General features: G+C 44.0%; 1 protein-coding gene across 7 annotated transcripts; it reads left to right on the plus strand.

The window, feature by feature from the left end:
• The first annotated feature begins 2,327 nt into the window (after window positions 1–2,327).
• Window positions 2,328–46,576, plus strand: LOC112233702 (myocardin-related transcription factor A). 7 transcript variants are annotated; one of them, XM_024401505.2, is made up of 18 exons: window positions 2,329–2,454; window positions 4,144–4,210; window positions 11,016–11,201; window positions 31,956–32,021; window positions 33,812–33,867; window positions 34,049–34,124; window positions 34,341–34,508; window positions 36,115–36,272; window positions 36,405–36,533; window positions 36,696–36,946; window positions 37,149–37,317; window positions 37,944–39,227; window positions 39,500–39,712; window positions 43,554–43,670; window positions 43,792–43,947; window positions 44,113–44,202; window positions 44,429–44,489; window positions 45,172–46,576. In XM_024401505.2, the coding sequence occupies exons 3-18, from the start codon at window positions 11,078–11,080 to the stop codon at window positions 45,678–45,680; spliced, it is 3,627 nt and encodes a 1,208-aa protein (XP_024257273.1). In that variant the 5' UTR covers window positions 2,329–2,454; window positions 4,144–4,210; window positions 11,016–11,077; the 3' UTR covers window positions 45,681–46,576. The 7 variants fall into 7 exon arrangements, with proteins under 7 accessions (XP_024257275.1, XP_024257273.1, XP_024257274.1 ...); XM_024401506.2 differs by lacking the exon at window positions 2,329–2,454 and adding an exon at window positions 2,547–2,899; XM_024401507.2 differs by lacking the exon at window positions 4,144–4,210 and having other exon boundaries at window positions 2,328–2,454.
• Window positions 46,577–72,089: the final 25,513 nt, after the last annotated feature.

The following is a 72,089-nucleotide window of genomic DNA, read 5'->3' on the forward strand; positions in this document are numbered from 1 at the left end:
ATCCTAGGTCCTGGCAGATTTGTGCAGACTCAGGACAACTGAGCTTTGGAGGAATACGCAGATTTAAAGAGGAGTCCGTAATTTGCTTTCTAATGATCATGATCTTTTGCTCAAAGCAAAAGCAAAAAGCATTTCATGGCTACAAACGTGAGTGCTATGGGTCGGTAGTCATTTAGGCAGGTTACCTTCTTGTTTTTGGCCACAGGGATTATGGTGGTCTGCTTGAAACATGTTGGTATTACAGACTCAGACAGGGAGAGGTTGAAAAGGTCAGTGAAGACATGTACTGACATGGACGTGTACTGCGAGCTTGCACTCGCAGTACACGTCCATGTCAGTACATGTCTTCACTGACCTTTTCAACCTCTCCCTGTCTGAGTGCATGCTCGCAGTACACGTCCTGGTAATCCGTCTGGCCTTGTGAATATTGACCTGTTTAAAGGTCTTACTCACATCGGCTACGGAGAGCGTGATCACACAGTCGTCCGGAACAGCTGACGCTCTCATGCATGTTTCAGTGTTATTTGCCTCAAAGCGAGCATAGAAGTTATTTAGCTCGTCTGGTAGTCTCGTGTCACTGGGCAGCTCTCAGCTGTGCTTCCCTTTGTAGTCTGCAATAGTTTGCAAGCCCTGCCACATCCGACGAGCGTCAGAGCCGGTGAAGTACGATTCGATCTTAGTCCTGTATTGAAGCGTTGCCTGTTTGATGGTTTGTTGGAGGGCATAGCAGGATTTCTTATAAGCTTCCAGGTTAGAGTCCCACTCCTTGAAAGCGGCAGCTCTACCCTTTAGCTCAGTGCGGATGTTGCCTGTAATCCAGGGGTTCTGGTTGGGTAATGTACGTACAGTCACTATGGGGATGACATCATCAATGCACTTATTGATAAAGCCAGCGACTGACGTGGTGTACTCCTCAATGCCATCGGAAGAATCCCGGAACATATTCCAGTCTGTGCTAGCAAAACAGTCCTGTAGTTTATCATCTCCTTCATCTGACAAATTTTATTGACCAAGTTTTTGCTTATAAGCAGGAATCAGGAGGATAGTATTATGGTCAGATTTGCCAAATGGAGAGTGGAGGAGAGCTTTGTACGAGTCTGTGTGTGTGGAGTAAAAGTGGTCTAGAATAGTTTTTCTTCTCTGGTTGCACATTTAACATGCTGATAGAAATGAGGTTTCCCTGCATTAAAGTCCCCGGCCTTTAGGAGCGCCACCTCTGGATGAGCGTTTTCCTGTTTGCTTATGTCGGTGTACAGCTCATTGAGTGCGGTCTTAATGGTCTGTGGTCTTAATCGGTCTGTGGTGGTATGTAGACAGCTACGAAAAATACAGATGAAAACTCTCTAGGTAGATAGAGTATCTCATGATAAGCTGTAGACCACACACAGAAAAACCTTGAGACTTCTTTAGATATCGTGCACCAGCTGTTGTTTACAAATATACATAGACCGCCACCCCTTGTCTTATCAGAGGCTGCTGTTCTATCCTGCCGATACAGTGTATAACCTGCCATGTTATTAATGTCGTTGTTCAGCTACTACTCTGTGAAACATAAGATATTACAGTTTTTAATGTCCTGTTGGTAGCATATAGTTTGTGCTTTTAGTTCATCCCATTTATTTTCCAGTGATTGTACATTGCCTAACAGTATGGATGGCAAAGGCAGATTAGCCACTCGTCGCCTGATCCTCCCAAGGCACCCCAATCTCCTTCCGTGAAATCTCAGTCTCTTTCTTCTGTGAATGACGGGGATGAGGGCTTGTTCGGGTGTCTGGAGTAAATCCCTCCCGTCCGACTCATTAATGAAAAATTATTTGTCCAATTCAAGGTGAGTAATCGCTGTTCTGATGTCCAGAAGCTCTTTTCGGTTATAAGACATGGTAGCAGCAACATTATGTACAAAATAAGTTACAAACAATGCGAGAAAACAAACAAAATAGCACAGTTGGTTAAAAGATCATTCAAACAGGGCCATGTCAGTGCAATCAGATCACAGTTTCATATTAATGTATTATGCAGTGTGTGCGTATCATGCACTTCACTGCAGAATGTTTATTAGACTGTTTAACATACTTGTATTATTGTTCGGCCAGAGTTTTGAACAGTGAAAGATCATATAAGACTTGTAAAATAATCTGATCATAATGATGAGCACTTTCTCAAAAGTCAGATCTTCATAAGTGATTGTTATGCAACTCCATATGCTTGCTAAAACTCACCCATCATCTAATCTACTCAGATGACTGGCAGGCCTGAGTATTGGAAAGAAAATCAGAAATAACCAGTAGGTGGCGCCACAGACCATGCATTTCACTCCACAAGCCCACAACACAGAAAGAGTTTATTGCCATGATTCAACTTCTCTTCAATGCAAGGCAAGACTGGAAAAACATCTATGCCATAGCTACATTATTCCCAAAGCAGTTGACATCTCATTCAGTCGTGTGGTTAGATGTGAGTATATATTTGATACTGGTCATCAAGTTGTTGCTATATGGAAGTAACGATTTGCCTTTTTAGCTGAGAGGAGGGTTTTCCGGTCAAAGTTTCCGTTGTGAGTCGGAAGTGGTGCACCACTATAGCCAAAGACTTTTAACCTCGTTTAAAACAATAATAGCGACAGTGATGAGTAGCTAATGAGAACGCATTAATTAAATCTTTAACATCACGACAAAGAGCAAGATACCTCGATATTACCACCGCGTGACTAGACTGACAGGTAGCTGCTAGCATCAGATGCTAAGCTAGCTATTTCTTGTAGCTAACATTAGCTGTCTGGAGCCGGGAGGTAGACTGGTCTAGTTTTACTGTTGATAGATTCGCTTAAACCACTTTTCTCTTGCTGTTGTGGAGGTATTGGATTTCGTTATTCAATAGTTCTGCGTTGGACAATTTTCAGGTGAGCGCCCACTGCGTAGTTAACTAGCCTAGATACCGAGCCAATATGTCCACATTGGCACAATGACAATATGGGCCCAATGCGGGCTAAAATATTGGCCACATGTAGGCTTTCCACATTGGGCCGATGTGCCTTCGCTCATCGGCTCCACATTTGCCCCAAAGACATTGGGTCAGTGTGGGGGTGAGGGTAGCCCTCACTTTGCCTTGAAAATGTGCCCACGTTGGCAGGATGTGGTCCCAATGCGGGTTAAACCCATGTAGGCTGCCCACATTGAGCCGATGCGCCTTTGCTCATAGGCTCCACATTGGCCCCAAGGGCAGCCCTCACTTTTCCTGAAACGAGCCCATCCTCTTTGATCGGCTGCCTGTTACATTGTATCAGAAAGACAACAATGTTGTTATCGTATATATATATATATATGTATATATGTGTGTACATATATCATTATCAGAGAAACTTAGTTGTCATATCTCATGCACTTATTTAACTTCTTTTTTTTTTTTACAGTTTTTGTCATTGACAATGTACAAGGTCTTTTTTTCTTTTTAAATTCACTAGTAAGATTGCACAAAAATAACTACAGAGCGATAAGGTTCTATCTGGAAAAAAAATATTCCTAGATAATTGTCTTTAAAGTTCCAAACACTCATTGGTTTGAATGGTGTCTGCAATATTTTTTTCCCTTCACTTTAACATATTTGCAAACCACACCACTAACTATTCTAATGAGCCCCCACCTCTACATTTATGAAGAAGCTGGGCTTGGTGTGGGCTAACCTGTGTTGGACTGGTGTGGGGAAGCCATGTTGGGCTTGTTGTGGGTTAGCCCGTGTCTACCAAATACTCACACGGGGTCATGTTTGCTAGATATTGTATTGTTGTCAAAGGGTATTGTGTAACATAAGCTGTTTGCTATCAGCCATATGAGCCAATGACAGCTGTCGTGACATCTGTGGTTAGCCAAATCCACAGTTGGCTATTACGCTATCTAATCATGCACATTGCCCTTGATATCGACATGTTAACAGCTATTGAGCCAAACGAGAGTATCTCTTCATCATGTTGCACCATACAGCTACATACATAGCTACCTAAATAGTTAGCTAGTTTGTATTCATGTCATGAATGATCTGCATCATGCCGTGGTGAGTTTGCATACAATGATTGATGAATAGTTGCTAGGCCTATTTGTAGCAATGTGCTTGGACTAATGACAATCTCTTTCCCTTCTTCTCTTTCAGCACTTTTCCTAGCTGTGTGCTGAAATGGAAAAAACATTCCATTTGTTTTCAAGGATTTAGCGGAACGGTTAAGTTCACATTTCTCGTTACAACATCCAGTCCATCACTCATCTCTTTTTGTCACAATATAGCTTAGCTAGATCTCCATTTACCTTCCATTGATGATTGTAACTTATAGATTTATCATGTCATACGTCATCACTGTGCATTTGTCCTCTGTGACAAGCTGATGACAGATGAGTGGTGTTGCTAACAATCAAGTGTAGCTGTTTTTCACTTCTAAGATGCAAAACCCACATTACAGCCAGGTGGGAGGTTGCCTGCTGTGTTGCCTGCTGTGTTGCTTTGTGAACGTGTTCAGAGCACATCTGCACAGACTAGTGTAGACGTGCAGTGGGAGGAATGCCAGTGAACTCACTGTCCCTCCCCATGCTATTATGTCAGCACAATGCACTACATGTTTCAACACCCTCATACAGGAGAGGTGCTGGGAAGGAATAACTTGGCTGCTCAAGGATTGTCATCAACTACATCGTGACATTGCCTTCACCTCCAAAATGTGACTGTTCTAAAAATGCGTTGTTATTATGACCACTCCATATTCATTGTTATAAATGAAACAATTTATCCTCCGTAGGAAAAGTATTGAAATCATAGAAATATATAGATCATATTTACATTTGAGTCATTTAGCAGACGCTCTTATCCAGTGCATACATTTTCTTGTTTTCTTGTACTGGTCCCTTGTGGGGATCGAACCCACAACCCTGCCGTTACAACATACATTCCCATTCAAGTTGACATTTCACAGTGGGTGGACAAGCGGCCATCTTTCTGGAAGTTGAAGTTAATTAAAAGTACATTTAATTGGTTTAGCAGCTTAATTGCAGTGTTCTGAAGGGATTTGTCCATTCTATAAGTTCTATTTCTATGATTGAAGTGACGCCTACCCTGTATTCAAGAGTATGCGACGTCTCAACCGATGATGGGCACAAATCAAGCTGTATTTCTACATCACATTTCAGACATGGAATGCAACACAATGTGCTTCACAGGAAAAAAACGAATTAAAAACTGAAATATTTACTACACAACAAACAGAATAAATAACAAAAACTGAAATATTTACTACACAACAAACAGAATAAATAACAAAAACTGAAATATTTACTACACAACAAACAGAATAAATAACAAAAACTGAAATATTTACTACACAACAAACAGAATAAATAACAAAAACTGAAATATTTACTACACAACAAACAGAATAAATAACAAAAACTGAAATATTTACTACACAACAAACAGAATAAATAACAAAAACTGAAATATTTACTACACAACAAACAGAATAAATAACAAAAACTGAAATATTTACTACACAACAAACAGAATAAATAACAAAAACTGAAATATTTACTACACAACAAACAGAATAAATAACAAAAACTGAAATATTTACTACACAACAAACAGAATAAATAACAAAAACTGAAATATTTACTACACAACAAACAGAATAAATAACAAAAACTGAACAACTAAAAAGCACCCAAAGGAAAAGCAAAGCTAAAAAGGTGTGTTTTTAAGATTTATTTTAAATATGTCCACAGTTTTGACCCCCTCGGGTTCTCTGGCAGGCTATTCCAGAGGCTGGGGGTATAATAACTAAAGGCTGCCTCTTTTCCCCAGGCTTTGTGATAGTTAAAAGGCCAGTGCAAGGGAACCTGAGGGACCTACTGGGTACATAACTTTAAACCATGTCGAACATGTATTGAGGTGCACAATTGTGGATTGATTTAAAAACCAATAGAAGAATCTTAAAAGGAATTCTTAAACTCACAGGCAGCCAGTGCAAAGACCTTAACTGGTGCTCTCCATCTGGTCTTGGTCAGTACCTGTGCTGCTGCATTCTGTATGTTTTGCAGTTGACCAATGGCTTTCCTAGGTGGACCAGACAGGAAACCATTGCAGTAGTCATAAAAGCATGGATGAGTCTCTGTATCTGCCTGAGAGAAAACGGCCGCACCGTGACAATATTCCTCAGGTAGTAAAAAGCTATGTTGGTCACATTCCTAATGTGTGATTCGAGTTCAGAATTCAAACTAACACCTAGCTATTATTCTTGTTTTTAGTTGTAATATTTTTATTTATTATCATTGGTGCAGCTGGCGGGTGGGTGTTAAGGAGTGTGGTTTGGCGGGTCATCCATCCACCTGTCATCCATCCATCCACAATCCATCGACCTGACAGGTGTGGCATATCAAGAAGCTGATTAAACAGCATGGTTATTAACACAGGTGCACCTTGTGCTGGGGACAATTAAAGGCCACTAAAATGTGCAGTTTTGTCACAACACAATGCCACAGATGTCTCAAGTTTTAAGGGAGCATGCAATTGGCAGGAATGTCCAACGTAACTGAATGTTCATTTCTCTGCATATGCTGCCTCCAATGTCATTTTAGAGAATTTGACAGTTACGTCTGGGGTGTTCTAAGGAGTATTTCTGTCTAATAAAGCCCTTTTGTGGGGGAAAAACTCAATTCTGATTGGCTGGGCCTTTCTCCAGTCATGTGAAATCCGAAGATTAGGGCCCAATGAATTTATTGAATTATTCTATTGATTTCCGTCTTTGAATTGTAACTGAGTAAAGTCTTTATTGGTGTATGTTGCGTTTTAGGGTTTTGTTCAGTATAGTTCTCAAGGACAATGGACAATAGTTCAGAGAAATCAGTAAATGAAGTGGGGCAGTGCTTTGGTGGCCTATACAGCGTTATGATGCTCAAGACCCAAAGTCGCCAAACAAAAAGTCCTTACAGCTGAGAATATTAGTAAAAAAACAAACACCTCAGATTATGTCAAATAGGTTCTAAGCTATAACATTTGTGAATTTTTTTAAAATAAATTAATAAATCATAGAATACTTTCACAACCATGTTTGTAAGCTTTGAAATAATATAATAATAATAATAATATAATAACTTTCCACAGTTTCTCTTTTTCGGTGATGAATATGGGTCAAATAGGAGCACAGCTATCTCGTTTCTGACCTTTCTGACCGTTTAGTGCTTTTGGATGTCGTTTCGATTATTTAAAAAAATAGTAACGGTTTTCCATATTTTACATTTAAATGCACTATGCATTATGTGGGTTGAATGCTGTAACAATACAGAATTTTTAAAAGTCCCACGATGGTAGTGATTGCCCATTCACTGCTTGTCACTTATTAACCATAATTTATTCTAGGGCCATCCCCGACAAAAAAAAATCTTGGTTGACCGAAAGTCATCTGTTATTTGATTGGTTTAAACTTATTTTTCCATATACAGTACCAGTATGTGTGTATATATATAAATTATATATATATATATATATATATTGTTTACATATAATTTACATTGTGATGAATAGCTTTGTGACACACACCATGTTAGCCTAGTTGGGTTATACTACTGAATTATGACTCACACTCTACTGTATTGTGACATCACCACCTGCACTAAAGCGTGGCCTACAATTAATCTTTCAATGACCTGTCTTGTTCTCCCACAGAACTTAATTCTCTCCTAAGTTGACCTGTTTCACAGACCTTTTTGAAGCTGTTTCTGCCTGTCAGAGGTCTCCTTCATGATAGCCTCAATTAGATCAGTGGGGAAACGACAGGGTGAGGCTGCCGCTGATGTCGTGATAAGATGAGGGTTGGGGTCTACAGTTATGCAACAAGAGATTGGATGATTAGATCAGACTTAATGTGCTGTAATAAATCATAATAAAGGTCGATTACATTTTGTTGTGGTAAATTCGGTGGAAATGGCTTGTGGTGTGACTGATCTGGAGGATGAAACGTGAGTGTTTCTCTGTAGAAACCCTGTTGAGATTGATCAGACTATTGAGATTGATCAGTCTATGTTTTTCGGTCCAGGTTTTTCAGTTGGGGTGTGTCGTCCGAGAGGAGACTGGACATCCTCTGGCTGCTGGAACACTCAACCACAGAAATCCTCTCTGCCCGCATGAGTATTATGTTTTTTCTAGAGCCAGTGCCAGGGAATCGCTCCTTACGGTCACATCAACACTTAACTGAGAACCAGAGAGTACTGTATGCTTGCCACACCTAGACAGTCATGGAGAGAGATGGATAGAGGGAGACGGCTAGGTATGGGAGACAGACAGATAGTAGGTTGAGATGTAGGCTAGGTAGTGAGACAGACCAAAAACATATCAGCTGAACACAGAAATGGAGAGACCGATAGTGAAATGAATAGTGTGAGGGCAAGAATGAGATTGGGAGAGATCCTTAGACAACACAGCCTTATTGTTGGCCTGCTCTGTTGTAATGGCATTTCCTGCTGCACTCCATGGGTAGAGAAAACGCTCATGAAAACAAACAGAATTAAAGCTGCAAGCAGCATGGCCGGGGTTCATGACTTTGGGTCACACGGGGTGCGGGGGATGACCTTACAAAGTTAGCATGTTCAATCGCTTGTTTTAGCGCAACCATGTGGCCAATTGGCATGGTATTGCTTGAGCGGATGTGGCCCTTGGGCCTTTACCATGCTAAATTGCACAATCCTGGGTCTTATAATCTCAGGGGAATTTGCATTTTTTTTTCACCAAAATGGCAGAAAAAGAACCATAATAATGATCTGGAACAAATACAGTAGGACTTCAGCTGCTTCACACCTTTTGAACTCCTAATTAAGTCTGCCGTGTTGACATCGGGGCAGGTAGCCTAGTGGTTAGTGCGTTGGGCCATTAACCGAAAATGTTTCTGGATGAAATCCCCAAGCTGACAAGGTAAAAAGCTCTCGGTCTACCCTGAACAAGGCAGGTAACCCACTGTTCCCCGGTAGGCCGTCATTGTAAATTTAGAATTAGTTCTTTACTGTTCTTTACTCTCTCAAGACATCTCGTGGCCCTTTTTGGGAGCTTTTGTCTAATTTTGTCTTTAATTATCTCTGTCCCTCTGTGTGGCCTTTATCACATGTAAAATATATGAAATAGTTCAATAAGATGATTTGAAAATAGAAAATAAAATTACATCTGTAAAACTGTATCCTAAATACACACCGTCAATTTAGTGAATACTGTTGGTGGTTTAATATAAGGGTTTCTGCAATATAATTTCAGACTTTTACCACTTCTTTATTTTACTACGTCAGTATTTATTTGTTGTCAGTGTTTTGCCGTAAAACTGGTGGCAGTTGTGAAAAATGTCAATAGTTAGATAGGGTTGCAGAGTTAATTAGGCTATTTTGTCTTCAACCATATGTTCTATATACTAGAAACTCATGGACACAAAACAATTAACACTGTTTAACAATATAAAAAAAATATTCAGGTATAAATGACTAAAGTTATTATACATTGCCATAGATTTTCTGTTAATTACCAAAATTACTGAAGATTCCTGTGAAGGAAAACACAAAATGCCTATTCCTCCAGATAGTTGACACTATAATCCTTAGCCTGGAGATATGCATTCCTAAATTGTGTTCTTTCTGCGTCTGAATTCATTAGTTTCACAAGAGATGCTCAGTGTTCCAGTAGCGTGTTCCAGCCTGTTCCAGGTTCTACCTCCCAGCCCTGAGCAACCGAGAGGGAGAGTAGGCTACATCTATCTACCTTAACACTCTGCCACTGTGTCTGCGTCAGTGGTTAGCAAAGAACAGGCCTCAGGGGAATTGAGTGTCTAGTTTATGCAGAGCTGTCAGTTGAAGGACGACTTCAGATATTGAGTCACGGTTCTGGTTGCAAGTTTCTAGACCGGGTCACGATAAAGGAGTGTGTGCAACATTTGTCTTGGACAGCCACTGAGTTTTGTTCTAGCCCCGCTGTAATACACACCTGATTTAAACTAAGTGGTTTATATTGAAATCCATTATTAGCTGATAAACTTAATCCAGTAGGCTTGGGCGGCATCCAGATTGTCATACCTTCATACCGACCTTGTGCCATACCGGGATATTTGAGATACTGGCACTGATCACAAAACCCCACCCAGCCTTTGTAATCCGAAAGATAGCAATGTTAACAAGTACATGTCAAATCCCATAGAGAATACTAACTAAATGATAATGAGTGCATTGCGAACATTTTATACAATCTCTGAGCTAAACTATCTGCAAGAAGGATATCCTAGTTCATAAAGTCATCCAAGTTACTCAAAAATGCTACTCCGTTTGGCACAAAACAGATATTAGACAGCAAGGCTCTTGATCCAGGCGGGGATTCACTGCTTTTACCAAGCAAAGCCTGATTTTGGAAAAGCTAACCACTTTGCTAGATAGCTAACTAGCTACTAAATTAGCTAAACAAATGCAAATTTAACTTAATAGTTATAAGATACCTAGCTGGCAAATATTTAGTTGTGAATTCTATACTGTAAGTAGCTCACCTGGCGGGTGCTGCACAACAGTGAGTGACTCACAAGGCTACGGTCTCATAGTTGTGTGCTTGTAAACAAACACAATGTGACTGGGAACTATCGTTTAGCTTCATAATGAAAGTTGTGACAGGTAAAATGAAGAACGCGTTCTTCTTTACCTACTAACTGCGCAAGTTGACTGCAGGTGTTTTCTGTAAAAGTAGCTACAAATATAAAAATGTATTTTAAAACTTCAAAGAAATAGTTTCAATGGTATTGACTGTATTGAAAAACCATTCCGTGGCAATTTCCAAATACCCCGGTATACTGCCCAAGCCTAGAATCAAGTGTGTTATTGCAGGGGTGGATTAAAAGCCTATGCACCATTTCTCTTGGACCAGAGTTCCCCACCCCTGTTGAAACCATATTTTCTGCATGCGACAATTTGCAAACCAGACTGACATTGTTTTACTTTTCTTTTTTAAAATAATTGTATACCTCACAGGTATCTCTGTCACCCTGGCGAAGCTGGAGCCACAGGGTGGGGCGGAGCTAAGTCCTGGCATCATGGTGGTTGCCGTGGCACCCGGCTCTGCCTCCAGCCCACAGAGCGAAGCAGTGACCAATGAGCTTCAGGAGTTAACTCTGCAGCCCATCTCCAACGACATGCCTGTGCGAGACAGGAAGAACGGTGAGTTGGTGTCGAGGATCCCCCGTATGAATCCCCTGTACGAGGATCCCCCGTATGATCCTCCTCTTTCATCAACTATCAGCCATACCATACCGTATCAAGGTAAAATAAATAAAATCTTGAATATTGTATTTTCTGTTACGCTGTGTGCACTGAACTAACATGCATGATTGTTGCCGGGGCGGCAGGGTAGCCTAGTGGTTGCCCCAGGACTACCTGACATGATGACTCCTTGCTGTCCCCAGTCCATCTGACCGTGCTGCTGCTCCAGTTTCAACTGTTCTGCCTTATTATTATACGACCATGCTGGTCATTTATGAACATTTGAACATCTTGGCCATGTTCTGTTATAATCTCCACCCGGCACAGCCAGAAGAGGACTGGCCACCCCACATAGCCTGGTTCCTCTCTAGGTTTCTTCCTAGGTTTTGGCCTTTCTAGGGAGTTTTTCCTAGCCACCGTGCTTCTACACCTGCATTGCTTGCTGTTTGGGGTTTTAGGCTGGGTTTCTGTACAGCACTTTGAGATATCAGCTGATGTACGAAGGGCTATATAAATAAATTTGATTTGATTTGGTTAGAGCGTTGGACTATTCTAAAATGGATTAAGTTGTTTTTTTCCCCTCAATCTATAATGACAAAGCAAAAACTGATTTTTAGAAATGTTTGCAAATCTATATATATTTTTTTAAGTGCTGAAATTAGTGATGCACGATATATCGGTGAACATATCGGAATCGGACGATATTAGATAAAAATGCCAACATCAGTATCGGCCGATGTCTAGTTTAACGGCGATGTGCAAAACCGATGTCAAAGCTACCGTGCATACCTATATAAAGTAGGTACATGATGTAATGATGCCACGTAAAATTTTGCGCTACATGTGCAACACAGCATTCTTAACCTAGCCCACACAATGTCTGCTGTGTGGCTCGAGCAGTCAAGTCGAGCAGTCATTTGAAAGGGTAAGAACATTTCAGCGAGACAACTCAAAGGCGAAATCCATTAAAGCCAAGATAATGAAATTCATTGCCCTTGACAATCAACCGTTCTCTGTCGTGGGTGATGTTGGCTTTCACCGACTGGTCGAGCACTGGTACATACTACCAAGTGCGCTATTTTTCAAATGTTGCCCTACCGGAGTTACACAGTGATAGCTTCACTGCTATTAGCATCATGACATGCATACTATGGAAGGTCGTTTGGGTCTTTGCGTGTCAAAAAAGATACAGTAGCTCTGTCAAAGCTGTAGAAAAAAGTCTGCAAACAAGCAAACCCCGGACACAATGTGTTTACAATACCGCGTTGGTAATAAAGCATTATTTCTTAGGCCGCAACTTCTGGGGTAGCTAGCTTTAGCTTGGTACCTAGCTAGCGCCAATACAACCAGCCTGAAAACAATGACCATTAGGGACTGCCGTCATTTTCATTATTCTTAGCAATGATTTAGGAGTGCTTGTGAGTAAGTATTAGCTAGGTAGCCACTTGTTGTTCACATATTGAAATTGAACTTCATGAAAATAAATAGCTAGCCAGCTACTTAATCCTGTTGCCCAAAGCTAACGTTATAAGCAGCCAGCTAGCTTCATCTGGCTAGTGAGGCTTGACCGGACCGGGTTATGTGTTGTGAAGCTAGCCACAATAAGGATTAGCATAATAGTCGAATTTGCAGTTTGCCTTCAAAATAAAAGTATGTCATTGACAGTGATGCATTCTACTATTGTGGCTAATCCTTATTGTGGCTAGCTTCACATAGATGGGTCCGACCACCATTAATCAAATAAGAACTGTCATATAAATGAGGGTTATTTTATATGACACCTAGCTGTATAGTTAGCTAGCTAACTATAGCTACTGAAACAGATGTTGTTTTGCTGCGTTTTTGGGGAAGAACATTGTTTGCATCCTTGAGCTAGCTAGCTTTTTTTTATGACCAGCACTGTAGGTGTGCGAGACAACTTTACCAGCATCATAGCATACTTATCGATGAATCATTGTGACATAGGAAATACGAGTGATAGTGTAATCAATGTGTAATAACTATGTAAAAAAGTTATGAACGCGTTAAATTATTATGTGACGTGCAGTCATATGCAGGTCCTGATTGGTCAACAAGCTTATTTAACACGTCAAATAGTGTTGTTTTTTTGACACGCGAAGACACAAATGGCATTCCATAGAAATCCTGGTTGAGAATGAAACGACTGAACAAATGAACAACGAAACAGCACAGCAAGTTAGTAAAAGAAATAGGTTTTGATTATGTTTTATTGGTAATGGTGACATGCGTAAATGCCAACAAAATAACTTTTTGGTCATTGTGGTGTGGGTAACCTTTTCTTTAACTAGGGAAGTCAGTTAAGAACAAATTCTTATTTACAATGACGGCCTGGACGACCCTGGGCCAATTGTACGCCGCCCTATGGGACTCCCAATCACGGCTGGATGTGATACAGCCTGGATTCGAACCAGGGACTGTTGTTACGCCTCTTACACTGAGATGCAGTGCCTTAGACCACTGCGTCCGTGTGTGTGTGTGTTTACTATTTAACTGTACTAGAATGCTTAAAAGGCCGCTCAAATTGTAAATATCGGTATCGTCTTTTTTTGGCAAGGAAAATATCAGATATCAGCCAAAAAGTGAAGTGAAGGATCATTGCTGATGCTGAGACAGTAATACTGTTCATGATAATGGAGTTGATGTATTTATGTGGAACTGCTGTTATCTTGAACAGGTCCTTCTTCTAAAATATGCCTAGATTGTATCTCATTGAGACATGATCAGCTTAATGTACGGAGAGTGAAACTGAAGGTGCAGCGAGTTTGCTTAACAAGATTTGCTTAAGAGCCAGATGGGAGTCTTAGTCAAGGCCAGGATGAATAGACCCTCCCTGCAAAGGGAATTACAAGGATAAAAGGTTGAGTTTTAGTGTTTAACCCCCACTCCCCACTCACTCCCCCAGCCCAAGGGCACCACTCCTCGTTTTAAACACTGCCTACCATGGCTAGTAACGCTTCATACAGGCTGGCTGCCAGTAGCAGACATGTTGTAGCAGGACCTTCCCAGTCTCTTATCTGACACAACATGGTGTAAGCGAGACACAGGAATGTTAGCAAGGCTATCAGTCCATTACATCTATCTAGTCTACAACCATCTTAATGGCCTCTGCATGGTAGCTATGGGTTGTGTCCCAAATGGCACTATATTCACAGTGCACTCTTTTTTTGACTAGGACCGATAAGTAGCCCAAGCAGTGCACTAACTGGGAAATAGGTTGGTACTCTCTGTCTTTTTCCAGGGTAGAGTTATGCAATCTCTCATTCCACAGTACCTTGCTTTAGAGAGGAGGGCTGCTGAAGGTTTTTCAAGTGAATATTTACAGGCTTTCATGTTAGGGTTGAGTCGGGGGTCAGCGTTCAACGTGTGTGTGTGTAGGCAGGCCTATTTGTCAGAGAAAGGAGGAAAGATAGAAAAAGAAACGGGCAAATGTTGATTAACATTAGCCCTTTTCTTTATGATAACGTGGCCCTGAGTGAGAAGGGCGATAGCGACGTTTTCTAATCCACTAGAACTTTGTGGAGAGAGTATGAGAACATGGTGCAATAATGCCTTTTGAGGTCATTAACAACTTGGAGGTGTAAGGCGGTTTTCAAGAGAGGGGGATGTAGAAATATTGGAGGAAGAGAGTGGGGGATGAAAAGGGGGGAGTCATCCGAAAGACGGAATTGCATAATTCTGTAGGATATAGAGAAGGAAGGAACGATGCAGACAGAGGAAAACAGGAAGAGCGAGAGAATGGAGGGCAGTCGTGATAATATTTGAGGCCAAAAGGTGATCTGGAATGCAGATCGGCAGGCACCAGTGTTTCCCCCATGTTTTCTCCTGGATTTTGACTTATTCTGCCCGAGCAACAACAGCAGTGACATTCTGCCTGCAGCTTGCCTGCCTTTCTAAAGAGAAGAAAAATGGCACCTAGCGGGGAAAAGTAGGTGTCGCCCCAGAGAGGTTAGGAACTTGGGCCTGGACTTGGATGGAATCCAAGGAGCAATGAGGAAGAAGAAGAAAAACTGACTGCCTCAAACACACACCCTTTCTGTCAGGGAGTGCACATACTCGCAGACAGGTACAACAGGCAGGGATTGGCTGCAGCCAGTGTTAGAAGAAGTGGGCTACACACACACACACACACACACTCACAAACACGCCGTGTTGTTTGTAGTTCTCGTGGAGAATTTATTCTACAGGGAGGGGTGCCGGGACTGCCGTGGAAAACTTTTTGGGTCTTGGAAACGCAACTCTGCCAGTAGCCTCTCCTGCTGTTCTCTTATGAGTATGGATCGCTAAACTTGGAGGAAGGTTGTACTTTATCCTTCTCGTGAATTGGGATATGGCCATACACTCAGGTAAAGTGTCTTTTTGCGGAGTATTTGTTTATTTCAGCTGTGGGTGTTGTCGCTCAGCTGTCAGTATATCTGTACCAGTAGGTCAAGTGTGCGTGTGTGTGTAATGTCATAGCGGCAGTGTAACTTTAAAAGAGTGTTATTGTTCAATGGCCAGGCTCTCCGCCTTGTGAAGTACTTATTGCTCTGTGTTCAAGTTTCACAGCCGCTCTTTAATCTCAAGGCCAATTGAACAAAGAAAAATAACTAATCATTCTGTCATTCCCAGCCCGCCAGCATTAGCATGGTTTTAAAACATATTCTGAAGCTCTTATACGATTATTATGATGTATATTCATTACATTTATTTCTGTTTCTGTGGGAATGAAAGGGCTGTGAATAAATTAATGAAACTCTGTCATGTGTGCCTGCAAGTTACCTTACAACTGTCTCCCTCCGTTGAAAGATCACGCTGTAAAAGTAGTGGCTCTTTTTTGTATTTTTTAAATTCTTGACTCAGTGGCAGATATGGGAAGGCTGGGGTTGGGGTGCCCTGGAGGTTATTCCTGCTAACAGGGAAGGCTGGGGTGGGGTGAGCTGGGCTGGAGGGTGGAAGGTCGGTGGGGGTGATGACTTTGACTGTTCTCTCTGAGACGACAGCGCCTCATTGAAAGCAGCTGGCTTGGCTGTTATGACTCCCACTCCATCAGGAGAGATTTGGGACACTGTCCTGTTTTCTCAGCTTTTTGGGGGGATTGGAAGAGTTGCTCTCAGATCAGCTGTTTGTAGCAAAGCACAGCGCTAGACCTGCAACCCCCAGAGAGGTTGTTTGACTCGCTGTGATTGTCCTGGGTGTTGTGTTGTGGAGCTCAGCCCAGCTGAGTGCTTGTCATGTTAAACAGGCTGGCTCCAGTGTTGGCAGGGCTGGTCATCAGTCATGTCTATCTGTCTGTCAGTAAGGAATAGGAGAGACTTGAGACTGTTCACCTCTGCTACTTCCCAGACCACCACCAACCCCCACACCTGGCAACAAAGCAAGGTGGGGTATGTTAATGCGTGGCTAAAGGTGTGGCTCTGATTCGTCTAAACTAGACTACTAGAGCAATGACGAAGAGCCTGGAGCCAATGGGGGAAATAGTCATGTGTTCTTTCGGGAATACATTCTGTCAAATCAACACCTCTTCTCCCCATGCAGTACAAACCTAGTGATTTTTCATGGTTAGAGGTACAACATTTATTTGAAGAATATAGATCCTTAGCCTGCCTGCCGATTTAGAATATTCCTTTACATGGGAAAAAGTTAAGTTTTCATTAGTAGCATTCCGGCTACATAAATAATTACGTAAATGTACACAAAACCACACATTGTATGGAAACTTGGAAAGTACCCTAGATGTCCCACACCCATATTCTGTCCCCCTCTCCTGCTGCCCTTAGTGTGGGTACAGTGTGAGCGGAGGCGGCCTGTAAGCTGTGGCGCTTTCTAGCAGCAGTGGTAGGCTGTAGAGGAGCTGTGTGGTTGAGTTTATGTAACAGGGAGGGAAGAGTGCCAGCAGCCAGCCAACCCAACATACTGTAGAGGCTCCAGCACGCTCTCACTGGCCCTGAGCAGAGGGAGAGGGGAAAGGAGGAAAGAGAGAGAGGAACAAAACGGGGACAGGAGAGCAGGAAAAGGTTGAGGAAGGGGGAGAGGAAAAAGGGGCCTCCCTGTCCCTGCTTAGCTAATGTGGGCGAGACACACAGCTGTCTGTGACATTCACTCAGTTACAGCAGCACACACACTTCTATTTGCCCCCCCTCTTTTCCCTCTGTTTGTCTCGATCTCTCCATCCTTGTAGCGATTGTATTTTTGGCTCTCTATTACTGGCTCATTTACATAAATACAATGCAGTCAAAACACATATACAGTGCATTCGGGAAGTATTCAGACCCCTTCCCTTTTTCCACATTTCGTTACGTTACAGCCTTATTCTAAAATTGATTAAATAGTTTTTTCCCCTCATCAATCTACACACAATACCCCATAATGACGAAGCTAAAACAGGTTTTTAGGGGAGGAAAAAGGGAGAAAAAATGTATTCAGACCCTTTACTCAGTACTTTGTTGAAGCTCCTTTGGCAGCGATTACAGCCTAGAGTCTTCTTGGGTATGACGCTACAATCTTTGGCACAACTGTATTTGGGGAGTTTCTCCCATTCTTCTCTGCAGATCCTCTGAAGTTCTGTCAGGTTGGATGGTGAGTGTCGCTTTACATCTATTTTCAAGTCTCTCCAGAGATGTTCGATCAGGTTCAAGTCCGGGCTCTGGCTGGGTCACTCAAGGACATCAGAGACTTGTCCTGAAGCCACTAATGCGTTGTCTTGGCTGTGTGAACCTTCACCAAAGTCTGAAAACCTGCTCCAGAGTGCTCAGGACTTCATCCGGCCTCTGAAAAATCCTCACAGCATGATCCTACCACCATCATGCTTCGCCGTAGGGATGGTGCCAGGTTTCCTCCAGATGGGACACTTGCCATTCAGGCCAACGAGTTCAATCTTGGTATAATCAGACCAGAGAATCTTGTTTCTCATGTTCTGAGATTCCTTTAGGTGCCTTTTGGTAAATTCCAAGCAGGCTGTCATGTGCCTTTTTCTGAGGAGTTGCTTCCGTCTGGCCACTCTACCATAAAGGCCTGATTTGTGGAGTGCTGCAGAGATGGTTGTCCTTCTGGAAGATTTGCCCATATCCACAGAGGACCTCTAGAGCTCTGTCAGAGTGACCATCTGGTTCTTAGTCACCTCCCTAACCAAGGCCCTTCTCCCCCGATTGCTCAGTTTGGCCGGGCGGCCAGCTCTAGGAAGAGTCTTAGGGGTTCCAAACTTCTTCCATTTAAGAATGGAGGCCAATGTGTTCTTGGACCTTCAATGCTGCAGACATCTTTTGGTACCCTTCCCCAGATCTGTGCCTCGACACAATCCTGTCTCGGAGCTCTATGGACAATTTGTTCAACCTCAAAGCTTGGTTTTTGCACTGACATTCACTGTCAACTGTGGGACCTTATATAGGCAGGTGTGTGCCTTTCCAAATCATGTCCAATCATCAATTTAATTTAACACAGGTGGACTCCAATCAAGTTGTAGAAACATCTCAAAGATGATCAATGGAAACAGGATGCACCTCAGCTCAATATCGAGTCTCATAGCAAAGGGTCTGAATACTTATGAAAATAAGGTATTTCTGTTTTTTTCTTTAAAAAAAATAACATGTCAAACAAACTACACATTTTTGCTTTGTCATTATGGGGTATTGTGTATAGATTGATAAGGGGACAAAAATATTTCATCCATTTTAGCTGTAATGTAACAAAGTGGAAAAAGGGAAGGGGCCTGAATACTTTCCGAATACACTGTACATACTCTTACAAAATACTCACACGCACGCACACACCAAGCCAACACAAGGCTTGTTACTGTTGAGAAATAGACAGGAACTCACATGCACTGACTGATGGCACATATCACAGTGCCATCACCATCACACAGTGCAGTTACGTAATTACAGCTTCTATTTGTTATCCAATAGTCATTCAGTAATAAAAACTCTGAGCACAACTGAACAATCTCCGTAGCCTGTTGCTCTTTGCAACAGCTGCTATGAATACAATGGAAAGATGCACAAACACACACATTACAATGTACACATACATACAGTACTCATTCCAGGTGTTTTCTTTATTTTTACTATTTTCTACATTGTGGAATAATAGTGAAGACATCAAAACGATGAAATAACACATGGAATCATGTAGTAACCAAGAAAGTGTTAAAGAAATCTAAATATTTTATACTTGATTCTTCAAAGTAGCCACCTTTTGCCTTGATGACAGCTGAAAACTGTTGGCATTCTCTCAACCAACTTCACCTGGAATGATTTTACAACAGTCTTGAAGGACTTCCCACATTGACTGGTACTGTAGATCAACTTTCAGCATACACATTCATAAATATTCACACATTTATAAACATATCACACATACAATGCAGTGTCTATTTTCACTTGGAAACTCTTTGATTTCTCTCGCTCCTATTATCTTTACACAAATGATGTGTCTGTCTGTATAGAATAGACTTTACCTAGTGATTCATAGTAAACACTGTCCTAAACGTTCTAGTTTATTAATCTCTGACTAAGAGGTCATTGTGGACATTGGTTTGTTATTATGAGTCATCCTGAAGGAAATGAATTGTGCTGATAACCAAGAGGTGTAAACCGTACCAGGCTAGGGCCTGTCCTCTGTAGACTTTCATTCTACTAAAAAGTAGTTGTATCTTATCAGTTAGTCTGTCACTGCTTTCACATGATCAATGTGCACAATCTCTCACCATTAAAAACTGACTGACACGCCTGTTTGCACTTCAGGTTGGTTCTGATGATGTAACTGGATACAGACCTTTATGATAACTGGTTTATTATTGATGTGTTGTGTTTTCTAGTTAGCTTGATATATAGTTAGTGGGATCTATTGTTAGTGAGCCTGTAAGGTTGGTACTTTGCCTTGTCTGGGGGCACTGAACACATTGGAGGAATGAGGTTAGGTCTCCTGTATATCAGTTAGACTGTTTCCCCATCGCACTGATAGGTTAAGGTCAATTTAGCTTTATATGTTGGGGAGAACGGGCTTGTGTTGGATGCCATTCAGTTCGCTCTGTTTCAGCCATTATTATGAGCCATCCTCCCCTCAGCAGCCTCCACTGACATCAATCACAGTGTGTAAAGTCTTCCCATTGTTGCTGGACCAACACAGAGGGGCCTCTGCTACAAGGAAAGGAGGTGAGGAAGAATCCATCTGTTTAACCACAGAGGGGATGGGCATATTTTGAGGAAGACATGACTTAAAAGAGACATAAATAACTCTTGCGGTTGAGTAATTTGATCCAAAATGTTGAAGTAACCACCACAAAATGAATCTCACTTTGCTGTTCTCTGTTTGATACAGCAGTTTTCTTTTCACACGAATCCTCCTTTTCTTTCTGAATGAATCAAACTATTCTTGTCTCTTCTACACCACATGTAACAAGTTCCATGTTCCAGACTGCACGCCTGCTGGTGCTTTAGGGTGTGGACTGTTTCCGTTAGGGTTTGGCTGGGGTAGGGTTTGGCTGGGGTAGGGTTTAGGGTTTGGCTGGGGTAGGGTTTAGGGTTTGGCTGGGGTAGGCCGTCATTGTAAATAAGAATTTGTTCTTAACTGACTTGCCTAGTTCAATAAACGTTAAATAAAATGTCCTTCTCCCTCTTTTTTTCCTGCTGACTTTCTTTGTCTACCCCTCAGTGTTTGTCTCTGTCTGTCTACCCCACTGCCTGAGTGTCTGTGTGTCTGTCTACCCCGCTGCTGAATAGTGAGGAGTAAACAGTGTTGACACTTTTTTAATGTCTGCTTACTATCACACAATCAAACCCTTCTATTTACATACTTGGCCTACCTTGTGAAATAGCCAACTGTTTCTGTTACCACTCGGGTAAACAGACTTCCTCAGCTATAATACCACCTTACCCCCCTAACAGGGAATGAACCCACAGCCAGGGTCTTTGTTTGAGTCTGTCAGGCCTGCCTAACCACATACAATCCCCCTCATCTGTTAGGACTGAAATCAATGGGACTGGGCGTGCCTCTGTGCTTTGGCCATTCTGTGGTTGGTTTACTACCCTAATTTAAGATGTGTGTTGTTGTTGCTCACATGGGACTGGATTTTTACTATACACCTGGTAGATATCGTCTCCAGTGCTTCAGCCACAGGGTTTTTGAGATCCAGTCCGTTTAGTGAAGTATAAAGAGACTGACTGACTGAGGGAGTGAACAGAGAGACCTATAGTTTGTTTTCAGCTAACTTGCCCGTACCGCCTGACATGGTTCTAACAGTCCCACCCATACTAGAGCTGGCACACACACACACACACACAGAAGTGTAAGGAGGGAAAGGAGGCTGGGTTGTGGGAGGTTATCAGTCTGGCTGTGTGTCTACCCAGGCGTTACAGCCTTCTCTCCAGGACTGGGGCAGGGCGACCCAGCAAGGTGACCTTCGTGTGGAGGAGTCAGTGCCTGGGTAGACCGCCTTACCCTGGATGTCTCTGAGCATTGAATTAGAACTCCATAAGAATACTGTATCCTGCTGTAACAACACGGAAAAGGGTTTCACTTGCGATGGTGTTATGTGTTTTATTTTTTAAATTTTTTGCCTGCCTTAGTTGAATGCGCTGGATAAGATCGCATTCTTAATGGCTAAAATATATATATTTATTCATTAATTAATTCATTCGCTTAGCGGGGGTCCCCGCCCTGCCTAATATTATGGTAGGGGAAGGTGGGAAACACTAGGCCTTATGGAATCTCTTCAATCGGCCCTAGTGTGAGGCTTCAAACTACGACTCTCAAGACTATACCTCAGTTGGCATCTAATGAACTGAATGGAAGTTGATGGTAGAATGACTGTGAACGCCTCAGACAATCTAACCCTCAAACCCAGGTACCATAAAACCTTGGGCAACAGCCCTGCTGTCACCACCCACACATTTGGCTGGGCTGCTCCTAAAACCATAAACCTTTACTACAACACTACCTTTCGTCTCTGAGGAGATAGCTGTGATAATAACAGTACAGTGATAATGGTGATAACGATAGACAGGACAGATCATGTATTACTCAGTGTCTTTGGAGGAGTCTGTCAGTCCTATCTCTCGAAGGTAGGCCATCATTGTAAATACGAATTTGTTCTTATGACTTGCCTGGTTAAATAAATATATTATTTATATATATATATATATCATTTATAATGATTTTTTTTCTCTCTTCCATACTGTGAAGTTGTAGGCTAAAGCTAGGTGGACTTTGGTCCCGTTTTTCCCACGGCTTCCTGTGAAGTGTGTTTGGTCAAGGTGGTGCTCTGTTCTCTATGGACAGTCTGTCCACCGTGGCCTGATCATAAGACCTACACACAAAGACGTCAGCAGCCTAAAAATGAATCCAAGTCTGTCTGTGTATTTCAATGAGAACTGTTAGTCAGCGAGGGGCGAACCTATGGCTACACGCTGGATAAACCCACCGGCCGTGAAAGTTGGAATTGATTGTGTGTTAGTGTGTGCGTGTCTAAGTAACTCTACCCAGCAGCCACACAGGTGATACTGAGCTGAATATAGCCCCCTATGGCCAGCTGTCCCTACTATTTAAAACACAGAGAGCGGGGGAGAGGGTGGGGGGGGTTGGAGTGTTGGGGAGACCTCGGCAACATTCTGGAGCAGCCACAGACAGGACAGAAAAGCTTTGCATGCGTTCAGGTTGTGAACAGAACGTGTCGCCCCAAATGCAGTAGCTTTGACTGTAACCTGCATTGTCAAGATTGAAAGGTAGATTCTGCGATAATCTTTGTCACTGTGTTACAGCATGTGATGTAGGGGTTGCCTGCCGCAGCTCACTAGAGGGTTGCCTGCCGCAGCTCACTAGAGGGGTTGCCTGCCGCAGCTCACTAGAGGGTTGCCTGCCGCAGCTCACTAGAGGGTTGCCTGCCGCAGCTCACTAGAGGGGTTGCCTGCCGCTGCTCACTAGAGGGGTTGCCTGCCGCAGCTCACTAGAGGGGTTGCCTGCCGCTGCTCACTAGAGGGGTTGCCTGCCGCAGCTCACTAGAGGGGTTGCCTGCCGCAGCTCACTAGAGGGTTGCCTGCCGCAGCTCACTAGAGGGGTTGCCTGCCGCTGCTCACTAGAGGGGTTGCCTGCCGCTGCTCACTAGAGGGTTGCCTGCCGCAGCTCACTAGAGGGTTTGCCTGCCGCAGCTCACTAGAGGGGTTGCCTGCCGCTGCTCACTAGAGGGTTGCCTGCCGCAGCTCACTAGAGGGGTTGCCTGCCGCAGCTCAATAGAGGGGTTGCCTGCCGCTGCTCACTAGAGGGTTGCCTGCCGCAGCTCACTAGAGGGGTTGCCTGCCGCAGCTCAATAGAGGGGTTGCCTGCCGCTGCTCACTAGAGGGGTTGCCTGCCGCTGCTCACTAGAGGGGTTGCCTGCCGCTGCTCACTAGAGGGGTTGCCTGCCGCTGCTCACTAGAGGGGTTGCCTGCCGCTGCTCACTAGACTTGCATGATGTATTCCATTGCAGTTGCAAATCTCCTGAAGGGCCATAGATACTCAGTGTATCAATATGTTCCATCAAAGAATAACAAGTACAGTACTGAGAGAAATCTAAAACCTGTTGTACTTCGAGGTCATTGTTATTGCCGTCACTGATAACGTTTCTTGCATTTAACCATGAATGATGACTTATCAAAACCTTTGACACAATTACCAATGTTTTCTTTAAATGTGTCTCAAGTATGTCATCAGTATAACATGTGTGGAGTTAAATGTTTTTGTTGTTGTTTATCAACAAATCCCTTTTCTCTGGGGGGAGGCTGGGTCTGTAGGTTGAGCTGTGGAGGGGGAAGGTATGTGGGCAGAGACATGAATGAATGGCAACAGCTGAGCAGGAGAACTCTATCACCAACCCCACCGTGTGTGTGTGTGTGTGTGTGTGTGTGTGTGTGTGTGTGTGTGTGTGTGTGTGTGTGTGTGTGTGTGTGTGGGAGCTCCAACCAGAGCAGTCTCTCACTCTCTCTGGGCTCTCGTCCCTGCTGCTGCCCTCCTTTTTCTCTCCTCCCTCTCTTTTTCATCTTTGGCTTTACCCTGTGGATTTCCACCGTCTCATTGGACACCTTAGTAGAGCAGCTCTATCGTTCCTATCTGACTGTCACGACAAGAGAAAACGAGGGAAGGACAGAGAGAAAGAGAAGAAAATAGATTTTCTGACCAGGAAGACAGAAGACGGCAAGTTTTCTTGAGTCAAATCACATCCCCTCTTTTGAAAGGAATTTCAAGCTACTTTTTCTTAATCAACCTTTGACAAGCACAGTCAGAAGTCATCTGGACACGCAATGAATAAGACTAACATCTTCTCCCTGCCTCGACCTTAGTGAGAGGAAAACCAATACGTTCTTGGATGTCGTCTATTGCAGGCGAGACCTCTTTTTAGAGACCCATCGACTGCCTCCCACTCCATAGCTTTGGCCACCGCTATATCAGCATCTATTCAAGACTTGAATGACGACACCTCTATATGAAAATATATTTTTTTACAAAGATAATTAATAGCAAGTCTAAATGATCATGCTGGACACCAACCACTTCCTGTCCTTTGATCTCGCCCCCTTGGACTCTCCTCCAATGGGGGAAGAGCTGGACAAGCAGGACTTGATGGATTATGAGAGACATGCCTATCACAGCCTCAAAGAAGGTGGGTGGGGTTAGAAGACACCCAGTGGAGAGGGGAAAAACTGATCTGATTTGTGTTTTAGATGGAGCCTAGCCCTCGATTTTTATAATTCACTAGTTTATGGTCTAGCCAGCTTTGGGTTTGATTCTGTATGGTGACAGGACTTCTGTCAAGCTTTTGATACGTCCTCTTCCTGCTCCTTTCTTATTGATGCATTTGATGAACTGTAATAAGCTGTTCATTGGTCATTCCTCATGTCTATTTGTCTGAAACTCCCTGGTTGTATTATGTAATGGTTAAGCTAACGTCCAAATGATGAGCTCACTGGATCATTACCGCGTGCTTTGCAAATAGACGTGTTCCAAAGGCCATGCCAAGTGTTAGGCTGCTGTGTGCGCCTGCGAGTTTATAAGGGAGACTTGTAGGTTGACGTGTGTGTGTGCACAGCAGGTGTGGGCGGTACTGTGCCAGGTCTGGGGCCCTTTGGGGACAGTGGCAGTCAGCAGACATATTTATTAGAGCTAATGACACATGAGCACACTGGGATTAGCCCAAGTTGGCCAGCAGTTGGCCTACCTCCCGCTTCTTTTCTCTCTCTGCGTTCGATCTTCCCTCTGCACTCTGTTTTTCTCTCGCTCTCCAGAGTTGGGCTTTGTCCCAATATTCTAATAAATAGCCCTACTTCCTATATGACCGCTGCAGATCCAGACGGATCTTGTTGGTGAAGGTTACATGGTGGAAGTTGTAACTGTGTCTGTTGCTTTCAGTAGTCATGAAGACATGGAAAGATGTGGGCTAGTATTTGGATCGGTGTAGGTCTGAACTGAAGGGTACTGTTATCTATGCCAGTTTGTCACAAATCTAAGTTTAGACTTTTCTAACATTTACTGCCCAAATTTTTGTAAGAAGAGTAGAGATAAAATGAAAGCTTAATCTTGTGAAGTTGTATGACTTTATTTACAGCATTTATTAATAAGGCATAACAATATTTGATCAAATGTTTCCGGACTGGGCTTAATGAGTTCCAAATGTACCCTTTTAAGCCCATGGGTGTTCCAAATAATAATACATTAAATAATACATTTGAATGAATTTCAAAACGTACAAACTGACATTTCTGTAAAATTAATATCGCCCAAAGTTATTAACATAAACTGATAATTACTATTCATCGTGAAAGTAGCACTCATAACAATCGGGGAGGGGGGGGTCCAATCATATCTACAGAGATCACTGTGGACTTAGGCTTTTGTTCTTGTCAACCAGTACACACCTTTTATTTCAACGAATCACACTTCAATCAAGACATGATTAGTTGAACCAGGTGTGTTGTTGCTGGGTAAGAACAAAACGCAGCCATTCTGTTTATATGAAGCCTTCCACAAATAACATAACACAACTTTGAACCAATTATCTGAAAGCTGATTCACATTTGCTGTACTGCTATTCTTCTTAATTTGTTAATTAGTTCCTCATGTTCATTGACTATTGGGGATATCCACTCACTATCCCATGTGTTTCAAAGCATACTGGGCTGAATTGGAACAACAGTGATTTATGTTGAAATGGACCAACTAGCAAAATCTATTCATACAATATTTGGAAACCAATGGTTTTGGGGTATAAATATTCATTATAGACTCCAATATTATACAAATGTAGTATTAATCATATTGACCACTTTATTTATTTCCAATTCCATTCTATATAGAGGGAGTGCTTTTTGTACTACTTCACCCTATAAGCCCACCTGAGATAAATCAAATGTTATTGGTCACATACACATGGTTAGCAGATGTTAATGCGAGTGAAATGCTTGTGCTTCTAGTTCCGACCATGCAGTAATATCTAACAAGTAATCTAACAATTTCACAACTACCTTATACACACAAGTGTAAAGGAATGAATAAGAATATGTACATATAAATATATGGATGAGCGATGTCCGAACAGCATAGGCAAGATGCAGTAGATGGTATAGTGTACAGTATATACATATGAGATGAGTAATGTAGGGTATGTTAACATTATATAAAGTGGCATTGTTTTAAAATTACTAGTCATACATTTATTACATCAATTTTTTTTATAACTAATGTGGCTAGAGATGAGTCCGTATGTTGGCAGCAGCCACTCAATGTTAGTGGTGGCTGTTTAACAGTCTGATGGCCTTGAGATAGAAGCTGTTTTTCAGTCTCTCGGTCCCAGCTTTGATGCACCTGTACTGACCTTGCCTTCTGGATGATAGCAGGGTGAACAGGCAGTGGCTCGGGTGGTTGTTGTCCTTGATTATCTTTTTGGCCTTCCTGTGACATCGGGTGGTGTAGGTGTCCTGGAGGGCAGGCAGTTTGCCCCCACTGATGCGTTGTGCAGACCTCACTACCCTCTGGAGAGCCTTACGGTTGTGGGCGGAGCAGTTGCCGTACCAGGCGGTGATACAGCCCAACAGGATGCTCTCGATTGTGCATCTGTAAAAGTTTGTGTTTTTGGTGACAAGCCAAATTTCTTCAGCTTCCTGAGGTTGAAGAGGCGCTGTTGCGCCTTCACCACGCTGTCTGAGTGGGTGGACCATTTCAGCTTGTCCGTGATGTGTACGCAGAGGAACTTAAATCTCTCCACCTGCTCCAAGACTGTCCCATCAATGTGGATAGGGAGCTGCTCCCTCTGCTGTTTCCTGAAGTCCACGATCATCTCCTTTTGATTTGTTGACGTTGAGTGTGAAGTTATTTTCCTGACACCACACTTCGAGGGCCCTCACCTCCTCCCTATAGGCCGTCTCGTCGTTGTTGGTAATCAAACCTACCACACTGTAGTGTCGTCTGCAAACTTGATGATTGAGTTGGAGGCGTGAATGGCCACGCAGTCATGGGTGAACAGGGAGTACAGGAGAGGGCGAAGAATGCACCCTTGTGGGGCCCCAGTGTTGAGGATGAGTGGGGTGGAGATGTTGTTTCCTACCCTCACCACCTGGGGGCGTCCCGTCAAAGTCCAGGACCCAGTTGCACAGGGCAGTTTCGAGACCCCAGGGCTTAATGACGAGTTTGGAGGGTACTATGGTGTTAAATGCTGAGCTGTAATCGATGAACAACCTTCTTACATAGGTATTCCTCTTGTCCAGAAGGGATGGGGCAGTGTGCTTGTGATTGCATCGTCTGTTGACCTATTGGGGTGGTAAGCAAATTGGAGTGGGTCTAGGGTGTCAGGTAGGGTGGAGGTGATATGGTCCTTGACTAGTCTCTCAAAGCACTTCATGATGACGGAAGTGAGTGCTACGGGATGATAGTCGTTTAGCTCAGTTACGTTAGCTTTCTTGGGAACAGGAACAAAAATGCAATTTTTATCAATTTGACTTATCTAAAACAATGCAAGGCTCATTTAACAGTAAAATAAGAAATAAAAAAATGTAAGCTGTGAATGCCTGTTATCTATCTTGTTGTTCACCAAGTTATGTTGCTACTGTTTGACTGTGACAAGCAGGCATGACTGCTAGCATGAAAAATCCATCTTTTAAAATGGCAAGAAATAGTAATATGCTATCGTGTGCATATATCAGCACATTAGTCTCATCATTTTACATAAAGCATGATCACTTATCTGAGAGGGTACTAAAAATATTGAAAATGTGTTTATCTGAGGGTCGCCTCAACACCAATGTTTTTTTTGCAGCTTTGAACTTACACAACTGTCAACTGAATAATAAAAACATTTGATTGGCTTAGAATAAAAACTGTTATGGATATAACAACCAGATTCACTGGTTGCAACATTATATTTATTTATTTTGTGTTTGAATCCAGACTGAAGTGGACTTAATAGGCACATGGGCTTTATAGGTACATTTACCATAAACAAGGGTAGTTTTACAGTGTCATCTTAACACCAATACTGTCAGTGAGTATCAGATGTGCGAGGTATCAGTCAGATAGTGTTTCTGATCTCTTGTTCTGTGGATAGAAATAGTGCAGGGGGAGGCTTGGAGTGGGTGGCAAGGCAATGACGAGAGAGAGAGAGAATGAGGTAAGGTTATAGTGAGATACTAAATGTGAAGTTCCCCAGGGAAAGAGGAAGAGAGAAATAATTGAGAATGACCTGCCTCAGGGAGCCTGTGAAAGAAGCAAGGTTAGGAGAGAGGGTAAAGGGGGAGAGATGTGAGGAAGTGATGGGGATTCTCTCTCCCAGAATAGATCCTTCTCTTCTCTTTACTTCCCGTGGGTGCCAAGTGGTGTGGCATGCCCTGGGCTGGCACGTTCCACATGTTTGTGTTATTGTCTGTGTATGTGTGCTTGTCTGCCTGCATAGTCACGTGAGTCAAGTGTATGTGTGTAACAGTGTGTTTATGTTACATACACGTGAGTCTCGAGTGCGTTTGTGTGTGTGTCAGCAAGAGCAGAGAGAGAAATGAATTCCGTTGCTTACAGCAGGGACTCAGAATCCCTGATATGCTGTGAGAATTGAAGACCAGACTCAGAACAGGTCTGTGCCCAAACAATTCGAGCTTCTACTTTTAAAAATTCACCTTTCCAGAAACAAATCTCTCACCATTGCCACTTGTTATAGCCCCCATTCAGACCCCAGCTGTGCCCTGGACACCATATGTGAATTGGTTGCCCCCCTTCTATCTTCAGAGTTCGTACTGTTAGGTGACCTAAACTGGGACATGCTTAACACCCCAGCCATCCTACAATCTAAGCTAGATGCCCTCAATCTCACACAAATTATCAAGAAACCTACCAGGTACAACCCTAAATCTGTAACCATGGGCACCCACTTAGATATCATCCTGACCAACTTGCCCTCTAAAGACACCTCTGCTGTCTTCAACCAGGTTCTCAGCGATCACTGCCTCATTGCCTGCATGTGTAATGGGTCCGCGGTCAAATGACCACCCCCTCATCACTGTCAAACGCTCCCTAAAACACTTCAGCAAGCAGGCCTTTCTAATCGACCTGGCCCGGGTATGCTGGAAGGATATTGACCTCATCCCGTCAGTAGAGGATGCCTGGTTGCTCTTTAAAAGTGCTTTCCTCACCATCTTAAATAAGCATGCCCCGTTCAAAAAATGTAGAACTAAGAACAGATATAGCCCTTGGTTAACCCCAGACTTGACTGCCCTTGACCAGCACAAAAACATCCTATGGCGTTCTGCATTAGCATCGAATATCCCCCACGATATGCAACTTTTCAGGGAAGTCAGGAACCAATATACTCAGTCATTTAGGAAAGCTAAGGCTAGCTTTTTCAAACACTTAATTCTAAAAAGTTTTGGGACACTGTAAAGTCCATGGAGAATAAGAGCACATCCTCCCAGCTGCCCACTGCACTGAGGCTAGGAAACACTGTCACCACCGATAAATCTACGATAATCGATCATTTCACCTGGCTACCCCTACCCCGGGCCAACAACCACTTGCAGCAACTTGCCCAAGCCCCCCCTCGCTTCTCCTTCACCAAAATCCGGACAGCTGATGTTCTGGAAGAGCTGCAAAATCTGGATCCCACATATCCGTTGGGCTAGACAATCTGGACCCTTTCTTTCTAAAATCATCTGCATGTCTAGCACTCTAGTGTTAATGCTAAATTGTAATTCTTTCGCCTCTATGGCCTATTTATTGCCATACCTCCCTACTCTTCTACATTTGCACACACTGTATATAGATTTTTTATATTGTGTTACTGACGATATGTTTGTTTATGTGTAACTCTGTTGTTTTTGTCGCACTGCTTTGCTTTATCTTGGCCAGGTCGCAGTTGCAAATGAGAACTTGTCCTCAACTGGCCTACCTGGTTAAATAAAGGTGAAATAAAAGGAATAAAATAAAAAGAACAGCTGACTAGACTGACTGCCTGGCACTTCTGACGTCATGGTATCAGCCCTCCCTAACAGGTTCTCCTGCCCTTAAAGGACCTGGCGAGAGAGAAAGACACACACACACACATATATATACGCTCTGCATGTGGCCGCTCCACAGAGACTAGCCTACTACATAGAGACGGGAACTGATGACCAAGAAATAGTCCACTCCTAGAAATGCAGCAGTGGCTTGGGACTCTCCTGAGTGCATACAATAATTAAACCAGGGGTGAGTTTCCCAGAAAGCCTGGTTAACAAAAAGGTCACAACAAGTTACTGACACAGTAGCAGGACAGAGAGATGTGTATCTATTATAATAATAAATAGGTGGGTGCTTATATTTGGCCTATATGAATTGGAAATGTGCTTTTTGCTAATCCCAACTCCACAGAGACACCCTCAGAGAGTGGGGTCATGGCCAGGGTCAGCCATTATCAACGGCGACCCTGGAGAAAAGGGTTAAGTGGCTTGCTCAAGGGCACGTTGACAGATTTTTCACTTTGTCGGCTTGGGGATTCTGACCTTTTAGGTTACTGGCTCAAAGCTCTAACTGTTAAGCTACCTGCCACCAGTGTGACTCATAAACACAGTCATTTAGGTGGGCAGTTGTTCTGATTGGAAGACTGATAAGGGTCTACTTACTTCCTTTAATTGTTGCAAGATTTGCAGTACATAATAGTTTGTACTGCAAATCTTTCAACAATTAAAGGAAGTATACCATAGCTGGCTTGATAATACAGGCTACTGTGAGGAATGAATTAATAGGTCATGCTAAGTGGTTAAACAGTGAGAAAAGTCTGCTGACAGACAAGACTGACTGTGTGATTGTATTACTGACTGTATCTCTGAGTCGTTATGTAAGAGATGTTTCCTGTTTTGAAATAACGATGTGTCAGGCGTACATGCAACAAGGAGTCTGTCTCAAACACACATTCTTCTGTGTTTTTGTAAGCGCACTTTGAGTTTAGAAACAGGAAGTGTGTAATAATGTCACTGTACTCCGCCCTCCTTTGCAACAGCAAAAAAAAAAGAGTGAGGGAGGAAGTAAAAAAGAGTGAGGGTTCTGTCCATTGAGTCCTGCTCTATCCGTCTGCTCGTGTGTTTGTTGACGTAAGGATACCCTCTCTGCCCTGCAGATGGATTCTTCAGTGTAGGATGGCAGTCTGGACCTGAAACTCTTGTTTTGAAGAGGTTGTTGTTTCCATGCTGGCAGTTGCTGACTCTCCTCTACCTCTCTCTCACTGTCCTCATGCAGTCCTCCAGCTCAAACTACAGCAGAGACGCACCCGGGAGGAACTGGTCAGCCAAGGGATCATGCCACGTAAGTAGTGCCCAAACTCTTTATCCTTATCTCTATTGTCTAGAGCAGCAAATATAATAGAATATCACTCTGCATGCTTGACCAGCACAGTTTCTGTTCCGGTTCCATTGGACAGACAGGCCTGTTGTGTTGTGTTAGCGTTGTCATTTGCATTGTGTTGTCTTGTGTTTTGCGATGTTGTGTTATCAAGTGGGCCAGCCAGCTTCCCCTTCTGTGTCCACTTCCTGTTCTGTGCTCTGTTCAGTAGCTGAAGAGACTCAGTGTTCAGCTGTAGGAAGGAGGAAGTGCATGGGCTATCTCTCGGTTCTTACTGGAGAGAGAAGCTGACTAACTCCCTAACCTGCACCCTTCAGAAGGACCCTAACAAGGCCACAATTGTCACTGTCAGTGACAGCGTTGTCACTGACTCTCCTTGACAAGTGCACTCAGTCTGCACCCCGGTTGGGGTCTGTTCGATTTTCAATTCAGGATTTGCTTCTGTTATGACCTAGCCTGATCCAAGACCATCCTGACCGCGTCACTCTTGTTTCGCTTCACTTCAACAGTATGTATGTAAGCTTGCGAGAGCTCCGGATGGTTGTGCTAGGCTAGTTACGATGGGTCACAAAGTGCAAAGTGGCTAACCTGGCCCTAAGATGGGCCTCTCCTCTGTGCTCCCACTCTTATTACACAACAACAACAGGTCAGGGGAACTGTGTATCTACTGTGTATCTACACAGTTACCCTGCACAGAGAGACAGACATACATACAGGACTTTATTCCAGATTAGTCCAGATTACTGAGGATCAGGTTGTCTTCCTGTGGGGGAGGCATTACAACCCAACCTTTATAAGTCACTTGTTATGACTAAGGCCCAAGGCTATAGCAGAATACAGGGCCTTGACGGTAAAACCGTTGTCTGTTGACGGTAGTGCTCATGTCATGGATTTACAGTCAAGGTACAGTTGGATATATAAATAAGAGTGAATTACAGAGTAGACAGGATCCTCCATGATCCATTTGCATGTATTTGGAGACAAATGTTGATTTGATATGAGTGGTTAGGCCAATATTTAGGCCTGCTAGTCTGTGACCCCATCCCCCCGGTTGACCTCCTAACCTCTGGCTTGACCCCTTCCTGTAAGCCAGCATTACGTCCCACAATGGACGGACACACACACACACACACAGGTGATGTGATGATGAAATCTCCAGTGTCCCTCCATCATCCTCTTCAACTTTCCACTGTGTGTGTCTTGTAATTGTTTTGGTGTGTATGTTTGTGTGCTTACGTGTATGTCCACATTTGTGTTTTGATGGGGGCTGCTGGGGTGAGATGCTTAGTGACACACACAGACACACACACAGACAAACACAGACAGGGACATGCTGAGGACCAATACAGTTGAGAGTGATGGATGTAGAAAGTCCCCCTCTCAGAAAGACTTTCCATCACTCCTCTCTCTCATCTGTCCGCCCCTCCTTAAAGATCCTGTCTGGTCTGTTATTCAGATCTTTATTGATTGTTCTCAGACGTACACCTCTCTCATACTATAGCAGGCTGTTCCTCCTTCACTGTTCTGCTGAAACAGGTCAGGCACCAGTCAATACAAAAACACACTGTTCTATTTTCTCTTACTGTTTGGTGGTTATAACTCCTCTGACCTTTTTCATATAGAGTTCTGCTTTGAGTGTGTGTTCTCACACTGTCAATCTCCAGTGGTGGTGAAGAGCTCACAGCATAGTCTGTGCTCCTTTGTTCATTCTGTCTTCCTTCGTTGTTTCTCCCTCTTTCCCTCACTGTCCACAGCACTGAAGAGTCCGGCAGCCTTCCACGAGCAGCGGAGGAGTCTGGAGAGAGCCAGGGTGAGTCTCTCCACGTCGGTCTTTCTTTCTGTAGTTCAATATGTGCACTCTTTGTTGAACTGTGTCCTCTCTCTGAGACAACACTCATCTCTCTCACTCCTTTTCCACCCTTCTCCTCTCCCATACTTATTTCATCTCTCCCTTCGCATCTCTTCTCCCACCCCCCTCTCCTCCCTTCCAGACTGAGGACTATCTGAAGAGGAAGATCAGGAGTCGTCCTGAGCGCTCAGAGCTGGTCAGGATGCACATACTGGAGGGTGAGTCACAGCGCCCCCTCTCTGATCACCACAGAACTACACCGTCACACGCTACTTCTCGACATGGTTACATTGAGCCAACTATACCACGTCTGTTTTTGCTGCTCTATATACATAAGTATGTTTTGTTATGCACTTGTTTGTGGATTTTGTGTACCTAATTGAGTGGTGTCTGTACATCCTTGTGAAACCGCATGTGTTTTTCTCTTCACACAGAGACGTCAGCAGAGCCGTCTCTGCAGGCCAAGCAGCTGCAGCTGAAGAGGGCCAGGCTGGCTGATGACCTCAATGATAAGATCTCCCACAGACCTGGTCCTATAGAGCTCATCCACAAGAACATCCTGCCTGTAGACCTGGATGGTCCTCTGCAACACTCACTACTGGGTATGGACACGCACTGTCTACTGCAATACACACACAGTTCAAATGTTCCTCAAAATGTTATCATTACAATATCACAATGTCACAGTACTGAACTGGTGTCAGGACATCCTCATGGTGGAGACTGTGAGACAATCATTAGTCATTCTGGTTTGGCAATCTCCTCTTGGTGTATTGCCAATTACTAATCTCACAGTTTGAAATACAGATGTTTGTTGTAGTGATACTGAACCTCACAACTTACCAACTAGTTTTTGTAGAACATCATTTGTTTGGTGAGAAGAACGGTGAAATATAGGTTTAATTAATCTCTCTACTAGAGGTCGACCGATTATGATTTTTCAACGCCGATACCGATTATTGGGGGGTCAAACGCGCTGATGCCGATTAATCGGCCGATTTTTATTTGATTAATTTATTTGTAATAATGACAATTACAACAATACTGAATGAACACTTAATATAGTACATCAATCAAATCAATTTAGCCTCAAGTAAATAATGAAACATGTTCAATTTGGTTTAAATAATGCAAAAACAAAGTGTTGGAGATGAAAGTAAAAGTGCAATATGTGCTCTGTCAGAAAGCTAACGTTTCAGTTCCTTGCTCAGAACATGAGAACATGTGAAAGCTGGTGGTTCCTTTTAACATGCGTCTTCAACATACCCAGGTAAGAAGTTTTAGGTTGTAGTTATTATAGGAATTATAGGACTATTTCCCTCTATACCATTTGTATTTCATTAACCTTTGACTATTGGATGTTCTTATAGGCACTTTAGTATTGCCAGTGTAACAGTATAGCTTCCGTCCCTCTCCTCGCTCCTCCCTGGGCTCGAACCAGCAACACAATCGATAACAGCCACCATCGAAGCAGCGTTACCTATGCAGAGCAAGGGGAACAACTACTAGAAGGCTCAGAGCGAGTTAGCGCGCTCTAACTAGCCAGCCATTTCACATCGGTTACACCAGCCTCATCTCGGGAGTTGATAGGCTTGAAGTCATAAACAGCGCAATGCTTGATGCACAACGAAGAGCTGCTGGCAAAACGCACAAAAGTGCTGTTTGAATGAATCTTTACGCGCCTGCTTCTGCCTATCACCGCTCAATCAGATACTTAGATACTTGTATGCTCAGTCAGATTTTATGCAACGCAGGACACGCTAGATAATATCTAGTAATATCATCAACCATGTGTAGTTAACTAGTGATTATGGGTGATTGTTTTTTATAAGATAAGTTTAATGCTAGCTAGCAATTTACCTTGGCTTACTGCATTCGCGTAACAGGCAGTCTCCTTGTGGAGTGCAACGAGAGAGAGGCAGGTCGTTATTGGGTTGGACTAGTTAACTGTAAGGTTGCAAGATTGACAAGGTGAAAATCTGTCGTTCTGCCCCTGAATAAGGCAGTTAACCCACCGTTCCTAGACCGTCATTGAAAATAAGAATGTGTTCTTAACTGACTTGCCTAGTTAAATAAAGGTATAAAAAAATATATATTAAAAAAAATCGGCAACTCTGCACCCAAAAATACAGATTTCCGATTGTTATTGAAAACCTGAAATCGGCCATTCTGATTAATCGGTCGACCTCTACTCTCTACCACACACAGATTCTCCAAAGGGTGCAGGAGAGTCCTCATTGGACGAGGACAGCAGTGATGCGTTTTCTCCGGACACTCTAGCCAATCATGACTCTCCACTGGGTGCTGTCTCCCAGCTGTCACCCTCTGACATGCTCACTCAGAACGGGGACATGTCCCCCTCACAGGTACAGATCATTCTAAAAATCTTTTTTATTTTTGTACAGTACTTATAGCCACAGAATGGAGGTTATAGACGAGTAATCACGTGAGTTGTCCCATTATTGGCGCTTCAACTGACCAATTAGATGTTTTCTTAGTTCCTTACCCAGGTCCCTCCTCCCCCTCCTCCGCTGTTGCTGAATGACCATGACTCCTTGCAACGACAGAAGCTGACCAATGGGACAGTGACGCCAGTTGCTTCCCGCCCTGTCAGTGGTCAAACCAAGGTGAGGGACATCCCCTGTTGTTAGTCTGAATATCTTGCTATGACGGTTGGAATGTAATACTTTCTGTATACAATCATATCTTACTTACTCTTACCCTCCCTCCCTTGATCTCGCTCGCTCACTCTATCGATCCCTGCCTCTCTCCCTGTAACTCTGTTCCAGTCCAAGCCCAGCTTGGAGCGCCTCTCCCAGAGGCCTAAGAAGTCAAAAGACGTGAAGCCCAAGGTGAAGAAGCTGAAGTACCACCAGTACATCCCTCCGGACCAGAAGGCTGACCGGGAGCCACCCCCTCAGCTGGACTCCACCTACGCCAAGATCCTCCACCAGCAGCAACTCTTCCTCCAGCTGCAGATCCTCAACCAACAGCAGCAGCAGCACTACAACTACCACACCATCCTCCCAGCACCACCCAAGTGAGTGTGTGAGGGAAAGGTGTGTGTGTATGTGTGTGTGTGTGTTGGGATTGGAATTGGAATTGGCAATGTGTGTTTGAAAATAAGAGGCATCACAAAATTCACTCCATGCTGTTTAATGGCATGTGGTTTTGTGTGTTAAAGCGACTGTGCCTCCCTGTGTGCGTGTGGACTCACTTCTCTGTTTCTTGTTTCTCCTCAGACCACCTGCAGAGCAGCCAACTTCAACAAACCCCGGCCCCTCCCCTTCACGCAGTGTTCCCCCGACGACCCCGGCCCCTTCCAATCAGCATGGGCCAAGTCGTCAGAGCCAAACCCCTGTGGGAGGGGCCAAACCTTTGACGCTACCAGCCAACCTGGATGACTTCAAAGTGAGTAGATGCCAGATGGTGAAGCGTGATTCATCACTCAAGAGAATGCATTTCCACTGCTCCAGAGTCCAATGGCGGCAAGCTTTACACCACTCAAACAGGCACTTGGCATTGCGCATTGTGATCTTAGGCTTGCGTGTGGCTGCCGATGAGCAGTTCTAGTGCTGACCTTGCTTCCAGAGGCAGTTTGGAACTTGGTAGTGAGTGTTGCAAACAAAGTCAGCACTCAGCGGTGCTGTTCTGTGAGCTTGTGTGGCCTACCACTTCGCGGCTGAGCCGTTGTCTCTCCTAGACATTTCCACTTCACAATAACAGCACTTACAGTTGACCCAGGGCAGCTCTAGCAGGGCAGAAATTTGACGAACTGGCTTTTTGGAAAGGTGGCATCTTATGACGGTGCCACGTTGAAAGTCACTGAGCTCTTCAGTAAGGCCATTCTACAGTCAATGTTTGTCTGTGAAGATTGCATGGCTGTGTGCTCGATTTCATACATCTGTCACTAACGGGTGTTGCTGAAATAGCCGAGTCCACTAATTTGAATGGAGTGTGCACATACTTTTGTATATATATAGTGTACTTAACAAGGGGGTACGGATCAGAATCATAACTCTTCTTCTCCCCTGCAGGTTGCTGAGCTGAAACAGGAGCTGAAACTGCGGAGTCTGACCGTATCTGGCACTAAGATGGACCTTATCGAGAGGCTGAGGAACTACCAGGAGCAGAATGGTGGAGGTGGAGCTGGTGTTACTGCGACTCTAACACCTAAACCCAGCCTACCAACCCCACAGCATGCCTCAACCCAACCTGCTGGCTTCACCATCTCTGCCCCCCCCCATGCAGGGACCAATACCCTCACCCACCAATCAGGAGAGGCAGGCGGGAAGATACCTGCTTTCTCATTGGCTCAGAGTGCTGCTCCAGCCCGTATTATGAGGTTTGGGAGTACAAACTCCTCCCCTCCTGTGTCTCCCACCCCGTCAGAACGGTCGCTGGCGGTAATGAGCCCCGATGAGACCAGCTGTAATGGAGACTTATTTGGGGAGATGGTGAGCTCTCCCCTGACCCAGCTCAGCCTGCACCCTTCCCCAGCCTCCATCAAAGAGGAGAACCAGGGTCACTTACCCACCTGCAGCCTCTCCCAGTCTCGGCTTTCACCCACTGCGACTCAGCCTGCCACCCCACCTCAGGAGCCCTCAGGAGCCCCTGGGGCAGCCATGGAGGCCTCCCCCTTGGACAAGGACCAGTTGCTCCAGGAGAAGGACAAGCAGATTGAGGAGCTGACACGCATGCTGAGGCAGAAACAGAGGTTGGTGGAGACCCTGCGCTCGCAACTGGAGCATGGGAAACAGACAGGATTGAAAGAGATGCAGGGTGTGGTGATAAACGGTTATGCCCAGGAGGCCCAAACCAAAACCACCTCCATCAGAGCCTCAACCATTCTCTATCCCACTCTCACCAACGGAGAGATGGTGAGGGTCAAGAAGGAGGTAGAGGCGCAAGAAGAGATGGAGGGGTTGGACGAAGCTCAGCCTAAGGGACAGCCTCAGCCGACACAGTGCTCCCAGCAGACTCTGCTCAAACTGCAGCAGATCCACCGGATACAGGTTCAACAACAGACACAACAACTACTTCAGACACAACAACAACAGCAGACACAACAACAGCAGTCCCAACAGCTCCAGCAACAAAAACAGCAACAACAGACACAGCAGATGCAGCAGCAGAAGACATCAGCCCAGATGCTGCTACAGCAACAGCAGCAGCTGCAGCAGCTGATCATCCAGCAGACCCAGCAGAAACAGCTCCAGCTGCAGCACAAACAGCTGCAGGCCCAGCAGAGGAAGCAGCAGAGACAGGCCCAGAGACAGCAGCAGAACAAACAACTGAGTCAGACCGTCACCACACAACAGGTACATTCAGTCATTACAGATCTATATCGTACAGTCTATAGATCTACGGTATAGGTATACACACTGCAGACGGTCACCGCACATCAGGTACATATTTAATATTTAACAGAATAACCTTGTCTGAAACCATACATGCAAATTTGTCTGAAACCCGAAGACTATTCTTGACCTCAGCGGGCAAAGACCTGGGTTTGGAACCAAGTCTTTCTCTTCCCCATCTCTGTCGGGCCGTTGGTTTGAATATGTCTGTTCTCTACTCCTATTCTCTCCAGGTCACTCCGGTCTTCATCGGCCAACAGAATGGCACCCAGGTCCCCGCCCAGACCTTCTCATTGGACCTCCTCAAGTCGGGCACCACGCCCACCCTTGTCACCGACGGCAACGGCAACCACTACCTGATAGCACTGACCAATCACAATGCAGAGGGCCAGAACGGCATGACCTCATTGGGCAAAACTAGTGGATCACAACGCATCACACTGCAGGTACAGTTACGCTGGAAATCTGCTAATAAGTGTTACAGGTTTCTATGTTAAAACCTCTCTAGGCTAGGTGTAACGCTACCGTCCCACCTGACCAACATTCAGTGAAAGTGCAGGGCGCCAAATTCAAACAACAGAAATCTCATAATTAAAATTTCTCAAACATACAATTATTATACACCATTTTTTGTTATACACCAACTTCTTGTTAATCCAACCACAGTGTCCGATATCAAAAAGGCTTCACGGTGAAAGCATACCATGTGATTATCTGAGGACAGCACCTAGTCACAAAAAACATACAGCCATTTTCCAGCCAATGAGAGGAGTCACAAAAAGCAGAAATAGAGAGAGAATGAATCACTAACCTTTATGTTACACAATACATGTGTGTTTTGTTCGATAAAGTTCATATTTATATCCAAAAATCTCAGTTTACATTGGCGCGTTATGTTCAGTAATGTTTTGCTTCCAAAACATCTGGTGATTTTGCAGAGAGCCACATCAATTTACAGAAATACTCATCATAAATGTTGATGAAAGATACAAGTGTTATACATAGGTTTCGAGATAAACTTCTCCTTAATGCAACTGCTGTGTCAGATTTCAAAAAAGCTTTATGGTGAAAGCACACCATGCAATTATCTGATTACAGTGCTGAGCCACCCAAACAAGCCATACAGATACCCGCCAAGTTGTGGAGTCAACAGAAGTCAGAAATAGCGTTATAAATATTCACTTACCTTTGATCTTCATCGGAATGCACTCCCAGGAATCCCAGTTCCACAATAAATGTTTGATTTGTTCGATAAAGTCCATATTTATGTGCAAATACCTCCTTTTTGTTCGCGCGCTTAGTTCACCAATCCAAATGCACAAGGCGCGGGCACGAAGTCCAGACGAAAAGTCAAAAAAGTTCCATTACAGTTCGTAGAAACATGTCAAACGATGTATATAATCAATCTTTAGGATGTTTTCATCATAAATCTTCAATAATATTCCAACCGGACAATTCCTTTGTCATTAAAAAGGAAAGGGAACGGAGCTTGTGCTCACGGCCGCGCGCGATAAACAACTCATAGCTTTCAGCTGAGCCATCTACTGTGAGTAGTCTTATTCGCTCCCCTTTCACAATAGAAGCCTGAAACAACTTTCTAAAGACTGTTGACATCTAGTGGAAGCCTTAGGAAGTGCAGTCTGACCCCATTTACACTGTATATTGGATAGGCAATCACTTGAAAAACTACAAACCTCAGATTTCCCACTTCCTGGTTGGATTTTTCTCAGGTTTTCGCCTGCCAAATGAGTTATGTTATACTCACAGACATCATTCAAACAGTTAACTTCAGAGTGTTTTCTAAATCTAATAATAATATGCATACCCTAGCTTCTGGGCCTGAGTAGCAGGCAGTTTACTCTGGGCACGCTTTTCTTCCGGACGTGATAAGTACTGCCCCCTATCCCAAAGAAGTTTAAGAGATAAAATTATTGTGAAATATGGTAGCACAGTGCAGTAAACCACTTCGGTTGGATGTCCGTGGCCTCGTGGAAATCGAGTTAGCATAATACAAAAATCCACAATAAACTGTCAGTTTAAGCTAGAGACATGTTTTTTTGCATCAGATGCGTCTCAATCCACCACATCCGCCAATTGCACTTCTGCATCGATTTTATACACCTTTCAGCAACCAAGTGTGGCTGAAATATCCAAATCCACTCATTTGAAGGGGTGTCCACATACTTTTGTATGTATAGTTTATCTCTCTGATATAGGACTGACACTTCAGAACAAACTTCCTTTAGATTTGTTTTGGGGACTATCTGTTGTTCCATGTAGTGAATCCGTTATTCAATGCTTTTGTATGGGCTAATAGCAGTAAATCAAATAGCTAAATGACCTTCTTAAAACAATTCCAAATAGCTTAGTACAGTGGTCACCAACTCGATTGACTGGTCAATCTCCAAACCATTCGTAGTCGATCACCAAACAATTCTGTAAAAAAAAAACAACGATAAAGCCTTGCGTTCCTATTTTTTTTAAAATTCATTTCACACTGTTGAAAGCAGGTTCACTTGATTCAACAGCCCTAGCGCCGGGAAGGCAAAGTGTTCCAATTTTGAACCATTTCATGTCTGAAAGTAGAACTCTGCCTACCCACCAGGCCCAGAGAGCAAATCAAGTGCATCTATAGGCCTCCTAGGTTTCCTCGCAACATAAACTGAATAAAGAAGCTATGTACGCACAGCAATGTTGATCATGTGAGATTTCAAAACTTTGAAAACCATGGCTAGCGAGAGAGACTCAACAAATACAGAACCTTTGTTTTTGATTCAGAACTCAATATATCCATTTAAATCAGAAAATTAACAGAAATGGCATTGACAAAATTGACAACCTAGACTTTGGTCAAAATAACTGAAATGAAGCGCTTCCTATAGCCATCGATGAGCTTCCTGCACCAATCTTCCATCAAGTTTTGTCTTGCAGCCACGTCCAGGGAGGTTGGCTACAGTGGCATGGGCCTTAAACATCTCGATAACATTAGGGTGGAAACAGGAACATCAAGGTCTCTGGAGATGGACTTGTTGCCTTGAGATTGTCCATGCTTGGCTACAATCTTGTGTCTGACCTCCTCAGATAATTCTCTGGTTTTCTTTTCTCCATGCTCATTGCGGTACACACAGTGACACAAAACAGGAGAATTAGTTCTTTTCTCTATTCAAACTGGTTGAATGAATGACTTTTATATTGCAGGCACCTGCAAAGTAAAGGAGTCACCAGCTTGAAATCAAATTATTTCTAACTACTTCTAGAAGGTGCCAATAATATTGTCTGCGACATTTTAGTATTTCTTAGTAAATATATATGTTTTTTAACTGTAAACCAAAGACATGCATATGTGGATACCTACATTATTATTATTTTTTTCAACAGTTTTCTGGAAGAAATGGTGCAAGGGTGCAAATATTTTTGGCCACAACTGTATTACCGGTGTGATCATATACCATTCTTTTTGGGGGGGGGGTATAATTTCAAAGTGGTCTGAGAAGAACAACATTGGAAAGGGCAATTCAAACATTGCCAATGTGCAGTGATAATGTATTGGGCCTATAGCCTACTGCACAAACCTCATTACTACAGAAGTATTTTTAATTGGTTAATCTCTGCTTGCATTTTGACTCTGTGATTTTGACTCTCCCAGTCATATTGTCAACAAGGCAGCCTTATGTATCGTTCAAAAACGTACATAAAATATGTTAGTTTTCATTGGGAAGGCACATAAAGCGTTTTTATCAAAAGCCATCACTTTTGCATAGCCACTTTAACTATGCCACTTGGTTTACATACTTATCTCATATGTATATACTGTACTCGATATCATCTACTGTACTCGATATCATCTACTGTATCTTGCCTATGCTGCTCTGTACCATCACTCATTCATATATCCTAATGTACATATTCTTTATCCCCTTACACTGTGTATGACAGTAGTTTTTTTTTGTTTTTTTTTGGAATTGTTAGTTAGATTACTTGCTCGTTATTACTGCATTGTCGGAACTAGAAGCACAAGCATTTCGCTACACTCGCATTAACATCTGCTAACCATGTGTATGTGACAAATAAAATTTGATTTGATTTGATTTGATTTGAAATCCTACTCATTACTCCACATGCTTAACCTTTGTTTTTTTCTGTCGATTTCAACGTCGGCCAGAGCGGGACTCACACCAGGGATGCAGCCCGGTCCAAAACAAATGCAATCATTTTTCACCCGGGCCAGCTTCATCAAAATCCATCCATGTTTAATGGTGAATTCAATCTCCCTATTTTGTCCTCTAGCGATTGCAGTCAACTCCAGGCAAACTCCCCAGCCAATCCCCAGCTGAGATACTCAGCTCTGACACTCAATCAAAACAACAGTTACAACCAGGCCCTGTCAACCAGCCTATCAAAAAGGTATGAGAATTACAACAAATCAAGGCAAATACAAAGTCTGCTCTCACACACATACACAATTTTAGCTATCACTGTCTGGCAATACTCTTAAAATCATCACTGTCCTTTTTCTCTCCTTCAGGAACAGAAGGCGGTTCTACATCTGGAGACCAATGGCATGACCAATGGAGTAACAGAGCCAAGTCAGTCTGTCTCCGCTCCGCCCAATCTCCATCCTTTCTTTGACGAGGTGTCCAACTCGTCTGAAAGCCCAAGCACAGCTTCCCCCTTCCTCAAGGTAAGACCAATTCTGCAATGATCATTCATGGCATGTCCACTATCATCTCATATTTGGCTTTTCATTCATCTGCATCTATATTTTTTACTTGCATTTATTTCTTTGTAGCCTATTTCCTTTCCCCTTCCCTCATCCTTTCTTTATTCTCTCCTTCCACCCTTTCAGAGAGAAGTGTGTCCGACCTTTGACCGGCACACATTGTTCACCCCTCCCTCTCCTAAACAGACCTCTTTCTCCTCCACTCAACGCCTCAAAGTATGTCCTTCACTCCTGCCATGTCCCTCTGCACATGTCTATCCATGTCTTTCCTGTTCATTATTTTTCTCTTCCATCTTTCATTTTCTCTGTCCATCTGTTAGCATTGGTCTTATCTCAAATTTGCTCAGTATGTTGTTGATTGTATAGTACTGTACATGATTGCCGGTGTTGTTAAACAGCCATGAGTACTGTAAACTGTACTAAATGTCTTCTCTGCCCCCAGGAGAACGGCCTGAGCAGTCAACAGATGGACGACCTGTTTGACATCCTCTTGAAGAGTGGAGGTAATCGAACAGAGCAGTGTACACACAACACTCACACAAATATCTTCATAATGTCTTACATGCTGACCACACCGCTCGCGTCGCGTTTGCCAATGAGAGACTGCGTTGCCAAGCCCTAAAATAGAAGTCTGTTCTCTTTGCGCCGCTGAACGCGGTGCAAGTCCTGCTTCTCCCATCTCCTCATTTGGTTTATAGAAGCAGATACCCGCGTGGGTGATTGAAAGATTAACTGAGTTTGGTCGGTTGTCATGGTAACTATAAAAGTTAGATGCCAATCGCCATATAAAGTCCAAACAAGAAAAGGCCTGGAAGGAGGAGAGATGACTTGAAACGATTCGGTTGACCGTTTTATGTGTGGATAAATTGTCAGAGTAGAGGACCTTGTGCATTTTAGGTAAGATAACAACTCAACGTTTATATCCCAGGACAAATTAGCTAGCAACAGCAGGCTAGCTAGCTAAATTTCCATAAATGTTTAATGATTTTCAACCTGTACCCAAATAAATATATTTCAACCTGCTTGTCATGATTGCGTTTGGTGTGGGGGGACAAAATCAATTTGCGCACAATGGCCGATGCGCGTGGCCGGTTTAGGTATGGTGTTACTGCTAATACATGAGCGCCAACCCATTTGTTTGATAATTGTTAATATTTATGCTTTTTCTTTCTCTTCCCCACCCAGAAATCTCTGGATTCCGAGCAGACCCTTCCCTGGCCCTCCTCCACTCCAACCCCCCCACCCCTCCCTCGTCCCCTCTCCACCTGTCGCCCCCCACACCCCCTCCGGAGCCCGCCCTGCCCTCCCAGCAGCCATTGCCCTGCCCAGGAAGTAGTCGTCTGGAGGATTTCCTGGAGAGCACCACCGGCACGCCCCTCCTGGGAGTGGAGCCTGATGGTGGCCTGACTTTGATTGACGACCTCCACAGCCAAATGCTCAGCACCTCCAGCATCCTGGACCATCCCCCCTCCCCGATGGACATGGACACCAGTGACCTGGGCTTCTCCCCCCACCCAGCAGGGCTTGACTTCGGGGACCCTGCCCTGGACAGCATGGACTGGCTAGACATCTCCATGGGAGGTGGAGGGGGAACGAGTCTTGCCCCTCTGGGCCCCCACACGCTCCCCAGTGTGTTCTCAGTAGACTTTCTGGACAGCTCGGACCTCACTCTGCACTGGGACTCCTGTTTGTAGCTTCTACGGAGTGAGGAGTGGTAAAGACTCACACACAAAGACACACGCTCACGCATACTGCGTACAGGCTCTTGTCTCTCTCACGCAAACACTCTTACTCGATAAGCAGGTCCACCACTCTGGAGGTTCAATGGCCCAGCCACATTCACTGAGACCGGGGGCCTTGCCCTGCATTCACTCTAGTTGGACAGGCTGAAGAGCAAAACTGACTTTAGATCAGAGGCAGTGGGTGAGAGGTGGTACTGCATTAGTGGAGCTTGGTCTATGACACACCCTTATGGTGACAAAGGGTAATACACGTGGAGGGCAGACCCAAAGTGTCAGTGGTGCCTGCACTGATTGGTGGAAAGCTGTAATGAACAAACCTCATTGGTGGAAAATAATGAATCGAACCTCATTAGTGCAAACCAGAGGAGCGTTTACAATGGTATTTAATGTTTAGCTCAACGGAAACTGCACTGCACTGAACGAGCAGTGGAAAAGCGGGTTGATTATGGTGGCCCAGAGGGAGGTTGTGTATGGTGTGTACTGCACGAGTTTATACGATTTTCAAATGGTCACACCAATATTGATCAACCACACCTCGCTGCACTATCCAAACAGAAGCAAATGTACGTCAAAGGCTGTTGAACGGTACACGCCATTTTGGGGAAGCGTGTCCGCCACGCAACGTAGCAAACGTTGTATTGAATTGAACGCACCCCAATTGGTGAAATGAACCTCATTGGAGGAGGCAGTTACTGGAGGTGTTTGCTAGACCACTATGCATTTCTGTATGTGGGGGGGGAATTGCAGGTGGGAAATAAAGTGGTCATGGCTTGGTTTCCAAACAACTTGGACCTTGTCATTTTATATGAAAAAATATATATAAAAAATGCAATAAACTTGAAAATATGTGTGTTGTTTTTATTATACCATACATAACCTTTTGTAAATGCACACTGATTTGGTGACTGTCTATACCTTGGTACAGTTTTTGTGGCACTGGACATAGCCACTGGAGGGCGACATTATCATTGACAAAATACTGCTTGAGAGTACCCATCACAGATCAACTGCACTTTTTGTTTTTAGGCCAAGTTATTAACTGGTCTTTAACCTAAATTAATGTGTACATTTATGTGAGAAATCAGCATTTGAGGACTGCTTTGGATGCACATGTGCCCAGAGAGATGGCAACCTTACCTTAGGTCCAGTATTGTCTTGATTACATTGGGTCGGCAAGCCCAAGTTGATTATTAGGTTCAGATGGTGACAGAAACAAACTGATAAAAAAAGGAAAACTACAAACAGGCCTAAACTCAAGATTGCAAATCATGGCCACCAAACTAACCCAGCAGCCTCACGGCTTATCAGCTGGGACACTGATTGACCATCACCTTAATTGGCAGCTCTTGTGTGCCTATCAGTCAGGCTCAGCACTTGGACACGGTTGCTGCTGCCCCCTGGGGGAATTGAGCGGAAGTGGTAGTGTGCAGTCTTAACATATTCCATAACACTATACAGTGCACTACTTTTGACCAGAGTCGAATAGGCCCAGGTCAGAAGTCATGCACTATATAGGGAATAGGGTGCCTTTTAGGTTTAAATGGTGGGAACCTGGTTACTGAGATGTATGAGAATTTACCACCCAAAACCATTCCCCTTTCCCTGGATAAAAAAAACTAAATTATTTCTAAGAACAGCAAGATGTGAAATGGAACTTAAATGATATACAATGCCTAAATCTGTCTTATCTGCATGATCAATCAATGCTCAGGGTGGGGACAGCCCATCTCAGTATGGAGCGCAGTTCACAATGCACAATGTAGACTAATCTAATCATTTGTTTTCTTGTGACAGGTAGGCCTGCATTTGCTGCAGCATAGTCTATGCTACAGTAATATAATATAATTTGCACCTGGTATCTTTTAGTTGTAAAGATTTTACTTCTTTTTTTTTCAGCTACAGAGTTTTAAAACAGCCTGTTACTTTAATATCGTTGCTTTACAGCAGCGCATGCACAAGCACTCTTGCAGCCTTTCTCTCTGCATCCAAAACAGGTAATACTGTTCTAGTTTGATATATAGCCCTATACAGAGCATTTGGAAAGTATTCAGACCCCTTCCCTTTTTCCACATTTTGTTACATTACAGCCTTATTCTAAAATGGATTACCTAAATGTCCTCATCAATCTACACACAACACCCCAGAATGACAAAGCAAACATGTTTTTAGAAATGTTAGCAAATTTTAAAAAACAGAAATACCTTATTTACAGAAGTATTCAGACCTTTTTCTACAAGACACGAAATTGAGCTCAGCTGCATCCTTATTTCAATTGATCATCCTTGAGCTGTTTCTACAACTTGATTGGGGTCCAACTGTGGTAAGTTAAATTGATTGGACATGATTTGGAAAGGCACACACCTGTCTACATAATGGTCCCACAGTTGACAGTGCATGTCAGAGCCAAAACCAAGCCATGAGATCGAAGGAATACCCATAGAGCTCCGAGACAGTTATGTGTCGAGGCACAGATCGTGACCGTGGCCTCCATCATTCTTAAATGGAAGAAGTTTGGAACTACCAAGACTCTTCCTAGAGCTGGTCGCCAGGCCAAACTGAGCAATCGGCGGAGAAGGGCCTTGGTTTGATTAAGCTCTTTGGCCGGAATGCCAAGCGCCACGTCTGGAGGAAACCTGGCACCATCCCTACGGTGAAGCGTGGTGGTGGCAGCATCATGCTGTGTGGATGTTTTTCAGCAGCAGGGACAGGGAGACTAGTCAGGATCAAGGGAAAGATTCAGCAAAGTACAGAGAGATCCTTGATGAATACCTGCTCAGGATCTCAGACTGGGGCGAAGGTTCAGCTTTCAACAGTACAATGACCCTAAGCACACAGCCAAGATAACGCAGGAGTGGCTTTGGGTCAAGTCTGAATGTCCTTGAGTGTCCCAGCCAGAGCCCGGACTTGAACCCGATTGAACATTTTTAGAGAAACCTAAAATAGCTGTGCAGCAACGCTCCCTATCCAACCTGACAGAGCTTGAGAAGAATTGGAGAAAATCCCCCAATACAAGTGTGCCAAGCTTGTAATGTCAGTTTGGATGAAAATTCAAGGCTGTAAACGCTATCAAAGGTGCTTCAACAAAGTACTGAGTAAAGGGTCTGAATACTTATGTAAATGTGATATTTCAGTTTTTAGTATTAAATACATTTTCATCCATTTTAGAATAAAGCTGAAACATAAAGTGGAAAAGGGGAAGGGGTCTGAATACTTTGCTAATGCATTGTATATGTACATATCAAAGCTTTAATCAAATCCATACATAGGCCTATTGATATACTGTGTAATGCTTTTGAATGACACTAACGGCTTTGGCGGGGAATACCGGGTTACCCGGGAGGAAAATGATTTATTCTCGGGATTTGTCAACCCTCGTGCCATTTGAGATGTAGCCCAGATCTCACCCAGTGTCCTTCACTCACTTCTAATTAAATACATCTCCCTCTAATCTCTTCAGACGGTTAGTTTGGGGGCACCTCACACCATTTTGTCATTGAACCTTTTTCTTCTCCTTTACAGGGCTTATCATGGGGTTTCAGCGTGCATTCTGGACCCTCTTCGACACACACACACACGGTGCAAACATTGCTGATAAATTCCATCAGCCATCTGTTTTGTATGTGCATTTTATTCATGACAAATTACCAGAAATAGTAAAGCACTTGAGAGAGAGACTTCTTTTACTCCGCAACAGAATCAGCAGGTCAGGATGTAATTGGTCCGGTAGCTAAAACATGAAGGGTGGGTTCCATAGCTAAGGAGAGGTGACACAACAACCAATGGTTGCGTTGTGTGTCATCGACTGACCAACGTGGTTAGCTGATACTTAAAATGCCTATCCAGGCCTTGTAAGGCCTGTCAGGCGTCAGCTATGTCTAAGCATAGGACATTTTCGGATCTCCCCAACACACGAACACACATTTTCGGATCTCCCCAACACACAAACACACATTTTCGGACCTCCCCAACACACGAACACACATTTTCGGACCTCCCCAACACACGAACACACATTTTCGTACCTCCCCAACACACGAACACACATTTTCGGACCTCCCCAACACACGAACACACATTTTCGGACCTCCCCAACACACGAACACACATTTTCGAACCTCCCCAACACACGAACACACATTTTCGGACCTCCCCAACACGACACGAACACACATTTTCGAACCTCCCCAACACACGAACACACATTTTCGGACCTCCCCAACACACAAACACACATTTTCAGACCTCCCCAATACACGAACACACATTTTCCCCACCCCCCTATTACTTCATGCAGATACTGTATTATCCACATCGCTGAATTTCAACTAATTCTCCCAATTTCTCCCTCTGCACATACTTACGCTGTCCGCTCTCTTAGGGAAACCCTGTTTCAGGGGACAGCTTTGAGTCCTGAAAACATACACCACCCCTCCCTCTGAGCTCACACTCGCTGTGTTTTGATCCTGGGGCTTTTTAGCTCATCAAGCCTCAGGGAGTCTGGTCTGAATCAGCTGAGTCCTGGGATGTGCTGGAAATTGACAATAAGGGGAGGGAGATAGACAGGGGCTTCCCCACAGGCTGCCCAATCTTGACATTTTTCTCATGATCTTATTCAGTATGATAGTTGCATATTCACAGCAGTTAATATAATGCTATGCATTTTGGACATACTGCATTGGTGTACTTTTAGTGTCATATCGAATGGATTGGTAATGACAAAAACGATATCCATTTCCTCAAAGGATTAATCCGTCAAACACCTCCACTGTGTTGACTGAGGTTTTGGATGGTGTAGCTTAAAACCAGAGTTTGTAAAGGTTCAAAAAGTACTCCAACCCGGTCGTCAATTTAGTGAGTTGGCTCTGCCAAGAAATGACCAGTTAAGCAAGTATGTCTTTATCAACGTGACCTCTGGACAGCTAAACTGTATGAGTTACGCAATGCTCTGACTTAAGCCAGATTTAGATTCTTTTCATTTAGTTCTCTGTGTGTGTGAGAGAGAGAGAAGAGAATGTGGGGAGGGAGTGAGGGGGGTGGGGAGACACTTGCGCATACATACGCACAGAGGTAAATTGTAATTCTGGGCTGCTGTGATGGAATGAGAGGGGAGTGGTGTGTTGCATTCTGCTGACAGTGACTGCAGAGTTACACTACTGTAGCGTCACCATGGTACATCTATGAATATCCATGAGCATATGGGAGACCGATAGTAAACTGACCGGCAGGTAGACTGACAGCTAGGTATAGTCTACGATACTGTATAGACATGTAGAGGGTAGATAGGCACCCTTGCACAGTTAATTGTCTGTTTTTGTCTGTTTGCAAATTGTTGGTGTACATCTATCTGTATGCTGCTCTGTCACCTGAGTTAGGGTTATGACTAGGGTTATGGTTGATCCGGGTGTGGACATGAAGCTAGGGTTAGGGTTATGACTAGGGTTAGGGTTAAAGTTAGGGTTATGACTAGGGTTAGGGTTAAAGTTAGGGTTATGACTAGGGTTAGGGTTAAAGTTAGGGTTATGACCAGGGTTAGGGTTAAAGTTAGGGTTATGACTAGGGTTAGGGTTATGACTAGGGTTAGGGTTAAAGTTAGGGTTATGACTAGGGTTAGGGTTATGACTAGGGTTAGGGTTAAAGTTAGGGTTATGACTAGGGTTAGGGTTAAAGTTAGGGTTATGACTAGGGTTAGGGTTAAAGTTAGGGTTATGACTAGGGTTAGGGTTAAAGTTAGGGTTATGACTAGGGTTAGGGTTATGACTAGGGTTAGGGTTAAAGTTAGGGTTATGACTAGGGTTAGGGTTATGACTAGGGTTAGGGTTAAAGTTAGGGTTATGACTAGGGTTAGGGTTATGACTAGGGTTAGGGTTAAAGTTAGGGTTATGACTAGGGTTAGGGTTTAGGGTTATGACTAGGGTTACTAGGGTTAAAGTTAGGGTTATGACTAGGGTTAGGGTTATGACTAGGGTTAGGGTTAAAGTTAGGGTTATGACTAGGGTTAGGGTTAAAGTTAGGGTTATGACTAGGGTTAGGGTTATGACTAGGGTTAGGGTTAAAGTTAGGGTTATGACTAGGGTTAGGGTTATGACTAGGGTTAGGGTTAAAGTTAGGGTTATGACTAGGGTTAGGGTTATGACTAGGGTTAGGGTTAAAGTTAGGGTTATGACTAGGGTTAGGGTTATGACTAGGGTTAGGGTTAAAGTTAGGGTTATGACTAGGGTTAAAGTTAGGGTTATGACTAGGGTTATGGTTAAAGTTAGGGTTATGACTAGGGTTAGGGTTAAAGTTAGGGTTATGACTAGGGTTAGGGTTAAAGTTAGGGTTATGACTAGGGTTAGGGTTAAACCATTAGGGTTATGACTAGGGTTAGGGTTAAAGTTAGGGTTATGACTAGGGTTAGGGTTAAACAATATAGGGTTATGACTAGGGTTAGGAGTTAAAGTTAGGGTTATGACTAGGGTTAGGTTATGACTAGGGTTAGGGTTAAAGTTAGGGTTATGACTAGGGTTAGGGTTAAAGTTAGGGTTATGACTAGGTTAGGGTTAAAGTTAGGGTTAAAAAGCATGTTAAGGTTATGACTAGGGTTAGGGTTATGACTAGGGTTAGGGTTAAAGTTAGGATTATGACTAGGGTTAGGGTTAAAGTTAGGGTTACACATCCCTACCCACAACCCAAAATTATTGTATCACCCTTACTGTGAATTCTCATTATTGTAATTCCCTCTCATGGTAATTAATCTAGAATCAATGCATCATTTGGAACCTTCATTTAGAAAGGCCATGGTGAGAGTTGGGTTAAGAAGGAAGGTGTCATGATTTTAATATCAGTTAATTGACTCTTGTGTCATTGGCATAACGCTCCTGGGCTCCAACCCTAACACAATGGGACAAGGTGGAGATGTAATTGGGAAGATTTTGTGAATCAATTATGGGAATTACTAACCATTAATTGATTGGGATCCTACAGGATCACAACGATGTCCATGGGCTTGAACCAGGAGAGAAATCATCTGTGGTTAAACAATATGTAGGGTTGAACTGTTGCCAATAAACCACACATGGGGGTAAAAACTGCAGGAGGCAGAGTCTTTACATTTTGCTGGTCATATTCATTGATCTCCAACACCTGAATGTGTGAATGTATTTTCCTCTATAGTTACAGTAATTCCCATCCCCCACTTAACAACTAACTCCATCACCACCACTTCAGCACAGACAACACGAACCCTGAGTCTCTTCTTTGCTTTGCCTCTGCTCCAAGGTTATGACGGTTTTCTCAAAGCTGCGATCGTTCGTTATTGTCCTCATTATCAAAGCATGTTAAGGTCTGGTGGGGCTGAGGGAGTTGGTGATTGGATGGGAGAAGCTTAAGATGATGTTCTTGGTCATACATAATGTTTCTTTGCTCCTCTCTCCACTCCCAATGCACACTTAAGGTGATGTACTTACAGGGCTATTCCTCTTCTCCTCTTCCCCTCCTCCTCCTCTTCCCCCCTCTTCCCCGCCTACTCCTCTTCTCCTCCTACTCCTCTTCTCCTCCTAGTCTTCCCCTCCTACTCCACTTATCCTGCTACTCCTCTTCCCCTCCTACTCCTCTTCTCCTCCTACTCTTCTTCTCTCCTACTCCTCTTCTCCTCCTACTCTTCACTTCCTACTACTCTTCCCCTCCTTCTGCTTCTCCTTTTCCTCTCCTACTCCACTTCCTCTTCCCCTCCTCCTCCTCTTCCCGTTCCACTCCTCTTCTCCTCCTACTCCTTTTCCCCTCCTACTCCTCCCTTCCTACTCCTCTTCCCCTCCTTCTCCTCTTCCCTTCCTACTCCACTTCCCCTTCTCCTCTTCCCCTCCTATTCCTCTTCTCCTCCTACTCCTCTCCTCTTCCCCTCCTACTCCTCTTCCCCTCCTAGTCTTCCCCTCCTACTCCACTTCCCCTCCTACTCCTCTTCACCTCCTACTCCTCTTCTCCTCCTACTGCCCTTCCCCTCCTAGTCTTCCCAGTCTTCCCTTCCTACTCCTCTTCACCTCCTCCTCTTCCCTTCATTCTCTACTTCCCTCCTACTCCTCTTCCCCTCCTACTCTTCTTCCCCTCCTACTCCACTCCTCTTCTCCTCCTACTCCTCTCCTCTTCTCCTCCTACTCCTCTTCCCGTCCTACTCCTCTTCTCCTCCTACTCCTCTTCCCCTCCTTCTCCTCTTCCCCTCCTATTCCTCTTCTCCTCCAACTCCTCTTCTCCTCCTCCTACTCTTCCCTTCCTACCTCTCTTCCCCTCCTTCTCCTCTTCTCCTCTTCCCTGCCTACTCCTCTTCTCCTCCTGCTCCTCTCCTCTTCTCCTCCTACTCCTCTTCCCCTCCTACTCCTATTTCCCTCCTAGTCTTCCCCTCCTATTGCTCTTCCCCTCCTAGTCTTCCCCTCCTACTCCTCTACTCCTACTACTCCTCTTCTCCTCCTAGTCTTCCCCTCCTACTCCTCTTCCCCTCCTAGTCTTCCCCTCCTACTCGTCTTCTCATCCTACTCCTCTTCACCTCCTCATCCTCTTCCCTTCATTCTCTACTTCTCCTCCGACTCCTCTTCCCCTCCTACTCTTCCCTTCCTACTCCACTTCCTCTTCTCCTCCTCCTCCTCTTCATGTCCTACTCCTCTTCTCCTCCTACTCCTCTTCCCATCCTACTCCTCTTCCCATCCTACTCCTCTTCTCCTCCAACTCCTCTTCTCCTCCTTCTACTCTTCCCTTCCTACTCCTCTTCCCCTCCTTCTCCTCTTCTTCTCTTCCCCTCCTACTCCTCTTCTCCTCCTACTCCTCTTCCCCCTACTCCTATTCCCCTCCCAGTCTTCCCCTCCTACTCCTCTTCCCCTCCTTCTCCTCTTCCCCTCCTATTCCTCTTCTCCTCCAACTCCTCTTCTCCTCCTCCTCCTCCTACTCTTCCCTTCCTACCTCTCTTCCCCTCCTTCTCCTCTTCTCCTCTTCCCTGCCTACTCCACTTCCCCTTCTCCTCTTCCCCTCCTACTCCTCTTCTTCTCCTACTCCTCTCCTCTTCTCCTCCTACTCCTCTTCCCGTCCTACTCCTATTTCCCTCCTAGTCTTCCCCTCCTATTGCTCTTCCCCTCCAACTCCTCTTCTCCTCCTACTGCTCTTCCCCTCCTAGTCTTCCCCTCCTACTCCTCTACTCCTACTACTCCTCTTCTCCTCCTAGTCTTCCCCTCCTACTCCTCTTCCCCTCCTAGTCTTCCCCTCCTACTCGTCTTCTCGTCCTACTCCTCTTCACCTCCTCCTCCTCTTCCCTTCATTCTCTACTTCCCCTCCTACTCTCCTTCCCCTACTACGTCTCTTCTCCTCCGACTCCTCTTCCCCTCCTACTCTTCCCTTCCTACTCCACTTCCTCTTCTCATCCTCCTCCTCTTCCCATCCTACTCCTCTTCTCCTCCTACTCCTCTTCCCATCCTACTCCTCTTCCCATCCTACTCCTCTTCTCCTCCCCCTCCTCTTCCCCTCCTACTCCTCTTCCCCTCCTACTCTTCCCTTCCTACTCCTCTTCCCCTCCTTCTCCTCTTCCCCTCCTACTCCTCTTCTCCTCCAACTCCTCTTCCCCTCCTACTCTTCCCTTCCTACTCCACTTCCTCTTCTCATCCTCCTCCTCTTTGCCTCCTACTCATCTTCCCCTCCTACTCTTCCCTTCCTACTCCTCTTCCCCTCCTTCTCCTCCAACTTCTCTTCCCCTCCTACTCCTCTTCCCCTCCTCCTTCCTTCCTACTCCTCTTCCCCTCTTTCTCCTCTTCCCTTCCTACTCCACTTCCCCTCCTACTCTTCCCTTCCTACTCCTCTTCCCCTCTTTCTCCTCTTCCCTTCCTACTCCACTTCCCCTTCTCCTCTTCCTGTCCTAGTCCTCTTCCTCTCCTCTTCTCCTCTTCCTGTCCTCTTTAGATGAGTATAGATGTGTTCTTCTCCAGGTCCTCCTGCTGGTTTCATCTGTCCTTACTGCTCCTGCAGGGGTTCAACCTCTTTTCTCTCTCTCTCTCTCTCTCTCTCTCTCTCTCTCTCTCTCTCTCTCTCTCTCTCTCTCTCTCTCTCTCTCTCTCTCTCTCTCTCTCTCTCCTTCATCCCCATATCAGCAGAGTTTGCCTTCTCTCACTGTGGCTGTCTGGTATTAAACTAACTTTCCCTGTGTGAGTGAGTGAGTGAGTGAGTAAGTGAGTGAGTGAGTGAGTGAGTGATAGAGAGAGAGAGACAGTCAAAAGGGTTCTAATGCTCAGTGCTCATTCTGGCACACATACTCCAGCGCAATGTTAAACTGGGAGGGAGGAGAGAGGAGTGTGTGCATGCGTGTGTGTGTGTGTGCTGATAGGACATCCTGCTGGCACAGACTACCATCCCTTGCCTCTCGGTCACCCCGGTGTGTGTATGTGTGTGTAGGTCTCCGTGCCTGCATGTGTGTTTTATAGACTGGTGTGTGTATGTGTGTGTAGGTCTCCGTGCCTGCATGTGTGTTTTATAGACTGGTGTGTGTATGTGTGTGTAGGTCTCCGTGCCTGCATGTGTGTTTTATAGACTGGTGTGTGTATGTGTGTGTAGGTCTCCGTGCCTGCATGTGTGTTTTATAGACTGTGCATTAACCATCACTCGTCAAAAGCCTGAGAGAGACAAAGAGATGGTTACCGTGTAAGCATTTTAGAGAGAGAGGTTTGGGATATGGATATTGGGCATTACCATAAAATAGCAGCTAATGACATTCTAACAGCGTTCCTCAGAGATGGAAGATCATTGACAGGAGAAAGAGGAAATAGAGTGGGAAGATGAGCGAAAAGGAAGAGGGGGTCTCTAGAGTAAAACCTCCTGAATACACAAAGCCTCTCTCTATCTCTAGAGTAAAACCTCCTGAATACACAAAGCCTCTCTCTACCTCTAGAGTAAAACCTCCTGAATACACAAAGCCTCTCTCTACCTCTAGAGTAAAACCTCCTGAATACACAAAGCCTCTCTCTATCTCTAGAGTAAAACCTCCTGAATACACAAAGCCTCTCTCTACCTCTAGATTAAAACCTCCTGAATACACAAAGCCTCTCTCTACCTCTAGAGTAAAACCTCCTGAATACACAAAGCCTCTCTCTATCTCTAGATTAAAACCTCCTGAATACACAAAGCCTCTCTCTACCTCTAGAGTAAAACCTCCTGAATACACAAAGCCTCTCTCTACCTCTAGAGTAAAACCTCCTGAATACACAAAGCCTCTCTCTACCTCTAGAGTAAAACCTCCTGAATACACAAAGCCTCTCTCTACCTCTAGATTAAAACCTCCTGAATACACAAAGCCTCTCTCTATCTCTAGAGTGAAACCTCCTGAATACACAAAGCCTCTCTCTATCTATAGAGTAAAACCTCCTGAATACACAAAGCCTCTCTCTATCTCTAGAGTAAAACCTCTTGAATACACAGTCTCTCTCCCCCTCTAGAGTAAAACCTCCTGAATACACAAAGTCTCTCTCCCCCTCTAGAGTAAAACCTCCTGAATACACAAAGTCTCTCTCCCCCTCTAGAGTAAAACCTCCTGAATACACAAAGTCTCTCTCCCCCTCTAGAGTAAAACCTCCTGAATACACAAAGCCTCTCTCTATCTCTAGAGTAAAACCTCCTGAATACACAAAGCCTCACTCTACCTCTAGAGTAAAACCTCCTGAATACACAAAGCCTCTCTCTATCTCTAGATTAAAACCTCCTGAATACACAAAGCCTCACTCTACCTCTAGAGTAAAACCTCCTGAATACACAAAGCCTCTCTCTATCTCTAGAGTAAAACCTCCTGAAAACACAAAGCCTCACTCTATCTCTAGAGTAAAACCTCCTGAATAAACAAAGCCTCTCTCTATCTCTAGATTAAAACCTCCTGAATACACAAAGTCTCTCTCCCCCTCTAGAGTAAAACCTCTTGAATACACAAAGTCTCTCTCCCCCTCTAGAGTAAAACCTCCTGAATACACAAAGCCTCTCTGATGATGACACAGCTCTTAAACAGTACAGCTTAGGCAGGAGTCAATACCCCACACAAATCATTAGTGGTCAATGACTTCATACTGTATCTGAATGATCTCCTCCTTTCAACATCTCACTTGTTTTTCTGCCTCCCCGCCTTCCTCACCATTCACTTTTTTACCCCTTTGCTGTGTTATCACACCCCCACCCTCCACTCCCCATCCCTCTTCTCTCTTCCCCATTTTTATCTTGTTCACTAGTTCAACTTCCTGTTCACAAGAGTTGATGTTGCTGGGAGGCACTCCAAATCTCTTCTTGTGATTGTCACAGCAGGCGGGGGTGTGTGTGTGTGTGTGTGTGTGTGTGTGTGTGTGTGTGTGTGTGTGTGTGTGTGTGTGTGTGTGTGTGTGTGTGTGTGTGTGTGTGTGTGTGTGTGTGTGTGTGTGTGTGTGTGTGTGTGTGTGTGTGTGTGTGTGTGGTGCTTGCGTGTGTATGCGTGCGTATTAGTGTTAAGCTTGACATCAATGACTTAACTGTATAAATCCTCTACACTGATTTTGTGAGTTAGAGGTACAGTTCGAGAAGTTCATAGAAATTGTACCTTATGCATGTCATGTTGTGGTAGATGTGTAATTTTATACCTAAGCGTATTAAAGCAACAGATGCAGAAAAGAGGAATGAGGAGAGAGAGAGAGAGAGAGAGAGTGAGAGAGTGAGAGACAGAGAGACAGAGAGACAGAGAGAGAGTGAGAGACAGAGAGACAGAGTGAGAGAGTGAGAGACAGAGAGACAGAGAGAGAGTGAGAGAGACAGAGAGAGAGTGAGAGAGACAGAGAGCGAGACAGAGGCAGAGAGACAGAGAGAGTGAGAGTGAGAGTGAGAGAGAGACAGAGAGAGAGAGAGAGAGAGAGAGAGAGAGAAAGAGAGAGTGAGAGTGAGAGTGAGAGTGAGCGTGTGTGTTCGCCAGTGGAGTTGTAACCACTGATTTTCTGTGTGTTCTCATTGCAGTATGACTCCCATTTCCTATCTACTCCCAGCCCACATTTGAAGTGGTATTGCATGCTGAGTTATCTATCTCATGCTTGTTATTCTGATTATTCTTAGGACATCAAACCAACTGAGACAAAAGCCTGGCTTTATTATTTTTAGATGGGGAAGGAGGGATTTCATTTTGGGGGAAGGGATGTAATGGGGAGGAAGAGGGACGGAAGATTTGATTTAGGCTTATTCCGGTTATTTAGAGATGGGTTAAGTAGCGGTGAGGAAACTGAGAAGAGGATGGAAGAACCTGACAAGTAAACAGACACATAAGTAGGCTACACACACACACAAACACACACACACACACACACAAACTCAGGATAAACAAACTGTGGTAGTGTGAAGTCGTTTGAACCAGAGAGACTGCGACAGACACACACACACACACATTAGGCAAATGTCAAAAAGACTACCAACAAGTTCTCATCGTTACAAAGTTAGACGCAAACAACAAAACAAAAATGTCACACTTCATTCCAAACACTGGTGTGAAAGAGACAAAGGGGGAGGGGGAAATAATTTTGCACGCCCAATTTTTCAGTTTTTGATTTGCTAAAAAAGTTTGAAATATCCAATAAATGTCGTTCCACTTCATGATTGTGTCCCACTTGTTGTTGATTCTTCACAAAAAAATACAGTTTTATATCTTTATGTTTGAAGCCTGAAATGTGGCAAACGGTCGCAAAGTTCAAGGGGGCCGAATACTTTCGCAAGGCACTGTATATCATGAAAATACACTCTTCATTTAAAATAGATTTTATGCCTTGCAATGTTTATTTTATTATTATTTTCCATTTTTAAGTCTCTCTCAATTCAGATAAGTAATGCAAATAAAAAAATTGTTTAATTCGCATTATTCAAAGTGCTATTTGAACACATAAAACTCCACTGCAGTGGATAGCAGACGTCTTCTGGGCTCCTGACCAATTCTGCTATTTTGATTTTATTTTAAGCTTATCTTAACTTTTTTTGTGTATAATGTCTCCTCCATCATTTCCTATGACCGAAAACAGCCTCTGGACATCAGAACAGCGATCACTAACCTCAAATTTTTACAAAAATGTCTACTTCAACGAGTTGCCAGCACTTGACATTCTGCTTACTCCGGACCAGGCCCTAATCCCTGGGATTTGAAAGAGGAAGCCACTGTGAAAAATAGGCATGAGAGCCAGCCGCCTCACAAGACTACGTCGGCGAGCTGTCCCGCGGAATGATGCTGGAGGGACGAAGCAGGTACGGGGAGTAAACATTTAATAAACAACTGACATAGACGAGACAAGTACAGCGTCAGCAAACAGAAACTAAGACAAAAAAACATCAGTGCAGCAGCAGAGAACAGAGCAAGGGAACAGAGCAAGGGAACAGAGCAAGGGAACAGAACAAGGGAACAAAACAAGGGAACAGAACAAGGGAACAGACAAATATAGGGGAGGAAAAGAACATGTGATAAGTGAGTCCAGGTGAGTCCAATAACGCTGATGCGAGTGATGGGGGAAGGCAGGTGTGCGTGACGGATGGCAGGAGTGCTTGATGCAGGGTAATCTGGCGCCCTCAAGCGCCAGGGGGAGGGAAGAGCGGGAGCAGTCGTGACACGAGCAAATAGACCGCCATTGCCCTCTGTTCTATTGGCGAACGTGTAATCACTGGAGAACAAACTGGAAGGGCTCAGTTCAAGACTATCCTATCAACGGGACCTGAAAAACTGTAGTATCCTCAGAGTCATGGCTGAATGAGGACCTGGAGGGCATTCGGAAAGTATTCAGACCCCTTGACTTTATCCACATTGTGTTATGTTACAGCCTTATTCTAAAAACGATTCAATCGTTTTTTTCCCTCATCAATCTACACACAATGCCCCATAATGACAAAGCAAAAACAGATTTTTAGAAATGTGTAATTTTTGTGGGGGGGGAAATATCACATATATAAGTATTCAGACCCTTTACTCACTACTTTGTTGAAGCACCTTCGGCAGCGATTACAGCCTTGAGTTTCATTGGGTATGACAGTGGAGGCTCGTCAAAGGAGTAAGGGGAGGACCATCCTCCTTAGTGAATTTCGTAAAACATTTAAAAAGTTGTACTTTTTAGATAAAACTATACTAAATATATCCACATGTCACCAAATAACTGATTAAAAGACTATTTTACAAAGGTCTACAGTAGCCTCAATAGCACAATGTTGTAGCACCATGTTGTACAGCTAGCTTCTGTCCTCCTCTGGGTACATTGACTTCAATACAAAACCAAGGAGGCTCATGTTTCTCACCCCTTTCCATAGACTTATACAGTAATTATGACAACTTCCGGAGGACTTCCTCCAGCTTATCAGAGCTCTTGCTGCATGAACTGACATGTTGTCCACCAAATCAAAGGATCAGAGAATTAATCTAATACTGAAAGCACAAACTACTGCTAGCTAGCACTGCAGTGCATACAATGTGTTGAGTAGTTGACTCAAAGAAAGAGAAAGACAGTAGTTGAACAAATTCATTTCTTACAAAATGAAGGAGAAGCCAGAGAGAAATAGAGATAATTTTTCACTTACAGTACTTACCTATCAAATGCATCTATCTAGTTTAGCCCATTTAAACACCCTGCTCAAACAGAGGGATGCTATGTTAGCAAGCTGGCTATGACTTTCCAACACAACACTGGGGCCCGCCGGTGCAACTGCTTACTGACTGTACACTAACGTTACTGCATGATTGTGGTGGGTTTACCAACGCATTAGTTCTATTAGTTATGCTGACTATGACGTTAATTTAGCTAATATGGTGACAATGATGTGGGCTGATCAATCCCTAAAACAATCCCTGAATCGGTTTCAATCACTAAATCGGTTTTCACACCTAACGGACAGGATAGAGGGGGAGGGGGAGGAGAGAGAGAGCGAGAGAGAGAGAGAGAGAGAGAGAGAGAGAGAGAGAGAGAGAGAGAGAGAGAGAGAGAGAGAGAGAGAGAGAGAGAGAGAGAGAGAGAGAGAGAGAGAGAGAGAGAGGTGGAAGGGATATTGAGGAGGGAGAGTCATCATATCTATCATCAGGATCTCTTCCAAATTTGAATAGTAAAAAAAAAACAACAGTGTCATGGTTGATTTGTATCTGTTCCATTGATTCAGGCATTGGGGAAGGCGGCTGTATAAATTGCTAATCAAACCCGGCTAAGGAGAGTGACAGGTATTCTCAATGGAGCCTGGTGAAGCTTATTCACTTCTATAAATCATTCTGTCCAGTTAAATGGAGGAATATGAGCTGGTTATTTGCATCTTCTTTCATTTACAAAAGGTCAGGTCTGACAGGAGGTCCACAGAGTAACCAGACATGCAGTGTAACGTGTGTGTGTGTGTATGTGTGTGTACATGTAATTCAACTGTAAAAATGTATTATTGCTAGGGCTGTTACGGTGACCATATTACCTCCACACTGGCGATCACGAGTCATGATGGCAGTCAAATTTCACGCGACCGTTGAGTCACGGTAATTAGGCTTCTCCAAGCTCTGATGCTGTTGATGGTCATTAGTAGCCTACCATACTTGCTAACTGCCTGGTACTCAGCACTCTATTGTTCCTCTAATCACTCTGACATTGTAAATGTCATCGAAAATCGAATCAAACACTTCATCAGAGCTCATGAGCTCATGTTGAGCAACATTTCTATCAGCTATGCAATTGTGTGAGAAAACAGAGTGATGGCCTCTATTAAAAAGAGGAGGATCCCATCAGCTTTCTATAGACTAGACCTGCTCTTTTTATTTATCAACTTTCCTAATATTAAGCACATGTATTTTTTTCCGCTGCCCCTTTTTCGTGACAGGTGCATGATAATATTCCATTCTAAATCAAAACAAATTTCACACATATATTATTTAGTATATTTAAAGACAAGATTAAATCAAGAATAGTGTGATGGGTGCACATTTTGGGGAATATGGAATATTCAGAGGTGGAAATTTTCTGTGGGAATTAACAGGAATATATGAGAATTAACGGAAATATATGCAAATTAATATTAATACCATTTAAATGTAGATGTTTTATTGCATTGGATATATTTACCATATCATATGGAGACAGAAACATAAACCTTTTAACTTACCATAAGTAGACATAATAACAAATGATTCAATTTTCCCAATAGAAAAAAAAAATGTAGTTACGAATTTAAATTTAATTAAATGAGTTGACTTAACATGGGATGATTTCACTGAACAAGAAAAGAAAAGGAATATTGAATGATTCCCAATAATCCATCGCATCTCCCAAAAAACGTTTTCAACATACATCTGTAAAATGATAGTCTAGAAACCAAAGCTTTGGTTGTCTTCCTCTCAGGCTTCCATGTCTTCTCCCTGGATCTCCTCAATGTCCACCTCTTGAACATCAGACTATGAAGCCTCATCTTCACTGTCACTTTCCAACCTAGTTGAGGATGGCTCGTTGTCATGCTCAAAAAGCCTAAAATTTGCCCAGATGGCCACAAATTGTTCAACCCTTGTATTGGTCAGCCTGTTGCGTGCTTTGGTGTGTCTGTTCCCAAACAAGGACCAGTTGCGCTCTGAGCTGGCTGATGTTGTTGGGATTTGGAGGATGATGGAGGCAACAGGGGAAAGAGCCTCAGATCCACAAAGTCCCTTCCACCAGGTGGCTGATGAGATATGTTGGCACGACTGCCATATTGCATCTCCATTACAAAGCCTTGCTTGGATGTGTACTTCACCAGACTGCCAAGAACCTTGCCCTCATCCAGGCCAAGGTGGCGAGACACGGTAGTGATGACAGCATAGGCCTTGTTGATCTCTGCACCAGACAGGATGCTCTTGCCAACATACTTGGTGTCCAACATGTACGCTGTGGCATGTATGGGCTTCAGGCAGAAGTCTTCACGCTTTTTGATGAATTTCAGAACTGCAGTTTCCTCTGCCTGAAGCAACAGTGAAGTGGGCAGGGCAATACAGATTTCTTCTCTTACATCTGCAAGCAGTCTGAACATCAGACAGGGTGGCATTGTCTCCCTCAATCAGTGCAATGGCTACTGCTATGGGTTTCAGGAGTTTCAGGCTGCTTACCACTTTTTCCCAAAATACGTTATCCAGGAGGATCCTCTCGATGGGGCTGTCCATATCGGCAGACTGTGATATGGCCATTTCTTGGAGACTCCTTCCCCTTCAGGAAACTGTCAAACATGATGACAACACCACCCCAACAGGTGTTGCTGGGTAGCTTCAATGTGGTGCTCTTATTCTTCTCACTGCTTGGTGAGGTAGATTGCTGCTATAACTTGATGACTCTTCAGCTACCTAACTGTTTCCTTGGCTCTCTTGTAGAGTGTATCCATTGTTTTCAGTGCCATGATGTCCTTGAGGAGCAGATTCAATGTATGAGCAGCACAGCCAATGGGTGTGATGTGAGGGTTGGACTCCTCCACTTTAGACCAAGCAGCCTTCATGTTCGCAGCATTGTCTGTCACCAGTGCAAATACCTTCTGTGGTCCAAGGCCATTGATGACTGTCTTCAGCTTATCTGCAATGTGGAGACCGGTGTGTCTGTTGTCCCTTCAAATCAAATCAAATCAAATTTTATTTGTCACATACACATGGTTAGCAGATGTTAATGTGAGTGTAGCGAAATGCTTGTGCTTCTAGTTCCGACAATGCAGTAATAACCAACAAGTAATCTAACTAACAATTCCAAAACTACTGTCTTATACACAGTGTAAGGGGATAAAGAATATGTACATAAGGATATATGAATGAGTGATGGTACAGAGCAGCATAGGCAAGATACAGTAGATGGTATCGAGTACAGTATATACATATGAGATGAGTATGTAAACAAAGTGGCATAGTTAAAGTGGCTAGTGTTACATGTATTACATAAGGATGCAGTCGATGATATAGAGTACAGTATATACGTATGCATATGAGATGAATAATGTAGGGTAAGTAACATTATATAAGGTAGCATTGTTAAAAGTGGCTAGTGATATATTTACATCATTTCCCATCAATTCCCATTATTAAAGTGGCTGGAGTTGAGTCAGTGTCAGTGTCAGTGTGTTGGCAGCAGCCACTCAATGTTAGTGGTGGCTGTTTAACAGTCTGATGGCCTTGAGATAGAAGCTGTTTTTCAGTCTCTCGGTCCCAGCTTTGATGCACCTGTACTGACCTCGCCTTCTGGATGATAGCGGGGTGAACAGGCAGTGGCTCGGGTGGTTGATGTCCTTGATGATCTTTATGGCCTTCCTGTAGCATCGGGTGGTGTAGGTGTCCTGGAGGGCAGGTAGTTTGCCCCCGGTGATGCGTTGTGCAGACCTCACTACCCTCTGGAGAGCCTTACAGTTGTGGGCGGAGCAGTTGCCGTACCAGGCGGTGATACAGCCCGCCAGGATGCTCTCGATTGTGCATCTGTAGAAGTTTGTGAGTGCTTTTGGTGACAAGCCGAATTTCTTCAGCCACCTGAGGTTGAAGAGGCGCTGCTGCGCCTTCTTCACAATGCTGTCTGTGTGGGTGGACCAATTCAGTTTGTCTGTGATGTGTACGCCGAGGAACTTAAAACTTACTACCCTCTCCACTACTGTTCCATCGATGTGGATAGGGGGGTGTTCCCTCTGCTGTTTCCTGAAGTCCACAATCATCTCCTTAGTTTTGTTGACGTTGAGTGTGAGGTTATTTTCCTGACACCACACTCCGAGGGCCCTCACCTCCTCCCTGTAGGCCATCTCGTCGTTGTTGGTAATCAAGCCTACCACTGTTGTGTCGTCCGCAAACTTGATGATTGAGTTGGAGGCGTGCGTGGCCACGCAGTCGTGGGTGAACAGGGAGTACAGGAGAGGGCTCAGAACGCACCCTTGTGGGGCCCCAGTGTTGAGGATCAGCGGGGTGGAGATGTTGTTGCCTACCCTCACCACCTGGGGGCGGCCCGTCAGGAAGTCCAGTACCCAGTTGCACAGGGCGGGGTCGAGACCCAGGGTCTCGAGCTTGATGACGAGTTTGGAGGGTACTATGGTGTTGAATGCCGAGCTGTAGTCGATGAACAGCATTCTCACATAGGTATTCGTCTTGTCCAGATGGGTTAGGGCAGTGTGCAGTGTGGTTGAGATTGCATCGTCTGTGGACCTATTTGGGCGTTAAGCAAATTGGAGTGGGTCTAGGGTGTCAGGTAGGGTGGAGGTGATATGGTCCTTGACTAGTCTCTCAAAGCACTTCATGATGACGGAAGTGAGTGCTACGGGCGGTAGTCGTTTAGCTCAGTTACCTTAGCTTTCTTGGGAACAGGAACAATGGTGGCCCTCTTGAAGCATGTGGGAACAGCAGACTGGTATAGGGATTGATTGAATATGTCCGTAAACACACCGGCCAGCTGGTCTGCGCATGCTCTGAGGGCGCGGCTGGGGATGCCGTCTGGGCCTGCAGCCTTGCGAGGGTTAACACGTTTAAATGTCTTACTCACCTCGGCTGCAGTGAAGGAGAGTCCGCATGTTTTCGTTGCAGGCCGTGTCAGTGGCACTGTATTGTCCTCAAAGCGGGCAAAAAAGTTATTTAGTCTGCCTGGGAGCAAGACATCCTGGTCCGTGACTGGGCTGGATTTCTTCTTGTAGTCCGTGATTGACTGTAGACCCTGCCACATGCCTCTTGTGTCTGAGCCGTTGAATTGAGATTCTACTTTGTCTCTGTACTGACGCTTAGCTTGTTTGATAGCCTTGCGGAGGGAATAGCTGCACTGTTTGTATTCGATCATGTTTCCGGTCACGTTGCCCTGATTAAAAGCAGTGGTTTGCGCTTTCAGTTTCACGCGAATGCTGCCATCAATCCACAGTTTCTGGTTAGGGAATGTTTTAATCGTTGCTATGGGAACGACATCTTCAACGCACGTTCTAATGAACTCGCACACCGAATAAGCGTATTCATCAATATTGTTATCTGACGCAATACGAAACATATCCCAGTCCACGTGATGGAAGCAGTCTTGGAGTGTGGAGTCAGCTTGGTCGGACCAGCGTTGGACAGACCTCAGCGTGGGAGCCTCTTGTTTTAGTTTCTGTCTGTAGGCAGGGATCAACAAAATGGAGTCGTGGTCGGCTTTGCCGAAAGGAGGGCGGGGCAGGGCCTTATATGCGTCGCGGAAGTTAGAGTAACAATGATCCAAGGTTTTTCCACCCCTGGTTGCGCAATCGATATGCTGATAAAATTTAGGGAGTCTTGTTTTCAGATTAGCCTTGTTAAAATCCCCAGCTACAATGAATGCAGCCTCCGGATAAATGTATTCCAGTTTGCAAAGAGTCAAATAAAGTTCGTTCAGGGCCATCGATGTGTCTGCTTGGGGGGGGGGGATATATACGCCTTGTGTCAGTGCTCTTGTAGAATACTAGTTGAGGGGTGGAGATGATGTAGTTAATTATTCCTTGCCCACGAACATTCATCCACCCATCCACCCATTGCAATACAGTCTGCTTTCTCTATGATTTGCTTGACCTTAACTTGAACTCTGCTGAACTGTCTCCCATGCTTGTTCAATGAACCATGAACAATTAATGAACATGTGTAATGAAACAGCAGGGAGCAGGTCTCGAACCCTCAACCTGCGAGCCCGAGTTCCGGCGCGCTATCGACTGTGCCGCAAAAGCATGCTCGTTGTGGCAGGGTCGATTTCCGCGCTTATAAACCCAGGGTCGTTACACATGCACCTGTGGAACGGTTGTTAAGACACTAACAGCTTACAGTCGGTAGGCAATTAAGGTCACAGTTATGAAAACTTAGGACACTAAAGAGGCCTTTCTACTGACTCTGAAAAATACCAAAAGAAAGATGCCCAGAGTCCCTGCTCATCTGTGTGAATGTGCCTTAGGCATGCTGCAAGGAGGCATGAGGACTGCAGATTTGGCCAGTGCAATAAATTGCAATGTCCGTGCTGTGAGACGCCTAAGACAATGCTACAGGGAGACAGGACGGACAGCTGATTGTCCTCGCAGTGACAGACCACATGTAACAACACCTGCACAGGATCGGTACATCCAAACATCACACCTGCAGGACAGGTACAGGATGGCAACAACAACTGCCCGAGTTACACCAGGAACGCACAATCCCTCCAGCAGTGCTCAGACTGTCTGCAATAGGCTGAGAGGCTGGACTGAGGGCTTGTAGGCCTGTTGTAAGGCAGGTCCTCATCAGACATCAGTGGCAACAATGTTGCCTATGGGCACAAACCCACTGTTGCTGGACCAGACAGGACTGGCAAAAATTGCTCTTCACTGACGAGTTGCGGTTTTGTCTCACCAGGGGTGATGGTCGGATTCGCTTTTATCGTCTAAGGAATGAGCGTTACACCGAGGCCTGTACTCTGGAGGGGGATCGATTTGGAGGTGGAGGGTCCATCATGGTCTGGGGCGGTGTGTCACAGCATCATCGGACTGAGCTTGTTGTCATTGCAGGCAATCTCCACGCTGTGCGTTACAGGAAAGACATCCTCCTCCCTCATGTGGTACCCTTCCTGCAGGCTCATCCTGACATGACCCTCCAGCATGACAATGCCACCAGCCATACTGCTCATTCTGTGTGTGATTTCCTGCAAGACAAGAATGTCAGTGTTCTGCCATGGCCAGTGAAGAGACCAGATCTCAATTCCATTGAGCACGTCTGGGACCTGTTGGATCGGAAGGTGAAGGCTAGGGCCATTCCCCCCAGAAAGGTCCGGGAACTTGCAGGTGCCTTGGTGGAAGAGTGGGGTAACATCTCACAGCAAGAACTGGCAAATCTGGTGCAGTCCATGAGAAGGAGATCCACTGCAGATCTAAATGCAGCTGGTGGCCACACCGAATACTGACTGTTACTTTTGATTTTGACCCCCCCCCCCTTTGTTCAGGGACACATTATTCAAATTCTGTTGGTCACATGTCTGTGGAACTTGTTCAGTTTATGTCTCAGTTGTTGAATCTTGTTATGTTCATACAAATATTTACACACTTTAAGTTTGCTGAAAATAAACGCAGTTGACAGTAAGAGGATGTTTCTTTTATTGCTGAGATTATTAATGATCAATACATATAGCCCAACATTTGTATCACAACTAAAGTTACATAAATAACTCTAAATTAAATATATAAGCATACCTGTTTCTTTGTTAATTGCTCAACACAAAATAGCTGCATGTGCGTACTCCCTCAAATCCATTATATTTTCTATTTTATTCAGCTATGTTCACTTGTAGTATTCATACTGTAAATAATGCCACTGATTGGTGGAGTGCTGTAGAGATTGTTGTCCTTCTGGAAGGTTCTCCCATATACACAGAAGAACTCTAGAGCTCTGTCAGTGTGACTATCGGGTTCTTGGTCACATCCCTGACCAAGGCCCTTCTCCCCTGATTGCTCAGATTGGCCGGGCGGCCAGCTTTAGGAAGAGTCTTGGTGGTTCCAAACTTCTTCCATTTAAGAATGATTGAGGCCACTGTGTTCTTGGGGACCTTCAACACTGCAGAAATGTTTTGGTACCCTTCCCCAGATCTGTGTCTTGGAGCTCTATGGGTATTCCTTCGACCTCATGGCTTGGTTTTGGCTCTGACATGCACTGTCAACTGTGGGACCGTTATGTAGACAGGTGTGTGCCTTTCCAAATCATGTCCAATCAGTTGAATTTACCACAGGTGTACTCCAATCAAGTTGTAGAAACATTTCAAGGATGATCAATGGAAACAGGATGCACCTGTTCAATTTTGAGTCTCATAGCAAAGGGTCTGAATACTCATGTAAATAAGGTATAAGGCTTTTCATTTAGGATTTTGCCTGTGCTTCTCTATTACGTTTAATTTTATCATAAATAACTCCCTAATTATTGCCGATGACAAGCATACCCATAACATGATGCAGCCACCACCATGCTTGAAAATATGAAGAGTGATACTCAGTGATGTGCTGTGTTGGATTTTCCCCAAACATAATGCTTTGTATTCAGGACACAAAGTACATATCTTCGCCACAGTTTTTTACAGTTTTACTTTAGTGCCTTATTGCAAACAGGATGCATGTTTTGGAATATTTTTATTCTGTACAAGGCATCCTTCATTTCACTCTGTCACTTACTTTAGTATTGTGGAGTAACTACAATGTTGTTGATCCATCCTCAGTTTTCTCCTTTAATTTTTTATGTATTTTTAAATTTAACCTATATTTAACTAGGCAAGTCAGTTAAGAACAAATTCTTATTTACAATGACGGCCTACACCGGCCAAACCCAGACGACGCTGGGTCAATTGTGCGCCGTCCTATGGGACTCCCAATCACGGCCGGTTGTGATACAGCCTGGAATCTAACCAGGCTGTCTAGAGTGACGTCTCAAGCACTGAGATGCGGCGCTTTAGACCGCTGCGCCACTCGGGAGCCAAATCATAGCCATGAAATATTTGAATGTTTACAAGCCCTCATTTTTGGACCACTAAATAACTGAGAGTTACAGAGTTACCGCAAGTCGCAAAGAAAACAGGAGCTGCCTCCACTATTCCAGCACCATTTACACTTCAAATGTTCAACATCATAAAATCCCCTCTGCTTAGTCTAATATGGTGACAACTAAAAGATACCAAAAACATTTTAGTCCAATCAACGTAAGCTAAATATGATATGGCTGTCCATGGTTCTGATTTCTGTGTGTGTGTGTGCATGCGTGCGCGTTCGTGCAAGTAGAAAAATATGTTAGCCTACTTGAAGAGAAACGCCAATACCATCCTCCTCTCTTTCATGTTGACGAAACGGTCTATCACTCTGTAATGCAGTACATGCTTACATTTTTTGTTGTCCTAGACTACCTGGCTAAAATGCTTCTTCGCTAGCCTAACTTCTATTCATGGGCAACGTTAGCTAGTTAACATTAGCCTTTACATCTAGCTACATATTGAACTTCCATCCTCTCTGGCCAGGGGCACAACAATGTATGAATTAATGTTTGGATCAAAATAGGCGTTATAATCGTTATGGCCAGTACGGAGAATTAAGTAAAACCAAATCCCTATCTCCATCTATGTTTAATTTGGGAAAGAGATCATTTTAGCTGGCTAGCTAGCCATTGGAGGAAAACAACGCAACAAGATGCAACAATTCAATTTGTTCTGTCAATGATGTATTCTCTCAATGGGATTTGATAGGAGTGATTCCAAATCCAAGCTGGACACTTATTTTGGATGTGCCAGGACCATTTACAGTTGAGCTCGCTCAGTTTAGCTCAACGCTGATTGGCAAAATGTTTACACTTTTTTTGTCAAGGGATGCCAGATGCTTGCTGGCTTCCCTTAACTTCAATGTTACAGGCGGCAACAATGTCATACAGACAGCATCAGATAGATGGACTACACGTAGAGAGACAGAGGGGCACTGTTTCACTATCTCGGATGCTTTCTCCTGTAAGATACATTCAGCCTAATGCGAAATGAAGGAAAATGATGAGAACATTTTTTTTGGAGAAGCCTGGCTTGGCGTGCATGAATACACGCTACTGCTTACAGATCATTGTATGTGTGTGGTACAGAGATGGGGTAGTCAAAAATCATGTTAATCACTATTATTGCAAACAGAGTGAGTCCATGCAACATATTATGTGACTTCTTAAGCACATTTTAACTCATGTACATATAGAGGCTTGACATACCAAAGGTGTTGATAAAAAAATAAAAAAACGACCACTTTGACATGGGGGGAAATATGTGTAGATCATAGGCTGTAACACAACAAAATGTGGAAAAGGTCAAGGGGTGTGAATACTTTCATAAGGCACTATAGCTAACTCCATTACCTCGTAACCCTGCACCTCGATACTGGTACTAGCTGTATATACATATTTTTTACTCGTGTTATTCACTGTGTATTTATTTCTCATGTCACCATTTCTACTTTTAATTTTGTATCTTTAACTTTGTATTGTTGGAAAAGGAGACCCATAAGTACGCATTTCACTGTTAGTCTACACCTGTTGTTTACAAAGCATTTAACAATTTGATTTGATTTGTCCTATGCAACTATTTAATATGTGATTTAGTCCCGATGAAGTAAGTCTGTCTGTGACTCTGTCCTGATATCGTAACATCATAATCATCACATAAAGGTCAGCATTAACAGCTCCAACATTTATCTGATGTTTGTTTATGTTGGGTCCTGCCCAGCCTAGCTCAGGTCAGGCATCATTCCTTGACCCTGCATGCATTTCACTCTCCTGTTGGTCTGAACCATCCCATGGTGACTGTGGCTGCTGTAGGTTCTACAGTGTAGGTCACAGTCCCTTTATACCACCATGTAATCACCAGGCTACAGATCAATCCCTAAAACAACATTACCCAGCTGGAGGCCAGCCAACCGCCATCAGTTTTCACACCTAACAGA

Source organism: Oncorhynchus tshawytscha, linkage group LG25 (genome assembly GCF_018296145.1).
Source record: "Oncorhynchus tshawytscha isolate Ot180627B linkage group LG25, Otsh_v2.0, whole genome shotgun sequence".
Taxonomy (NCBI): Eukaryota; Metazoa; Chordata; class Actinopteri; order Salmoniformes; family Salmonidae; genus Oncorhynchus; species Oncorhynchus tshawytscha.

What these genes read in the sequence shown, in the direction of transcription:
- LOC112233702 (XM_024401504.2), top strand. Translation starts at nt 24,738, where the DNA reads ATGATCATGCTGGACACCAACCACTTCCTGTCCTTTGATCTCGCCCCC. An exon ending in GGAGTCTGGAGAGAGCCAGG is followed by an intron (nt 33,868 to 34,048) that starts GTGAGTCTCTCC and finishes CCTCCCTTCCAG; the next exon opens with ACTGAGGACTATCTGAAGAG. An exon ending in CAGGATGCACATACTGGAGG is followed by an intron (nt 34,125 to 34,340) that starts GTGAGTCACAGC and finishes CTCTTCACACAG; the next exon opens with AGACGTCAGCAGAGCCGTCT.